Source organism: Cyrtonyx montezumae, unplaced genomic scaffold, assembly GCF_038088225.1.
Source record: "Cyrtonyx montezumae isolate F1298 unplaced genomic scaffold, pur_monq_1.0 scaffold_18, whole genome shotgun sequence".
Classification (NCBI taxonomy): domain Eukaryota; kingdom Metazoa; phylum Chordata; class Aves; order Galliformes; family Odontophoridae; genus Cyrtonyx; species Cyrtonyx montezumae.
Genome location: NW_027071914.1, coordinates 7590376 through 7662464, shown reverse-complemented (window position 1 = coordinate 7662464; position 72089 = coordinate 7590376). Strand labels below are relative to the sequence as shown.

The following is a 72089-nucleotide window of genomic DNA, read 5'->3' as shown; positions in this document are numbered from 1 at the left end:
TTCTCATACAGGGAATCACAGAGTCACAGAATGACCTGGATTGGTACAGACCTTCAGCATCATACAGTTCCAACCTCCCTGCCATAGGCAGGGTTGCCAGCCACTAGGATAAGGTTGCACAGGGCCCCATCCAGTCTGGCCTTGAATGCCTCCAGGGATGGGACATCCTCAACTTCTCTGGGAACAATGTGCATCACCACCCTCTGAGTAAAGAATTTCCACCTAATATCTAACATAAATCTCCCCTCTTTTAATTTAAAAACTAAAAAAAGAAGAGCAGGGAATTCAGGGAAGACCAAGAAGGGGGTGTCCAGTGAATATGGAGCATTAAAGAAGGTCCAAAATAAAGAAAACTTAATTGCATTTATGTGATTTTAAGTACAATATAGTAAAAGTATAAACTATAAGTAAATTGAGTTTAGCATATAGCCTAGTTGTACAGCAGGGTGTGTACAAATAGCTCAGTACCCTGGTGGGAAACTGCCTGAAGAGACTGGAGCAAAGGCAGTGCTGTGGTTCCCACTGAATGGCTCAGTGAAAATTGTGCTCTCCCATCCTGTCTTCGCCTTTTGCCCTCTACAATCCTGTGGATACAGTTCCCTAATTTAAAAGGATATTTAATTATAGCTGCATATCTTAAGTTCGGGAGAGATGAAGGAGAGGAGAAGAAAACAGTTTTAAAGCTAAAACAATGCCTTTTTTTTTTTTTAATATATATGAGAACTGCACTGCTTTGCTCTTATTTACTCTTACTCTAATTTAAAGTGACATCAGTTTCTGAAACAGCAAGCAAAAAAGAATCTGCATGTATTACCAAACAATGAGAAAACAGATGAGATGTTCACTAATAAGACCTTTTTACAGTGCTGTGACAGGTACAGTAGCTACCTGGGACTCAAGAGCCGCTGTTTTGTTTGCATCTTCGCGTACCAATATTTTGCCAGTGGAAGATGTAGAGATATCTGTCACTAGAATTGCCATTAACAGCAAATGTTGGTGGCACTGTATGGTTAACAAGTGAAAATTACCCAGAAAAGTTCACCACCTTTTTCTTTTCTAGTGAAATCACTGTGAGCATTTGGCTGTATAAAACCTTTCTTGATCATTTCAATAGCACCCCACAAAAGACATACTGTTTTGAAATCTGCAGTACTGTTTGTAGGTTTGGATACTGGTTAATGAGTAACATGACCTGACCTCAATTTCTTAACTTTCAAAGTGGCGAAAATGTTTTTCTTGGGCAGAAACCTCATTTCTTCAACAAATCTGGACATCAGATTTTTCTAGTAAACTTAAAATAAAAATATATAAGCCTCAAGTTAAAGAATAATAGAAATAGTGCTGAAGCCCAAAGATATGTCATTAATGGGTGATATTTGTGGAGTGCTGCAGCAGGTAAGATGGCAAAGACTTAAGATCTCAGGATTTAAACCTGCATTTTATCCAGAATTAATTTCTTTTAATCACATTCTCAGCAACTGCATGGCTATTTCTGTACAGCTGACAGGCCTTGTTAGCCAATCTACAGAATGTTTCTTGTACTGAAAGAGTGAAAGTAGGCAGCTCTACTTACTAATAACGCAGTATAAAACTGGAAAAAAAAAAAAGCCTTGTAGATCAGGTATTATTTTGTCAGGAGAGTTATGGGGTTAACATCAAAAGTTGGACTGAATAAAAATTCTAATTAAAATAATACAATAAAGAAAATGCAGTGTCATTCTACTAAAAAGTACCTGCACAAATACAGCTTTCAAAGATATTCACCAAATTGTATGTTGACAGCTTTAGATATAGTATTAAATAGAAGCATTAACGGAAGAGCTGCTTTTCTGAAAATGGAGAAAATACTGTCAGGGCATTCAGGGAAAAAGTCCTATAGGGCTGACTTCCAAACTTAAAGTGGTTGAATTCTTAGGTGTCTTATTCCACCCGTAACAGCTGGTATATGTCTGCAGTGAAAGCCCCTTCATCTGATCTGTACTTGAAGCTTACAAATGTCAACATCTGGGCTAGCTGTCTCAAATGCTCTCAGTAACAGCAGGAAGAAACTGGCATTCCTAAAGGGCAATTCATCCAATATTTTAGACTTCTAATTTAGGAGGAGAGGAATCATCCCATAAATTTGCCTCCTTCGTAGAAAGGATAACCTGGACAAGGAGCTCAGAGCTAAGGTATATCCAGTTACAGGAGGTGACTTCTACCATAAATATCTGCTTCCAACATTCTCCTAGTACATAAGTTAATGATGAATTCTTAAAGAGAGCATTTGCAGCAGGCATGGAGTCTAACATACAGTGTTATATCAGTGTGATATCAGAGTACTGATATTATTCTCCCAGAGATAGAAAATCACACAGGCCAAAGATCAGCTGTGTTCATTAACTTTTCTGTACTGTCCTATTCCTAACAAACATCTCACAAAACTTCCCTGGTCTTCCGGGACTACAGACTTCATCGTGGGCTGAAATAGCTGTCAAAGAAAGATAGGAGGCAACTGCAATTCTAAGTAAATATATGTTTTGGCTCAGACACACCGGACAAAGTTCTGGGATGTTGAAAAGCAGCACGTCATTGCCTTCTGAATCTGGCAGGTGTCACTCTTGGAGGAGACTACAAGAAAAACTGAGAGCCTACTGCCTCTGACAGGCAGAAGTTCAAAGGTGCAGCAGAGTTGCCTCTTGGGTTCAGCTCACATGAGGTGATAGACAGCAAAGTGCAGCCTGGAGATGAGAAAGGCCTCCCTTGGGAAAAGCCTTCTGAGAGAGCCTTATCATCCCAAAGCATGGCTCTCCTCTATCCTATCTGCCCACAGTCGACATTTCTGTCCCACTGCTTATTATTCTACAGAACTTTCTTGCCAAAAATAACCATGAAAGGGTCAGAAGCTAAGCCAAAGGTCAATCTATGCATGGATAATATTTACTTGTTCACAAAGTTTTCAGAAACACACACATTACCAGCAGAGCTCTGAAAGCACTTCAGCATATGGAAAATAAAATTCACTTTTTCAAACCAAAAATAATCACGAGATGTTCCATTGCTTAATTTAACTAACCACCATTTCTGATTCTTCCCTTCACATTTCATAAACTTGTAGGTTACATTTAGAATGAGGGTGACAGACAAACTAGGCTGGAGAGAAGGGAGGTACTGCAGCTCAGCCTCAACTTTGCCTCACATAGCTTCAGCCAGCAGGCATCAGCCAGTGCTTTCACCATCAGCAACTATGGCATGGAGGCAGGCAGCACTGAACTTTGTATCCCTGCAGTTCTTTTTACAGTGATGAGGGAGCTTGAGCTGCTCTAGGCTGAAGCGCTCATAGAGGGAAGGGTGTTTCCTTACTTTGTCCCCATTAAAGCCCTGCCTGTGAACACAGCTGAAGACCCTGGATCTTCATAAAACTCATCTGAAGTACACGAGATGAGTATAAGTCCTCCGTTATAGCTTTTGTTACTGCAACACTGTTCCAGCAGTACAAAAGCAACAGAAGAAGGCAGTAAAGAAATGCTAAAGCTTCTGATTTTCAAACAATCTGTGTGGAAAAGAACGTTTGTTTTCAAGCACCGCAGTTTGTTTCTACCAGAATGGTTATTTTACAGATGGATGCACTTATTGAATTGGACCACCCAGGAACTTGTGATAGATGGCAGAGGAAAAGCCAAAAGCCATGGCTGTAATTTCTCTGTGCTGAGCATAGATCTCCTGAAAGAAGAGGTAGCACATTTCTGAGGAGCAGAGATTCCCTCAGTGGGCTGCAGAGTTCCCTCTGGATGCTGCACTGGTCGCACTCCAAGGGACAGTGCAAATGGAGAGAGAAACAACAAAGACCAAGAAGATGGGATTTTCTACACTGTTGTCCAACAACAAGCCTACTCCATAGAGTATTATACATTTTATTCCATCTCGCTGATTGGAAGATGAAATTAATTTCTGATAACACTCTTGTGAGTGGCGACATTTTTTACCCAATAGAGTCTATGTCACTGTCCATCACAGAATTACAGAATAGAAAAGTTTGTGAACTTCAGTTCAGAATATTACTTTCATTTCAGCAGGAAAAAAAAAAGCAGAAAAAAATAGCAATACTTTTCAAAACATGGTATCTATTTATAATGTTCATCCTATTGTGGATGGGACTCTGGCCAAATCATTATTCATAGCAACTCTTGTTGCCTCAGAGACAGTAACATCAGCAAAGTACAGTGCCATACTGCAAATGACACTTGAGTTTTATGAGCTATGTCCCTGTTCATTTTTTAGTCCTTTAAAACAGTTTTTAACTACTTAACCAGCAAATGTCTCTGGAAATAGAAAGGAAATGTTTGCAGATTTAGACAATATTTTTGTCTATGTTTAAAAGTCATCATAAGCAATCAGAACTACTGTTAATTTTTAAGAATTACATTAAATGAAGAAGCTAAGTTATTGTAGAGCATTACAACTTTAACAATGTAGATTAAGAAAAAATGCAATCAATAAAATCACTTGTCAGAAGCAATGAAAGATAAAAACTTCCTTCCTTAATTGTCACATATTACCATAATCAACTTTAAAGTACTTCCATTTTAATATAATATTTTGAATTAAATGGACATGCACCAATGCACTCTACTAATTCCAACATAAAAATTACCCCTGATCTTTCTCTATATGCAAATGAATACATAATTTCTGCTGAAACGTTTGAAGCATCTGAAAGAATAGCAGGACATATTTTACTTTCATCCAAAATATTTTGTAACAGTCATATGCAAATGCTCAAAATCGCTGTGAGAGTGGGAGGGGGAAATCCTTCCAGTGACTGTATAGTGATGGATGAAAAACTTCTGTGCTAAAGGGAAAAGGAAATATTTCTAGTATGAACAAAGGCAGCTGAGGACAAGGGCAGGAGAGAGCAGTGGACTGTTTGTTGCTGCACATTTCCTAGAAGTCAGAATCTATAAACAAGTTATATCTACTAGTAAGTAATAAAATAAAAAGTGCAAAGTTGGAAAGAGTGGAAGAACTCTTCTGTGTTCAGATACTGATCAGAAACTCTTCATCTCATATTTGGTAAGTACCAGTAATTGTGAATCTTATGCCCAGAACAAATACAGGAGTGCCATCACTGGAGAATCACTGCTCTGTACATCTTTGATTAAACCTTACCAACCCCAACACCACCAGCTCACCCCAGCTCAAAGCAGGATAAGCCTCAACATTAATCTGACTTCAAGGCCAGAACACTTTCAGGGCCATGTCTGCACAAGGTGTAAATGTCTCCAAGGATGTAGATTCCCCTCTCTCACAAGGCAAACAGTTCTAATGTAAATGATAATTATCTGGAGTTGCATTTTTGGGCACAGCTCAGTAACAGAGAAAATACTGTGCTTCTGTAAGAGTGGAACAGTGTTGTAGTTGTAATTACACACAGGGAGAGGCTCTGGTGCTGGGACACCCTGGCAAGCTGCAGGAAGCGGAACTGAAAGCTTTGCCTTACTTACCGTGGCAATCAACGTCTCAAGCTTCATTCAGTCTTTCCAAACCATGCTGCATCTTCCAGATGTGCCTTGTGCTAGGAGACCTGGGGAAAGTAGATATCTATTAGATGACCCAAGCTAACACTTAATGGAAGGTTTAGAGGGCAATAATCATCTTTTAATTAATGTAATTCTGATATGCAAATTTGCAAACTACTTAACAGAATAAATTTAAATAAAGCTAATTCAGTTTGAGCATACAAATTACTTCATATTATACAGACTACTCAATCCTTGATTGCTGATGCTAAACAGAGGGATAGTTCTCTGCAGTACCTCTAAACTGGCAGGAGCTTCCAGCTCCTGGTACAGCACACTAGTTATTTTATGATCCCCTGAGCCAAAAACCAGCATGGCTAATCTGAAGAGCAAATGGGAAGATTTATGAAGAGAAGACAAATAAAAATCTTCCTTAGGAGAGTACGAAAAGAAATATTTACAACAAGGGGCAAGATTATTTCAACTCGTTATATTTTTTACTTTGTTAGACAACAGGGATGTGGAGTAAATGATAAATAAATTAAGTGCATTTATTTCAGAAAATTATCTAGAATATTGCTTTCAAATGGGACTACAAATAAAGGGAAGGCTAATCTGATTGAGACAAAAGCACTAGGATCATTCATGAGTACCACTACCTATAATTAAATTAAGACTGTGAATAAACATGCCAGGAAGAATGGAAAGATTCTGGCTTCTGTCCCAGTTATTTTCTTAGGGGCTTTCCCCTAAGGCAGTATTTGTGCATCTCTTCCATTGGTTGGACTTCTTCAAAGCGAAGATTTTGGATGACTCTGTGTCTTAATCTTTGCTATAGGAGAAATAATAATCTCAAATGCAACCAATAAAAGGGACAAAGCAGCAACATTTATTTTTGTGCTTGATTTTAGAGGGGTACAGAAACTATGTAACCTTGAGAGAGAAGGTGGGAGGATGAGATTTTTCTGCTTTAGAATGAAACAATTTACAGTTCCTCCGTTCCATTGCCTATCACCTTTAATTCCTCTGTTTAAGTGTTACATGTCACTAGCTGACAAACATCTCCAGTATGATTTTGTTAATATGTAAACCTCCTATTGCAGCAACACATTGCTTCAGAAACGTTAAAAATAGGAAAGACTGTTCAGATCATACACTCAAATGCCAGCCTAGCCAAGGCCGTTACAATTTACCCAGCAACCTCTGGACCGAGCTGAACAGAACTGGTGCTGCATTTAAGGCTAAGACTGTACTATAGGCAGACATCACTGTGTAATTAACAGCCTTTTGAGATGAAGAAAGAAACAGATCTCTCAGAAGCTGTTTCAGGCCCTCATTACTCCCGCCAATAACATTATTTGCATTTCTTCACTTCTTGATCTCTTACTTATTATGCAACTGAGGAGTGGGAAGAAGCGTTTTATTTGAGCCAGCAGTTACACAAGTCATTCTGAAATCACTGGCAAAGTTCTATCTAAATTTTCTGCCACGCTGTAAAGTGTGAATCATGAGCTATCAGCCTCCTGTCAGCTTTTACTTTTAAGACAGCACTATCCATCAGAGTGATCCCATAAGCAGTGAGGAAGAATGCTTGGTTTTAAAAATATTTTTTAATAATATGTGAGCAGATAAAATTCTTGTGTTATTACAGAGTAAGGTACAAGAAATCTTAAAAAAACTGTGTTCTTCCCAAGGCACAATTTATACAGTGAAGCATGAGGATTAGTTGCTTTCTCAAACTTGTATTAATTTGTTTTTAGTATGATGCTATCATTATTCATATCAACTTTATTAATAAGTCAAAACTTTGGGTGTAGTGTCTGATAGCACTAAAGTTCTGAGGCAGCTGTATGGGCTGTGGGGAATAAAACAACCCATCAACTCCAAACTTTTTCCATTAGATAACCAGAACAGTATGTGCACAATATGTTTTCTTTGTCAAAATCCATGACACAACAATCTTGTTTTCAATTCAGTGCCGATCCAGATGGAAGAACATAGTAAAGGATGATACAGAAAACTCCTTATGTTTCCTTTTATTTAACTGAATGGCGAAATCCCAGGAGTAATGATACAAACATCATTGGATATCCCGAAATTCCTAGCATGCAGTTGTTTATTCAATAGTAGCTTATTTTACTTTATTATCTCATAGATATAACAGTACCCCTCCACACGCTCTCCTAAATCATATGCAGTGAACTTCTGTTTAAATTAAGAAGAGTTCATATTTCCTGATTTTCAGGTTTATCTTGGATATAACTTTTGAATGAGCAACCTATGAAGCTACCTAGGTAAATCATGCTGGAAAGATGCTTGGAATCTATACCTTTCAGCAATCACACACCTATTTCTCTGACCACATGCCTGACAGTGCATTCTGTGTGACACCTCCCAGAAAAACAAAGCCAGTCAGTGACACAACAAAAGATCTCTTCCATCCTGGGGGAGTGGAGGAGGTAGATGAGGTAGAGCTTCTCTCTGAAATATGTTATTACAAATGGCCATAATGAGTTAACAGGTTTCTTTGGGATGTGTGCAAATTGATAAGGCCCGCAATAAATATTTCATAATGTTTAATTTACAAGGCATTTTCATGGAAAGTGGTCATAGTTGAGCACTTTCCCCTGCAATTTCGTCAACAGTTCAAGGTACAACCAGACTAAGTTGATATATAATTCAGCCCATGCTCACACAGCAACTTTTTGCCTTCATAATGTGCTCTCTCTCTCTCATTGATTGTTTTAGGGCAGTACTCTGGAACGTTCTCATTGTTATTCTTTGCCAGGAAGCACAGGCTTTAGTTAAAGTTGATTTATTCTTCTACCTTTGCTCTGCTTCTGTAGATCATTTTCCCATGTTCTGTGTTCCTGATAGGAAAATTGCTTGTTTGTATTGAAGGCACAGGGAGCTAACAAAGCTAGGCCAGCAGTGGCAATCATGCAAAGCCAGTCAGCACATTTAAAGACAGTGCTTGGTCAATATTACTGAATATGGGTTAGGAAATCAAAGAAGTGAAAATGTGTAGAATTAGACAAGGATTTGATTTGTGCCAGCATCTAATATTGAAATACAGATTATTTCTTTGACATTCATCACCTGAGTTCAGGAGAGCTAATGTTTCACAAACTTACTCTTAGTTCAGTGCATCACACATCCCATTCAAAGTCATGGAACCTTCTATACTTCAGCTGAAATTGCACTGAAAAATGGCCTAGAAGTTTGGTACAAGATATGCTGGAAGTTACCACTTAGATGATGTGGGAAAGTTCACTGGTGGTGCTTTGCACATGTAATTGGGAATACTTCATTTATTTCAGTGTTTGTAATACAGCCAATAAATATCAGGTGATGGACCATATTTCTGACTTCTTGTAAAATTTACAGTGAAAACTGAAGCATAAACACTGTCAGTCTTCACAATACCAGTTTTCTGTTCTTTTTTTTTTTTTTTAATTAAAGTTCTTAAATACTGTTTAGCTTGTCATAAATCCAATAAAAATTGCTAGTTCTGGTTTTCCTTAGAAAACATACTGTAACTGCAATTTGCAGTTTGTATGTATTTCCATGACTACAGCAGAAGACATGTTCAGCAAAGCAATGCTAGGGCTCCATACAGATCAAGTTGACTTTGACAGCAGAAAATCCCTCCACTGCCACCAAGGGGGGACTGAGCTCCAAACATTCAGAAAGTTCTTCAGAAGAAAGAAAAATGCTGGATGCTTTATCGAGAGCAGCACTTGAGTATTTACTGCTCATGACACTAGATATTTATGATTTTTGAAAGATATTGTGGAAAATACTACTTTCTAACTGGAGCGATTTTCCATGTCAACTGCGGTGCTTCCTGTTCTATATTTTGGTCACTTACTCAACTTTAAATAGAGAATGGTTTCATAAATCACTGATTTAGGCTTGAAACACGGTGGTAAAGCATTGAGAAACATGACATGCCAGTCAGACTATGTTTTCTAGAGATACAAACTGATGGAAGAAGTGCTGAAAGAGACTGATTAATGAACTGAAAGGAGCATTTGGTACTGCATGTTCACAAGTTGTCAATGGGCTGCTGGATCAGCAAAGAAAGGCTTACCCAAGGCACAGGGCAGCATATGGCCCCAGCTGTTCTACAGCACACAGCCCAGCAAGTTCCTGGCCTTACAGCTCCAGCACTGACTTGTCTGAAAACAGTGACTAAAAAAAAGACAAACCCATATGATACCAAAACATTTAACTCTTCTTTGTGTTAGCTGTTTGACTTATTTTAATTGCAAATGACCTCATTTTAGGAGCAAAGAACTCACATCAGTAAGTGTTCTAGCACTGGATAAGGAGTTGGGATTTTGCCATTGCAGAATGAAAGCAAAGCAAAGGAAAAACTATTAAAAAATAGTTTATGTACACTAAAAATGTAAGTAATCAGTGCACTAGACTCAGATGGAAAAAGCACTTGATATTAATTAAAAAAATAGGAATTAGAAGAGCTATTAGTTTGCTGTGAAATCAATAAATGTAATGCTTCTTAACAGTGGTGATATTTCATTTATCTGGTTTTCTTTTGCATCTTCATTAATACAATTTATTTATATCAGTGCAGGTAGTTTCAAGGCTGTAAACATTTTTCAGCCAAATATTATTAATAATTTATTATTGGAAAAAGGTATCTGAAATTTCCAAAGCCACTCCTATAGTGAAATGACTACTGGCAATAAATATAATGAGAAAAATTTTTCTAGCCTTACAAAATGCAGCTTTACTTTGCAAATCTGGATATATTTTTAAATTATGTTCAAGTTTCATTGGACAATTAATAAGTTGCAGTGGCATTTTCTCCTCAATAATGTTTGTTAACAGCACCAGAGCATAGCACAGCTAAGGCTCAGTTGGCACTCACATATGAAGTCCTCAAATCCTCAGGGTGTTTAATTGTATGAAATCATTACATTAGGATTGATTTTTTTTCTTCAAATATTCCACCAAAATTGATTTTTAAACCATTTTGAGGACTGCACATTTTAGCAGACTTTTTTTTCTGTTAGTTTCTGTCACTTTTCACCAGTTGTTTCTCAGCAAGGAAAACAAAGTAAGAACAATGACCCTGAGCTAGTGCAGCTTTAAAGTGAAGTTTTTGTGAGTATATATTGAAGGAACAAGCATAAAGATTTTTTCACAGAAACTAAAAACTATTTCCTTGGCCAGGATTTTGTTATGGACTAAATCTTCTTATGCAATCCCCCTCCTGCCCCTTTGGCAAAACAGCTGATGATGAAAGTTATGCATCTGCTTCTGCAGAAAGAACACTTACAAAGACTAGGAGCCATTAGTCTGGAAAAGCTCAAGGACTGTGCTACAACGAGTTGGTCACCATGAATGGCATGGAGGGAGCAAAACAGGAATGATCACATACTGATCTTCCAAAACAGGAATGGGGAAGTGTAAACAACCACTTGTGCAGCGAACAAGTGCAAAACAACTGTACTTCGATGTGAGCTGGAATTCCTTATCATTGGATACTGCAGATGTTAGAAGTTTGCATGAGTTCAGATACACTGAAAATCTCCTGGGAGAAAATCAATTCAGACAGCATAAATTGTAAATGTAATATATTTTATTCTTCTCATTTCTTTCCCCCAGGAATGATCCTTCAGAAAAAATTAGGTATCAATTTTACTTTCTTTTCTTTACCTTAGCTGTGTATATTCAGCTTTCACATCACTTTACAGGAGTGCTCTTTCTGTGCCTTTCCAAAGAAAGGGCCTGAAGGTAAGCACGTGAGGGCTGCCACAGAACTGCATGGGGAATTGGATCTTCCTTCTCTCTTCAGAAAACTTAACATTAAGGAAAACATGTTTGCTCCAGGAATCCAAACAAAACCTCCTTTGGACAGAATCCCACCCTGCATTTGCTCAGCATCAGGCAGGGCATAAAGGATTGCCACAGGAACCGATGAGATGATGAGCTGCTGCAGAGAACTGGCTTTGAACCACTAAGATGCTCCCCAGGAGAAATGGACGGATTTGGCAGGCAGAGGAGATGTATTTAAACAAGTTAAAAATAAGGAAGAGTAAGTGATGATAGAAACAAAACCTACTGGGCAGCAAAGCAGAACTTGTATGTTATTAAGAACTTGAATTTCACTTGCATTGTAGGAACCATATACAGGAAATGACAGTTACGGGTTTACTTGACAGCCGTTGTAAGCCTATGAAAGTGTCATTCATTACCAGACGAATATATATATTTTGAAGATGAACTGCCTGAATAGTTCATGGGTGTTTTCCAGTATCCTCCTATCCATACTCCCACCCTGCCTGGCACACCCCGGCACCCCACAGCCCAACACAGACAATGAATGCTGGGCAGTCCCCCAGCTCAGCAGCATGCTCTTCTTAGAAAGCTGGCTTCACAGCTGTCTTGTCTCCTTATCCCACCTCCTTTCTGCTCTGCCCCATGACGTTTAAAAGCCAACTAAAAATAATATAGCTGGGTTTTGGATGTTATTGACACAAGCAGTTCTCTGCTCCCTTGGAATACTGACGTATGTGTCTGCCTTGACTACAGTGCCAAATCTGGTTATTTTCTTGCAAGTTGCATAGTACATCCTTAAGGCCCCTGTTGTGTAATAATGTGTTGAAAATAAAGTTTGTAGGCTACGTGTTTGTGATGAAAAGTTTGAAAATACAAGCAGCCTTTACAACCTAAGACTCCAAAAAAGGCAAGGAAAAATCCAAGCAAACAAACAAAGCCAGCCCACACAGTGTTCTTTTCTCCTCTGCTTTTAAATTCATTACATGATTTTTTTAGACTTTGAACTCACTGTTGTAGTGCACGAGTTGGCACTGCTAATGTAATACTCAGTAATAAGCAGAAGTTTCCCTCTATCTTGGGATCCACGTAGTCACACAGCTACAGGAAGTATTTCCAGTGTGAAAAGAACTTTCACGTATTATGGCACTGGATATTCTAGCAGTACTGTAGGCTTTCAGATAACAAGATCAATCTTTGCATATTTTTAGTTTGAGCCACTGTATTGTAATAACAAACACAAGTTGGAAAAAGCCTAAAGATCCAGTGTGGCTGTTTTTTTCTGATTCCTTTAGCCTGAAGTACTGATGTGTTGTTGCCTGTTTCATATTTTGCTTGTTATATTGCACTAAAAAGGAGAGAAACTGCAACTCACGTTACCATCTCTCTGGTTTGTAAACACTGCACAGACTGCACAGAGTCTAGCAGTTTCCAAAACTGAATCTGTTCTGTTGCATTTGATCAGATCGGTTCCCTGGCACATGACCACCATTCCTGGATCACTGAACGTAGCCAGAGATGGAAGTACATCAAGCAGTCAGTACACTGAGCCCTTCCAATCCGGGACGCTGAACCATACACCCTAATGGCAACTGAGAAGCTATTAGGATGCATCTGAATGACATGAAAAATTACTGCTCTGGCCTGCTTCAGTGCTAATTATATGCTTCTGATATCACAGAATTCCAAGGAGGCCAACCACAGCGTTCCAGTTACCACATCCAAGCAGCCTAATGTGACACGTAGGAGCACACTTGAAGACACAGGTTAAATGCATTTGATCCTAGCAATTTCCATACAGCATCTAAGACTTATATCATGTTGCTATGCATCCTGGACATGTGCAGGTCTTGTCCATGATTTTGCACATTACAATAACAGATTTTTTTATCTACTGCTTTAATTAGACTGTCTTTACTAATTACTGAGTTCTTTATTATTCCTCTGTAATATATAAATAAGTATGGCTGTAGTACTAAAAGATCAGTTATGGTTTAGAAATCTGAGGGTGGCTCCTGAAACATGACTGACTGACAACAGAAAATAAGCATGGTTCAAAATCAGCATACAGCTTTATTTTTTGAAAGTCAGATTGCTTCTATTAATTTAAACAATTAGTGGGCACTCTCCACAATAAATGACGGGACACACCATAAAGGAATCTCAACTCCTGCAGGTCTGGAGAGGGTGACTCTTACCCCAGCGCCTCATCAACGTGTGTGACTGCAAGGGATGCAAGCCAAAGTCCATGGATTGCATGTGAGTGATGCCAGTCACACGGAGAAGTTGCTAACTTCAGATTGACTCTTTGCTTATCACTTCAAAAGAAAATATTATTTTTTATAGCAATGTTTATTTCTTATACACACACACACACACACACAAAAAAAGCTTTTTTAAATATTAGAAGTACAAATCCTATCCATTGCATCTGAAATGGCAGTACTTCATAATGCAATTGAAGTCACTGCACTTCCACAAATATTGAGTTGAATTATGGGATGCAACTGAAAATTGCTAAAACGGTTCCTTTGCATTTACAGGAGCAATAAAGCTCAATCCATTTATATCCTACTACATATTCACTAGATACTCCCCTTCCTCAAGTGTCTTTCACAAAGGTTCCAGACAGAAAAGTCCCAGTAGAGGTCTTGGCAAGAAGATAACAAAGCAGGACAAGCTGTATCAGATCTAGGCACTAATATCTCTTCTTGGACATTTCAACATGCTCATATAGATGCACTTATAACAACAGAGGTAAGATTTAGAATCACTTCAGATAGAGAATTAAGTTTACATTTGTATACTGAAGTGAAATGTGAGTAGTCAGCTTGTCAAGAGGAAGATGCTTTATTTTATTATTCCAAGGTACTAACGTATTATCATAATACATTATATAATATACTGTTATATTATGCTATTATAGTATACTATACTATACTATACTATACTATTACATTATTATTTATACTATGTATACATGAACAGTAGGGCTTCAGCTCTTGACCTTCATTGTCAGCAATTTATTCCCTGGCTCCCTGAATTTATAAAAAGCAAAACGTGCACACATCTAAATGTTAAAAAAGCACGCCATTATCTGTCCTCTGGTTCTTAATGAAATTGTAACACTGGTACTCAACCAAAAGCAAAATGTGACCTTTTCTATATTAATTCTATTTACAAGGCACTAGGTAATTCCAAGACAAGATACGTTTACTGAAATTTAAAATGATAAGCTGTCAGGAAGGGCTGGTGAAGGTCTTTGGCACAGTCTGACATCACAGCACTCAGCAGTTTCAAAGTAATTGACTTTAAGAAGTCAATTTATGTTGTTGTTAAATAGCTTTTTCCTGCATTCCAGGAGCTGGGACATACAAATAGACATACTCAAGACAGGTTCTTGAATTCTTTTTTCATTTGCAGTATGTTGACCCTCTGCTGCATGTTAGTGCCAGTAAAACATTCCACTCACTTCTAAGAGCCCTCTACTCTACTGCTCCCTCCCATCTTCCCTATGTCCAGCTGTCACTCAGTTTGAATGACAGTGTTATTATTGTAGTTGTCAAGGTTTTAGAAGGGCAATACCAAAAAAGGCCTTACGATTGGAAAATATGTTATGTGTTCTTGGAACTGCCTATAACTGGTGACTTCATAACTTTAAATATAAACACTGAAACTTAAGAATTTTTCTGAAGGAATAGTAAGATTTCATGCACATTTTGTTAATCATGCTCATTTACAGTAACTAGAGAAGACTGCTAATTTAGTTTCTTTTTTTTTCTTGGAATTTGCTCCTCAGCAGCCAACAGTGCTGGACAGTGCTGAAGGGAGTGGGTGAGTACTGCAGCTGCTCTGCCCTGGCCCCTCATGCTGCCCAGCCCTATCTCAGGGCAGCTTGGACAGCATTCTGCAGCTTTCACATGCAGTTCCTACCTCCATCTTTCCCCCCCAGACCTTTTTAGGTCTTCTCACTCACTCTGTGCCTGGATGCTGTCCAGGCCTACAGAAGAGGCCTGCACCACAGACACAGCTGATTTTTGCAGAATGAATGCCACGGTGGGTGCACTTGGCATCTCAGCAATGGATGCTAAAGAAAGGACTGTGAGCATCAAGATAGGCATGTGGAGACTCTTCCCAGTCACAGGAGCAATACTGCATGTCTCACAAATATTATGTTCCCTCAAAAAAAAAAAAAAAAAAAAATTAAAAAAGGCTACTTACAGACAATACATACACAGACAAGATGAACTTTTAAAATTGCTTTCTCTCTTTAATTCCTTGTCTGTGGTCTTACATTTTTGAAGTTGTAATTTCATTTACCATTCCTTATTTATACTGTTCAGTCCCTAAACTATGCTTTTCCTTAGATTAAAATTACCTCTGGTAAAAACATCAGTACAACAGGCCAAGCAGCCACTATCCACTGCTCTGATTCCTGCAGTTGGAAGCAGAGTTGCTCTTATTAGTGCAATTAACTTCAGTAGCTTAAAAGAATATGCACCCTTGCAGATCTACAGTATGCAGCTGGTGATTAAATTCCAGAAAATTCATTTCACTAAGACATTTTGTTCTACTCCAGTTCTTCTGGGATGATGACGTGGTCATTCAAAAATTGTTTATATGCACTATTTTGTCATTAAAAGGACCTGAGAAAGCTTCTAACGCAGATACATGAATTATGTCTTTTAATCAGACTACAACAGACATTCCAAAAATAGCTGAGGAAAAACAACAGCGTCTTAAAAGCCAAAAAAGTAAAGCAAACAATAGATAAAACAAGATGAAAAGCAGGAGCAACACACACCAAAATAAAACAACAAATAAGCTTCCTAAACAAACAAAAAATACACACAAAGAAAAAAGAGTTGAAAAGTGTGACTGGAGTCAGTTACAAGGGCAAGTGAAGTAAGAAGAAGAGATGTTCATGGATAGTCATAAAACAAAATATCTTCATCCCAAACTGTCTATTCTTTGTGAAAAATGTGATTTTTATTGTCATTTAAAATATTGCTCTAAGTGCGGAATTTTCTGATAGAAATGAATTTTACTAGAAAAAAAAAAGAAAAAAAAAGTCTGATTTTCAATCAGATTCATAACCAGCATTACAATGAAGCTTAAGCTGTATAATACTCCCTCCTCCTTCACACTGACCCAGGCTTCCCACCCAGATGTCCCAGAGCAGCCATCCCTCTGCCCGCTGCACCCCTTGCTGCAGGATCCCACTGGCAGCACACTCCATGGGGAAGGGCTGAAATTTCAGCTGCCCAATAAAATTGGGGAACTTCCAGTTTCCACCCTGCCAGCTGCCAGCAGGCTCAATACATGCAAAGACTTCCATAATGCCAATGACTCAAAGACTGTTATCTACCTTTTGCACCATATGTAAGCACCATATTTGTGAGATCTTAAGGTCCTTCTAGTCTATTTTTAGTTGCCACATAATCATCCCATCCTTTCTACTCTTTCCATTTGCCTACTTTTTAAAATATAAAGCCTCTGAGATTGTAAACACTTCAGAGCAGGGACTTACTTTCTTGCTGAAGAAGTTTCTTTTTCTGCTTCACGCAGTTTAGATTTTAATTTATCTATTATATAGAGATTTATGGCACAAAAATACTGAACAACTATAAATTATAATTATAACTTAGGGTATATTTTCTGATTTATAATCACATTACACTATCGATGAAATTACATATATTTAGCTGAAACTTGATAATGTATTCTAGCCAAGCATCAGTCATTGTGGTATGCCTGTTTGGAAAGAAGGAAGAGCAAAGTAACACTTCTGCCCATAGGCAAGAGGTAAAATAAAAGATAATGTTGCCTCAAAACCAAAACAAGCAAAAAAATTCCTTTCTGCCCCAAGTTGTGCCTAAACCTCAAAACATACTAGCATCATACACATGTCAAGAGGGTTATTTATGAAACTATTTGCTCGTTAGTCACTGCAGTACATTCCGTCCCTTTGCTAAGATACTGTAAATTCATGAATAATGAGTAAAGTCTTACTTTGGAAGAAATAGTTATATTTATCAGAAAAAGAAAATTATCAGCTTCCTCCAAGGCAGAGATAGTCTTTCAGTGACTAGCAGCATGCATTTATGTGATGCACTCTCTCCTTGTGCTAGAGACAAGACAGTGTTTATTAGTGCAGTAAAAGATTTCAGTTTGGCTGAAGCAGATTTTCATCCATAGCAGTCTCACACTTTTCTTCTAGAGTCAAATCTACAGCCTTTGTGCACATACTTTCTGTTGTGTCGACTTGTGAACAACTAACATCCTCCTGCAGTGAAAGCTGGGTGCTAATAGCATGGGCTTTGCCAGCCTGCCTCTGGCTTCTGAGCATTTGTGCCTGAGCAGGGGAAAGCAGAGCTCTGCTTGTACAGCTGGCCTGGTAGCTCACTTCTCTGCTGTCACAGTTGATGGACCAAAGCTGAAACATCTTACAGACAGTTTTTTCATGTAACAGCCACACTTCCAGAACCAGAGAAAAAATAAAGCTTCATGCTCAAATGGGTGGATTTTCAGTGGTCCAGGATGATTTATGCCAGATGTATGCCTCTCTCTAGCAGTATGAGCTGTATGTGAGAGGTTGTGTGTAGGAGATGATGGTAAACATGAATAGCTCCATAAACTGCTCACATAAATAAACCAATCACGCAGATGCTTTCTCTAAAGCACAATATGGTTTGTGGTTGTTTAGGACTGATGATGTGAAACCGGATGAATTTCCACAGCCAACATGAGGCTAAACTCAATGATTCAATTGTCCACCTGCTCACTAGATGTTTTTCAAAGGAAGAGAACAGGCTGCTGTTTGAGAGTGGCTGTAAGAACTCTCCTCTGAAAAGGTCCAACAAACAAGGGGCAAGTGACCACCTTTTATGCTACATATCAAATATCTCCCTAAGTGAAGAAAAATCTTGACGTGATCTTCGAAGACAATCTCCTTCTCATTTCAGAGACCAGGACTGGATCCTGGTTTTCCTATTTTTGTTTTAAATGCTTACCAGTAATAAAAAACAAATTACAAGAAGGTTCAGCAATTCATTTCAGTAAGCCAGTCTCTTAGGTTAGCATGGACCCAGAAACACTACAAAATCACTACAAAATCCCATGTTACTCAGCCTTTCCTCATACAGGTGATGCTACAAGCCCTTAATCATTGTTCTGTCCTTCCACTGGACTCCTTCTAGGAGATGACCACCCTCTGTGCTTTGCCAATCATCTAGTTCTCAATCCACCTCACTGTCCACTCATCAATCTCACATTTTCTAAGTTTCATAACAAGGATGTTGGGGGAGATGGTGTCAAATGCCTTTCTGAAGTCAAGGTACACAACATCCACTGTTCTCCCCCCATCTACTCAGCCAATGATGACATCATAGAAGTCTATCAGGTTGGTCAAGCATGATTTCCTCTTGGTGAATCCATATTGGCTATTCCTGGTACCCTTCTTCTCTTCCAATTGCTTGGAGATGGCATCCAGAACAAGCTGTTCCATCACCTTTCCAGGGAGGTCTGACTGGTCTGTCATTTCCAGGATCCTCCATCTTGCCCTTTTTGAAGACTGGAATCACACTGGCTATTCTCCAGTCTTTAGGCACCTCTCCCATCTGCCAGGACCTTTCAAAGAGGATAGAGAATGGTTCAGCTATCACCTCTGACAGTTCTCTCAGCACATGTGGGTGCATCCCACTGGGGCCCATGGATCTCTGTGTGCCAATACTGGCTACATGTTACCTGACCAGATCCACCTCAATCAATGGAAAGTCTTCCTCTACCCAGGCTCTCTCTCTTACCTCCAGGGTCTAGAGACTTCTGAGGGCTAGTCTTAACCCTAAAGACTGAAGCAAAGAAGGCCTTCAGAATCTCTTCCTTCTTAGTGTCCCCTGTTACCAGGGGAGAGCATTCCTCACAACATAACCTCTCCTCCAGAAAGGAGAGTCCAGCCAGGGATGGGGTGTCCTCCCTGAAAGTTCTTCTGGGTGAACTGGTATACACTTGAGACCGGAACAGGAAAAGCTGATTTAATTGAGTTTCCATTAATAGAACGTTAACCTCTTTGCTCATCAGAAAGAATGTGGATCATGACTTTTTGAATGCATGTCTGTAATTATAATCATAATGTTCATAAAGAAGAACAGCCATTCTGGCTGGAAATCAGCTGTAAATTTCCATGCAAACCTGAAATCTACATTAAGTGAAGGAGATCATTTGATGTAATAAATATAAATTTGATAAATGTTCTCAAGCTGATATAAATTTGAGTAACACTCTCAAGTAGTCACAACCAATAAATAGCAAAAAAAAAAAGAAAGAAAGAAAGAAATTAAAAAAAAATGCTTTCCTTGGAACTGAGCACAATTCCAGCTCATTAAATTCTCATTTTTAATGCAATGTTTGTTCTCATTATTTATCTTTATTTCATAACAGAACACTTGTTCTCATGAAAACACAACTTCGTTCTCACACCCTTTCACAGTGCATGCCAAACTTTGCTTCTGACATATATCTTTTTGTTGGTATTCCACTACAACTTGGAAAAAGTAGTAAATGAATGACATGTGGGAGCTATAAACTTCATCATAAGATGATCATAATGCCAACAAGTTATCTGTACAATCTGTTACAAAGTTAGCTGAGCTTCTGACCAATTGAAAAACAACCACTGATGAAATTCTAACACAAACACAACACATATTTACTGTTATCTGAAAATCTTCAATAATTTTGACAGGAAAATAACCTCAGATTTATAAACATTTTCCTGCAGTGCAGACATTTAATCTTATGAAATGCATTAACCATGTAAAGACATGTTTGTAGCTTTGAAGAGATGTATTTGTACCCACAACTGAGGGAAATTTTTAAAACAGTTGTTCTTTCATGGAACCACCAATTATAAGAGGATGTTCTTTAGGAGAATAGGGGATGAAGAAGGGTTTCCAAAATGAAAACTTCATCTCTGTATAAAACCCTGCATTCTTTAAGTACGTAGAGCACTATTTTCAACCCAAAGTCTGAGAAGGAATCTCTGAGAACCTCACAGTTTTTACTATTTTTTCCCAGCATTGTAGATTCTTCTTTTTCCAGTTTGACAATGAATTTAGATTCATTTTGCTTATTTATTGATTCAAAACAAACAAAACTTCACCCACACAATATGGAATACCCATGAGATATAACTGAGGGCAGTGATTTACATAAGCAAATCTAAACAATATATCATTCTTGACTCCTCATGCATTTAACAAAAAGCAAACCCCCAGAAACTTCCACAGAAATTAATGAAGGCATATTTGCCGTTTCAAAGTTCTTTCTTAATGTAGTTTTAGATCACTTCTTATCACCAAAAGGGAAAGCAGCAGTTGAGGTGCCTTGAAGAATTATCTTGACTGCACATCTAAGTATGTATGCTTGTGTTATGCTATGCTGATTTGCACAGCATAGTGCTGCAGAAGTCATGCAACTGGAGAAAGATGAATTATTATTTCCATTCAGAAAAAAAGGAGGGCTGACCCAAGCTCCCATCTCCAACTACCACTTCCATACTCAAACTTGAATCCACTTCCTCTTTTATCCTCCCCCTCTTCATTTAAATCTGGGTGAATATTAATTTTCCTTTAATTTGATATGTATAAATTCAAGTATCATTCTTGTGCCTCAGCCCATTCCTAATTAATATCTGTTTTACTATTTTTATTACTATTTTCATGTTTTCCATTTCACTGAGCAAAACAGAATGCTGATCTGTCCATCTTCAGAGACAGATATGAAGATAAAAAACAATATGATCATCTCATTTATTCTATCATCTACAAAATGATGGTCTTGGACTCCGTTTTTAAACTGTCTTTGAATTTCATTCTGGTTGGAACATTTTAATAATAGAAGATATTGAGATCCCTATAATCAGTGAATTGTCATTAATGCAAAATCACATAGCAATTCCTTATAATTATGTGGAGCGTCCAAAGCATTGACCATTGAAGGAAATTATAATTAAGGTTATTAAATTGTATTAGAGAAGAAGATAGTAATTAGATCACAGTTGCTGGAATATAAAAGTGCTATGAAATTGAACGATACATATAATTCCTCCAGAAACAAGAATGTTGGCAACTTTTCTTACTTATAATCATTCAAAAGCTAAGGTAGATTTTAGGGTAAGACTTTCTTTTCAATCACAATATTTGAATAAAATTCTGTATTCAACAAAATGTTTCTAAGATATTTATCCTGCTGGTTTTAGTCTGTGAAACACAGAATGGAATAGTTCATTTGGAAGGAGCCTACAAAGGTCATGAAGTCCAACTGTCTGACCACTTCAGGACAAAAATTAAAGTACAATATTGATGGCATTGTACAAAAATCTCCTGAACATGGACAGGCATGTGACATCAATCACCTCTCTGGGAAACCTGCTAAAGTGTTTGAACACCCAACCTAAATTTTTTCTCTTACTGCACAAATGTCACTAACTCCTTGGCTTTAACATTGGCTGCAGAATTAGCGTCCCATTGGTAGAATTAATACTTAAAGGAAAGCAATTCCACAGTGAACTACTCTGTTTTCAAATGTGGTTGGTAATGACTAATATTCTTTCTTATCTTCAATTTGTCAGATTTGCTGGAGCAAAGATCTGGTTTTATTCCCCCAGTAAACACTAACAGCAATAGGCTATCTTTGCCAATCTCCTTCTGGTTCAGTATATTAATTGTCCTGTAACACATACCAGCCCAAGCTGCAGCAGTGGGTTGAGAGCCTTTCTGCACTAACATGAGGGCAGGGCAGGCAATTCTTCTGTGAGGAAATCCAGCAACAGCTCCCAGCTATGGAAATGTCTACAGAACAGGTTTATCTATTCTGTACTCATATTATTCTCTGTTCCTTATTTTCAACTTATCACCTCACTTGAGCTTTAGTTTTTTTCACTCAGATCTTCCTATTAGCCTCTCACAGAAGCATATGTGCAGGTCCTTCCTCACAAATAAAGCAGTACTGTCCTGTGCTACAGCACCCCTTCACCTGCAGCAAGGTGGAAGCAAAGGAGAGCTCCAGTGCCTTGAAGGAATCATCACAACCAATTTGTGCATGAGAGTGCTCACAAGGAATAGTTCAACTCATTCTGTAACATTATCATGTAGATGTACAGGGAATGATTTTGTGACACACATCCATTATTCCTGCTGTTATACTTAACCAGTAGATTAAAGGATACTGAAAGACTGGGAAAAAAAAGTGCTTATGCTGTGTTCACAATTAACTTGCTTAATCAAGTTTATGGCCTCTGAAAAGAGGCTTAGTGCTTTTTGTTGGGATTTCTTCAATAGATCTATCTGTCTTCTAAGCTTTCTTACTTCTCCTGGGTTAGAAGGTATTCCCCAAACTGTTTCTTCCTTCCTAGCAATGTTTTAATATTAGAAAGAATATGAGGAAGGAAAGGCTGCCATTATGCCGGATAGATTACACATTACATTTTATGTAGAAGAAGGCAGAAAGGAATTGCTTCTCTTGAAACCAGAAATCACTACCAGTTATCCAGGAAAGACCTCTGTACCTACATACTTGATATGCCTATGTTTATAGTCCTTCACCAGAAAATGAGCCTGTCATAAGCTTGAAATGATGTCTGAAAGTATGTCCCCTCTTCAGTTATTGGTAATACCTTTTAATCAACAAATAGGGATTCAAACTCTTTAAGGAGCTATTTGTCACCTTTCTGTGGAATATCAACTGAAGGAACAAAACATGGTGAGGTTTCTCAGTTTCCGGGTGCTAACCCAACTCCTTTGGAAGCTGTCATTATTTTAGAAGAAAAACAGATTACTTTCATACTGCTTTATTGTGCACTCTGCTAAATGTGGGGTTGTGATTTTCATCACAGCACAGTTCAGAAGATCTTCTACTGTGAATAGCATATGCTGCTTCTCCACTGTTTTGCCTTGAAGTCAGCAAAGCTTGTCTTTCAGTGGTAGATGACATTGCCATTTCATCATTGTTTAAGATGGGTTTCCTATAGTCTGATACTGAGAACAGTTCAGCTACAGCAGTCAAATTATTTCAAGCACTATTACAAACATTTAATTAGCAACCCATCCTTCCTGGGAGAAGAAAGAATACATTAGCTATGCTATTGATTATCTTCATTTCTCCTTTTCAAAAACTGATGTGTAACTCTATTAGATTACGGAAATGATCTTCAGTGAAACTCAGTGGTTTCTACATTTGTAGAAGTATACCTGCTTTTACCAAGACTCATCTGAATGGTGCTACTTTAAAGTTGATGTAAAAATGGTGTATTGTGAGCCTGTTAACCTGTACTGTTCTGGTTGGCTTAAATGGCCTCATTCTTTGGTGAAGAAAGACAAATTAGTCTCTACAAAGAAGATAAAAGCAAGTACATGATCACGTGGTACGTTGCCAATAAATCTTCTCTGTTCGATGATGTTTTTCTGTAAATAGCTTATTTTGAAAATCTAGCACAGTCATTATATAGCTGACTCAGAATACCAAATAATATATCTTGATAAGTTTGAAAAGCAAACTAATTGTGTCTTGTTTTCCCCCATCCAGACCCATGACCTCATACTGATATTAAAAAAATATATTTTTCCCCACAGGTCATGGGATACAAAAATAAATACATTTCTACAAACACAAGTTGAAACCATTCAATGACTACATCTCATTTTAGAGACATGTTCCAATAGAAGTTTGCACTGATCATTAGAACAAAGTAAAGATACTCCAGCTATTTTCAGCTGCTGGAAGAACAAATGCAAACGTCTATATTAAGTAAGTCTACTGCTGCAGAATATATACTGATAGGGAAATACCTAATGATAGGGTAGGTTAAAGAAAACAACTTGATACTTCAGGTGACTTCCTGAATTGCTTCTGGCATCTAACCCTCTGATATCTTATTTAGGTTTGGGTAGAGAAAAAACTAAGACTTGCTATTTCTTTGCAATTAAATGATATTCCTACTCAGCTCTGCCAGCAGACAGTGATGAGAAAAATAACACGATGTGACCTGTCACAAGCAGTGAGCCCTCCCTCTGTCACGAAGTGATGGTTTGGAGGCAGCAATCAGCAAAAACACAAAATCAGCAAATCTTCTGTAGGTCCCTTGATGCCACTGGGTCCAAGAAATAGCATTTAGGAATGAACTTTCACAAAGGTCATGAGATATCTGTGGGTTTACAGGCCAAAGCCAACTTCTCTTCCTATTCAACAAAGGTCGAGCAGATCCCAAAGGAGATGACTGACATGTGTTGCCTGGAGCTACTTACTTGTCCTATTAATTCATCCCTGGTTGCATCCTTTCTCCCACATAGCCTCCCAATTTTATAGTGCATTTTAATAGTATTTTAATCTCTAAGGATTTCATTCATTCAAATAAAGTCACCCTAAAGGGAGACAGCTCTGCTGGATAAAGAAGAAATACTCAGTAATGCTTAGCTACAAGCAAGAACAGAATTAAGAAATATACTTCCACTCAGATTCTTCTTAAAACCTTGGCACTCCTACAACTTCAAAGACATGCTTACTGTTCTAGGCATAACTTTTGAGATTCATGGCAAACACAAAGGAGACAACCAGATGTTAAATATAAGGTTCTAGCAGAGTAACGATGAATTAGTCAGATGGATGACTAGTTGGATTTACTGATAGGTAATCTCTGCAAACTAGCAAACTTTCAGCAGCTAGCCTGGCCTCCTCACATAAGAGGGCTCATGGAAGCTCACAGATCTCTCTCCTGCGAGCAGTCAGTATTACATTAGCATTAACGACCATCTCCATCACCTGTTATCCCAAGGAACAGTCATGAGCTAAAAACTCATAGGATACCAAAGCATTTCCGTGGATTACTCCCCTGAACAGGCTTCCCACTGTGCATAATCTTGAGTGCCCAAGGCAAAGGGCAGCCAGCAGCACAGCTATTGCTTGGGTGATAGAATACCCTGGCTCAGACACTGGACAGAGTCTGAATATACTTTGGGCACCTCTGGGTAGAGAAAGAGAAAAATATACACTCTCTCTCAGACTGCAGTCCTGCATCACAAATACCCCATCAGCCAGTAATACTGACACTTGTGTCATTTTCTAAGAGTCCCAAAATCTTGGAGCCTTCTTCATTTTTCCCACTTACTATCTTGGCATCAACCAAGGACTTCAGTGCACTGAAATTTCATTTATCATTCTTAACTGATGAACAGTGGACACCAAATGTTATTCCTCACAATCATTTAAAATTCTGCACTGTATTGTTAGCTGTAAAACAATCTCTAACTGCATTTCTGTCCTTCTGGCCTAATGTCACAGTGCTGAGAAAGAAGATCCTATTCCGGGGAGAGGAAATTTGCAATGAACTGTAAGCTATTCTGACCACAGATCTGGAGACAGTTACTGCTCCGTGCAACCACAAAACATTAACTGTGATTATTTTAGTAAAATGTTCATTAAATTCCCATTAGATATGAAGCAGTACATTGGTACCTCTGTCAAAATATCTACCCTAAGTCTGGTGAAAAGTCAGCTAGGTATCATCACATCATATTCATTATTCTGAATAAGGAGTGGAGGAGAAATATGAATCAGAAACAAAGGTCTGTAGAAATAGCAGTACTCAAGCTGTGAGTTGCACCAGCCATCTCCTCATCCAATGTAAATCACTACTGAGTTAAACCAGCTTGGTGTAGCCATGATTTGACTGAAATAATAGGAAAGAAAACAGTAGTCATTACAGCACAGAATGGGTAAAACACACGAATGAAATAATGTCTGGAAATGCTCAACCTCAGGGGGGTTATAAACTTGAATTAATTCCATTTAAAAGAGCTTGAAGTTTTAGGAAAGGAAGCAAGAGACAGTTTATAAGTTACAAGAACAGAGTGTTGAAATGACATAGTCATTTTTTTCTGGCACCGCTTCTTAAATAAGCTCCGTTTCTGCCAGCTCTTCCATGTGAACTCAGAAAGCTGTCATTGCCTCACAGCCCCATGCTTCTCTCATAGCAGCATTTCTACTTCTCCTAGTTCTACATGCTGAGCCTCTCTGATTTCATTCACAGCTCACTGATTTTGCTGCCTGCCCCAATGTCAGTTTCCCAGGACTCAGATTTTTTCTCAGCTGCAGTGTCACACACCCTGATCTGGCCTAGACATACACAAGCAGGTCATAGGAATAGTGGCTACTCCAGATAAGAAAGAAGTGAGAGGCACTTTCAGAAGATCCCGTCCTTCAGGGCACTGACAGCAGATGGCAAGCCCTTCTCTGCCTAGATGTTCTGTACCAGAAGTGCTACATTGATATAATACCATGCTGTGTACCAGAAAACCAAATGCCTTTGCAGGACACCTCTCCCAGCAGCACTGGCAAAGATCTTGCAAATTTTTCTCTTTTTTGGCTGGCCTTTCTCAGCAGCACCATGGGTCAATCAGGTGAAATGCTCGACTAGGTTGAAGTATCATGCTTAGCAAAACCTTCTGAAATGTGGGAAGGCTCATAAACTGTTAAAGCAAAAAGCATTCTGCATTGTATCCTTTGGATGAACGCAAATGAAACAGATCATTTTGAGATATCCAGTCTAGTATAAATTATGTTTCTGTCAAATCTACTTGGTTGACAGCATGCCTACAGATGACACAGCAAGTTATCCTTGCTAAAACCTCTATAAAACATGGGACAGCTGGCATAATGCTCAGTAAAAATAAATATTATGACACAAAATGCTAACGTTGCTCCTTATCTAAGAACATTTATAGTGCTTTGCACATATTCATCCAAGTCTAGGGAGTCAGGAAATATATATGCATGGCTCTTAGAGGATGAAAGGATAAATCAAGTAAAAAATTTAGCAAGGAAGATGGAATAGAGTGACAGGACAGGGAGTGAACTTTCAATATTCATTAAATGCTACACTGTAAACTTTAACTGACTTTTGGAAAGTACTCTGGGATATAGGTATCATATACATGGTATAATGTTAACGTTACCCTGGAAGGTTACTAGCAATTCTATACCACTATTAGCAGATCTATTTTCACATAGTGTAATGCCATTTCCTTGACATCTATAAAAGCAGGAGCACTGAGGAGCAATGATATTTTATCCATACATATTCTCTTTATCTTGTATTTCATCTATACAGCACTTAGAAGCCATATTGAAATTATAATATATATAAATGACACACTGCATCTACTTTCAGATTGGCACAGAGGGATTAACAACTCAGCAAACAAAGCCTTCCTCTGATTAAAGATGTTTCCCATTCATGAAGCTGTAGAAAAGGTGACCAGTCAGAATGCAAGATTTGCATTTAACAGTTTATGTCACTGTGTTCTTTCATTTTCTAAAATATTTTTAAGGCTTTTCTTGGTAAGATGTGCACCTGCTATATTTAACACTCATCCAGCAAGCCAACAGCACTCCCATAGGTGGCAACCAAGAAAGAAGAAAAGAAGCAGACTTTGGTATGACATAAGCAAGAGTCCTAAGTAAATAGTGTTGTTATTTACTACCTGCTGATAAAAGACCATGCCATTTAGGATTATTAATTTTGTGAGGCTAACACTCATTCTACTATATAAACTTGTTTTATTCTGCATAACACAATAAGAAAAGCAGCTAACGATAACTACACTTTTCTCAAAAAGTACATTTTGCATGTAACAGTAATAGTAATGTATTTTCAGTGTGTTGAAATTGAACATTTAGAAGTATAGAACAGTAACAAAAACAGGCCTATTTTTGATCTGAAGGTAATGTGTCTGACTTCATATGCACAGGAGTGAAAACATTATCCTCAATACACAGGCAAAACATATTTATTGTAGAAACTTATTTTCTTTTTAAGAGAGACACGTATACTAGCAAGATCCATTTCTCCTATGAAAGCCCTCTCAGCTATCACACAAAAAAATCAAAGATGCTTTGCATCTTCAGAAATGAAGGTTGATTGATTTGTGGAAGATGGGGGAACATATCAAAAGAGAAAAAACACTCAGATGATTGTAATGACAGCTCAACAGCAAAGCTGAAATAGCTGGTAAAAAAAAAAAAAAAAGTTCTGCCATAAAACATTTTATTTCTGACCCCATTCATTATTTTTTGTTCAGTAACTTCAACCACTGGTTCCATTGAATTTCCTTTACCTACAGAACAAACACACTATCTGGAAAATAAAAATTAGATTACGCTGTTAGAAAAGTCCTAAAACAAAGAATGTGTTTTCTGGTGAGACTCTATAACCCCAGGATTAAGGAATAGGGCATCTCTGGCATAAATTACTATAAATACAGCTCTACATCTCAAAGCAAAATTGGCATCATGGAATTGTACTGCTGTCTGTTGGAATGCCAGGAACTGAACCCACATCTTGTCATTTACAGAAGATGAGGCCGGATTGCTGTAAATCACCACTGCCACAGCTGCAGATCTGCATATCCACATGGACAGCAGCGAAGCAAACAGCTGCAGCCTTTCAGCTGAACTTTCACTCACTTAGCAAGCAGGGAAGAGCAGCAACTTGTTACTAGACTGACAACTCCAGCACTCAGCAGTTTAACCAGTTCAATTATTATAAATGCCAACAAGGAGAATTTTGCTGTAGTATTGTTATTTTCTTAGTGTAAGCTCAGACATGGACCAGCAAATTATACAGTGTTTCTGCTGTTTGCCTCTCATTTATAACAAGGAATATTTTAGACAAACAGTATATAAGAACCTGGAGTTTCCTCCACCTGCCCCAGGGAGGGAAGAGCACTTTAGTGCAAGGGATTTCTTACACTGCTCACTGGTTACGCCTGGTGGAAGCAGCATGACCAAGAAATGACAAGTATCATGGCACAGGGCAGAGAGTTTTGTGCCAGATGGAAGGGAAGAGCCTTCCCCAGCAGTGGGGGGAACCAGTGAAGCACTTTGCTGCCTCTGCTCAGCACCACTGCCTTATAATTCTGCACTGAGAAAGCAGTTTGCACCCCTCCCTTGTTCAGAAACATCTCAGCAGCCTGCCCTGCTCATTGACTTTGCTGCTTTTCCTTGGTTGCCTTATCTGCAAATCAAGGAGAGAAAGGAAAAAAAGACAAAAACAAAAACAAACAGCACAGCATAAGCTCAGTTCAGATAAACTCTGTCAAACTTTGGCTACAGCCTACTCCCTCGCAGCTGGGAAGGAGAGCCATGCTGAAGGCAGGCAGGGACTCCTCAGAAGGCGACAGGCATGTCAGAACAGAGCTGGGAACATAAAGGCAAGCCTATCTGAGCACTACCAGTGACCCTTGCCATGATCACTGCTCAGCAGCATCCACCAGATCCCTTCTAGTACAGTCCACTACATATCCCTGGCATACACAACTATAGACCAAACTCCGTGGTTCCTTCAGTATAAAAGGGGAAAAAAACGCCCTAGTTTTACGTGCATCTAGATGAATTTCAGTTGCTTAGCCACCCCTTATTAAGTTTCCTCTCCAGCACTTAGCCACTGCATCTGTAAGCATGCTGGCATGTGCATCTCCTAGCCATGCACAACTGCCCAACAGATAGCATGCAAATAATGGTGTCAGCCAGGAACAGATAAAAAGGACAGAACTGGTAGAAAAATCTTCAATCTCTTGACAAGCATGGGAAAAAAGTGAAATATGAGAGCCATATGGGTGAGCTGCTGGATGTCCCTCCTGAGATAAGTAGGAGATAAATCTGAATGCTGGCTTACCCATAGTTCAGATGAATGACTTTGTCACAGAGATATTTCATGGTGGACCTTTATTATTCTGATACTGATCGGAACTTCCACTCTGCCACTTAACAGTAAGTAAAAGTTTAGGAGAATCTGCACATTCCCATAGGAAGTGTGGATTACAAAGAATTGAAGGGAATTTGGAAAGATTTCAAAGAATTTCAGGTGGAAATCTCATTCACTGAAAAATTCTGATGAGCATCTCTGCAAAATGTTAGCTCACCAGGGACGATCTAAGTTTTAGATATATGGAAACCTGTTATGTCACAGCCCAGTAACAAACAGAGAAAAAAATAGCTATTATCTCCTTCTTGTGAATTACCTTCACTTCTTTTAGTAGCAGTTTGCATTCATCATGCAGCTGCTGTGAGCAAGATTTGCAGTTGGAGACACATCATATATTCAGCAGCACTGAGATCACAGTGACGTGCAAAGCGAGGCAAGAGAATCACCCCTTCATCCATTCCAAAAATACTCCTGTTACAGCCAGCAAGAGCACACGCAGCACCCGATGCATCCACCACCTAACAGACCCAGTGCATCTCCAACTGCTCCATTTTTCCAAGACTGAAGGACGTCACAGAGACAGGTACATCACGAAAGTTCTCGGTTGCTCATTTATTTTTAAGTATTGATGTTATTTCTCTCTGTAACAGCCTCAGAGTCACACAACAGACGAACAGGCACTCACCCTGTTAGTATGCGTAAAAGGCTGCACAGGCTCTGTGAAAGATTCACTCTAGCAGAAGCAAAGGCATAGGAATCATGATTGTAAGTATAAATAGAAGAAAATCACACTTGTACTACAGCGGGTCTGAGTATATGTAAGCGTATGTGGGAAGGGGGGAAAGCCTGGTTGTTCACAGAATTATATTTCACCCCTAGCAAGTAATATTATCTAGGTGTTTATTAATTTTCAGCCCAATATCTGAAGGCATTTTACTTAAATAGAATGTTCCATCATTTCCATGGGAAATGTTGAGAAACTGAGGCACTGGAAGAGAGCATGACTTGTCTAAATTTCCACAGCAATCCATTAGAAGAGCACAGAACACAATTACCACCTCCTCACACTCCAGCCAATGTCTTACCTAGCAGCAAGGCTGCTTCTGAGCACCAGAGTGGGGTGTTGTATAGTGTTGGTGTGGTCAGAGGAGGCCACTGCCCAGAGGAACTGTGTTATAAAATTTATTACGTTCTTCAAGTATGTTAGACTTCTGTTAACATCATAGTGCTTTGTTGATGCATATACACACGGGCAAATCATTCACATATAAATAGGCAAATCTTTTCTTCCATTAAATAACACACTTAACAGAAACATTTTTCTTCTGTGTTCGCTCTGGAAAAGCCCAGGATCTACACTCTCACTGCAGTTGCTTAATGATTACAGTCAAGATGAGAGTGATAGGAATGTTACATTGAGGCAGCCTGATTTTGCCCTTGTAAAGGCTCTTTGTCCCTGAATATATCTCAATACATTTATGGTAATATCACATTCTGAGGTGATAGAACTGGAAAAAAGACAGGCAAAAGGATGAAATGCAGACTGCAGTATTATTCTGAGTATTCTCTGGATTCATCGCTGTTTCTATTCTAGATGTCTGCTGCAGTGTTTCAATGGAGGAAAAATCAACAAGTGAAATTCATCATTCTATCCAATGTATATTCTAAAAACTCTTACAGGGCCCCACAGAATTAAGATTGTATTAGCTCTTTTGTAGTTTCACTGCCATAACGTACTCATTTAATTTGTAATGGAAATAGAATATTGAGTTATCATTATTCATTACTTTAGACTCTCCTAGTGTTTCATTTGTCCCCCTGAAACTCTCTATTGAGTTTGGCCAGGCTATAAATAAAGATCTCCAGGGATTCTGGATCTTGCTTTCTGAACAAAAATTTCAGTGACTCATTCTGAAACATATTTTCTTCCATTATCTTCATCATGGGCAAACGCTCATGCTCATTCCAAAAGGTCGGAAGAGAAGAAGCTGTGACAAGCTTCCTGTCAGAAGTAGGTCAGAATGCTCTTTCCTTAGATGTCCTTAAACAAAGGTGAGTTATATTTTAACCAGAGTCTGCTGGAGTAGTTTCTTGTTACAACTAAGTCTCCTTAAGCCACAGAGTTGTAGGATGATTCCTGTCCAAAAAAGGAGAGTTGCTAATCAGAAGACTGGTGCCGTTCTGACTGACAAGTCTAATGACTTCATTTGGCATCTCCAACTTGCAAGCTAGTTGACGCCTTACTGAATTGTTTTTTCTAACGGACATGTTTGTTTCTGGCGTCAAGAACTGTCACTCTTAATTACTACAAATATTAATCTGAGTAATAGACTTGGAAAAGGACAAAGTCTACAGCAGCAGTGCCTGGTGGAGACACAAATTATCCAACGCACAGCCTGCATAAGAGTTCATCAACAGATTATTTCTGAAGGATAATTTTCTATTTATTTGAAATTGATTTTGTATAAATAAACAACTCTGGGGCCAGACATCACTGGCATTATCCCAAAGCATTAATTTCTGAAGATGCTATTATATGCCTAGTCTTTTTTCATACATTTCAACATACAGAAGCCACTGGTACATTCAGCCTTTCCAAAAAACTCCTATTATGTCTCCCTCCACATAATTCTGGTACATCTGACATATTCATGCAGACAGTTTAACTCTTAAATATTTCTCTGCTCTTTACTTCCTTCATACCAAACGCTGGCAGTATCAAGAGGTGTTCTTCAGGACAAGTAGTTATGAATGGCTGTATATCATGCATTGTCCACTGCCAGGAGAGAACAACTTGTAGGATGTCCTAGTGCAAACTTTGAAAGTGAAACTGTTCCTGATCAGTCAAAACTGTTGCCCTCAGTTGACTTTTCTTTCTGACTCACAGTGGTTTCTGATGTCTTCAGGAATATCACTTGCAACGAGGGTGTAAAAAATTTGAACAACAAAATCCAGATTATTATCTCATTTGAACAATAGCTTGAAGCAGCTGCATTGTGCACCATCATGTTGCTTTGCTTTTGGAGAATGAATCCAAGAGGAGATATTCATGTGGTTATACTCTTTTTCTGGAAAAGAGCCTTATGTTATATGCCTGGTGTTACAGCTCTTACTGTTTGTGCAAGAAAATGACAAATCATTATACTTAATAATTTAATAAATTTTATATTTTAATTTTTTTAATTTAATAAATTATTGATAGCTCTGTGAGGAATCTAAGGTAGAGCACTACTGAACTATACAATCTCTTCTCCATGCTAAGATCTACTCTGCCAGGAAACTTCAGGTTACACTCAAAGTACAAGTTACATATTTAAAGCTCTTAATGGCTTGAATTCCATCATCTTTCCTTCTCTGTCCTGCTCTACCATTAGCATTTAGCACTGCAGTAATTCAGCCAGCTATTCCAGTGGTGAGAGTCTGGCACACAGGGTCAGGCTTCCCCCGGGAGCCAGCCCTGGTGGCGACAGCTGGAGTTGGCCATTGGAGGACTGTTCATGCTTCTCGGTAATGATCAGATTTTTTTATCCTATTGTTTTTCTCCTATTGGAGATATTTTTTATTCCTGACAGTTTCTGTTTGTTCTCACTGTCCTACTATGGTCAACCATGAGACAAAAATCATTATGGTTTACTAATGCAGACTTAATAGGTCCTGCATATTGGCTTTAATGGTAAATGTAATCACTTAAGTCTTGACAGGAGAAAGAGAAGAGAAAAATGTTTCCTTTCACCTAATAGTTCTCTGAAGAAATAAAGAATCATTGAAGATTTTTATGGCCTCTCACAAGAACAAAATGTAGGAAATGTAGCAGATCCACAGAGATTTAACAAATTCAAAGAACTCATTGTTTATTTTAATGAAAAATACTAGCTAAATTCTATCTAATTCTTAACTTCGAAGTTCTCACAGTCCCATATATAAGTATGTGCTCTAGCTCTTGAATACTCTTTTGTTGCTGATGCACTGGCTAATATTGAAAAACTAATTGATAACTACTCTTCCAGTCATTTCCAAAAGAGGCGTAGCGTGCACTTCTTTTATCTACTCTGAGTAGTATGAAACCACCACTGCCTATTTATAAGAATCACAAGATGTTTATACGCATTCAAAATAATATTGTAAAGCAGGAGAATATGTAATACTTGAATACTTGGCTACCATGCTGTGATTTAAAAAGTACTATGGAGGAAGGAATATCTTGATTCACTCATTATATAGGATTGTCCTTGTAAGAAAAGAGACAAAAGAGACTAAGGTTTTTCCTAGTAAGTTCCAGATTTTACACTAGAGTTCTTGCTTAGACTATCAGACAACTAGGAACAGCGTATTTGCAGGTCTGATAGAAGTCATTGTCCTATACAACAAAGAGATCTTCTTTATTATGGTTATGTTTTCAATACTGGACCAAAGAAGCCTCGTATCTGTCAGGAATCCTTATCTAAACAATTCTGCCATTTCTTAGTATCGTTTCCTCAGTAATGAGTTCAGCAAAGGAAAGCCTTGGTAACTGTTATGGAGAAACACAAGTTCCTAGACTCGCTAAGATTTTTAGCTGGAGCAGGAAACGAATAACCCAGCCAACCTAGAACTGCTGTTTGTTTGTTTTTTCTCAGATATATCCATATTTTAGCAGAACTAGATGGAAAAAAAGCTTCCACAAGAATAAATATATATGTATTGATTTCAAAAAAGTATATCTAAGTATATCTAAGTACGCATATATGAAGAACAAAAATTAGATAATAAATTCTCATCAAGTTATTTGATTGAAGTTCTAGAGTCTGTATATTAAGACCTGTATCACTGCACAGATAAAACTCATCCACTGCCCTCCCCAGGCATTTTTATCGTGGAAAAAACATCAGAGTGAGTTGGCATATCACCACAGCAAGATGCATTTCAGAGTTTAACAGCAGTGAGTCCCCATCCACTTACCAGCAGTAAGATATTTATGCTGCAATTGCAAACTCTGAATGCAATAAAGATCTTGTGAAGTACCACTGTGTGCACACCATGATCAGAACTTAATGAAATGGAGAGAGATGAGAAATAAGCTTATGGGTTTGTTTCTGTTTGTTTGTTTGTTTGTTTTTGTTAAAGGAAATACAGACCTTCCATAAAAATATCCCAAGCTGACATTCAAGTTTAGATTTCAAATGCAGCAGTACTTTGGGACCCAAATCACTATGACCTGCTAGAGGCAGAATAAACCATGTGAATATTTAAAGACAAAGAAATAGCTATTAGCAGGCTCAGTAGTTCTGGCTCTGCTGTATAGTTCCAAGAGGAGCTTTTCAGAAGCACTGAAGGGCCAATAAGGCATTTTAGTGCTAAACGGTGAAGGTCAAACCTCAGAGGTGAAGTCTGCACAAATTCCCACTCAGTGCAACTGCAGTGTTAAAGCAGCTAAATATCTTTGAAAAATCTCTTCCCATTCATATTTCTGTTCTGCTGCAGATGTTACTTTACACTCATCAGCTCATTTTTAGAATTAATAAATGTTTCTGAGGGTGTCTCAGAAACGAGACTAATTACTTATGACATAATCTGCCAGCGTGAGATGGTTCTACCCAGTCTGAATTTACCTTCAAGATTATTTCCCAAGGCATGGAGATTTATAACTCAGCTGTCATCCCAGCTAGTTTATCAGTGATTGTCTCATTAGCCACATGAATGTCTAATCTGCTTCTAATCTTGCACAGCTCTTGGCACAATGTTAGTTGATGATAGTGAGTAACATGAATTATGTGTTGTGTTAAAAACATTTTCCTTCTTTCAGCATTTAATTTGTCCGTTTAATGTCACATTAAATATTTTAGATGTAGACTGGTTTATTTATTGAAAATGAATATATTTGGCAACGTGCTTTTTAATTAAAAAAAAAAGATTATGCAGTTTTTATTAATTTTAATTTTTATGTTATAGAACAGACTATAATAAGGTGTTTGAACCCCAAATTTTTCCACTGTAAATCTACTTTAAAAGATTCAAGTTATGAGGTAGATGGATAGGAAAGGATTCTTTCAGGAGAACTTGTCATTTCCCTTCTCATGGAGGTCAGGGTTCAGGCTAAAAAGCCTTTCTGGGAGAAACAGTGACCTTGTGCAGCTACCAGGGCTGCACCACTGCTGGGCTCAACAGACTAGCAGCCCATGCAAAACAGGAAAACTCATCTGGTTCCCATAAGCATCCTCTAATTGGATTAAAATTCTAAAAGATTGACATGTTAGATTTCACAAAGGCTTAGGACTCATCTCTAGTTCTAGAGTCAGGAAGAAATCCTCTTTCCTCATACACTTTCAGCACAACATTTTAAGGGATTTCCATTTTGTTTTGTGTGGTTTCTGTGCAGGTTATCATTCTGTAGAGATGCAAAAGCCAGCCATGCCCAATCAGCACACTTTTGCTACTGGTCTATTTTCTAACACCCACCAAAGACAGAATCATTCATTTTGTACTAGCTGTCATGTTTCATTTCAAGTGTGAGTCCCTCAGATGGCCCAGGCTGTCTGGTCACCTGCGTGCCATGGGATGTCTGTCATGAGCTGGCATTGACTTATCATCTGGGCATCCTCTAGACACCTGAGCCAAAGCAAACTGTGGTATGTAATTTTTAGACTGCTGGAGCTTAGATCAATTCTTTCTTAACAAGACAATAGGTTTATAGAAGTATCTAAACATAGTTTTAAAGGTCATAGCCAGAACTGAGGGAAAATGTGACCGTTAAGGAAGAATAAAAGATGAGAAAGAAAAGAAACAGGATTTCTGATGAGTGAAAGCATCAAACATTAGTAGAAATTCATTACAGGGAGCACTTGGCAATTAACCAGGATTCTCCATGAACAAGTCCATGGCCTTAAACAGTGCTGTTCACTTTATGTAAAGTTTGATTCCTGTGAAAATGGCTTCTGACAGTGAAGCCACTCACCACTGACAGCTGAATATTCTTAGATTGTATCAGATAGGGGAATAAGCTTCTAAATAATAGTCTCATGGAATTAGAGATGGATTTCCAAGCCTAACACACATTTTCCTTCTAATTTCAAGGTGTAGTTAACAACTGCTATCATCTATACATGTAACTGAAGAAAATCCATTGCAAAGTTTCTGTTTCTCTTTCTACATTTATGGCTTCAATTCATGTTGTTCTGGTTAGACGTGCTGCAGTGTAACAGTGCAATTTCTAGATAAGAGAAGAACAGAAGAATCCAATTAAGACTACACACTGTACAAGTACAGTAGCAAAGCATATGGTGCAGGGCTGTTCCATCACATCAGCTCACTGAGCACAGGATATTTTTGCAACCACCTCTACATTAATAATCTATGACAGTTTCTCACTATTTTGCATAAAAAAAATGAGTATAATACTATAGTCCTGCATATCATCAAATACAGCAGTATGGCTTTTTCTTCTTTTAGAAAAGATATCTTATGTTTTATATGAGTAACTTAGTATGGTTTGTTTGGGTTTTTTTCTGTTTGGTTGGATCTTTTTACTGCATTGTGGTTTGTCAGAACAACTTGTCAGCTAATATTATCTGCAATCTCCCCATAGTTTATGGGATCACAGCCACCATACAAAAGGTCAAAGGAGGCTCCATAAAATGAAATTTTCTTTCTCCACAAGAATTTCTTCTGATGCTCTCAGAAATGTGCTATTCTTCAATGCCAATGGCTGAAAATGCTTAATAAAAGACCAGCAATTTATAGAAAAACCATGAGTGGTTGTTCCTATATAAACTTGTTTTGTTGTTTTTTACAATAGAAGATGTTACAGGACAGAACCCTGTTTTGTTCCACTGTTCATCTCATTGTAACAAAAAGCAAGAAAGAAGTTGTCATTGTGATATGATAAGAGATAAGATTTGATAAATAACAAGGAAATTTTATTCCTTATGCCAGCTTCCCAGCAGATCATAAAGAAAAGTCCAGACTTCACAAGTTCTCACTTTTTCCTCTTATGCTGGTGATATTTGTCTCTAGTTACTTCTGCAGCTGTTTTAGTTCTTTCCTGGGAAGACACACATATTACCATGGAGCAGGGAGAAGCAGTGAGGAATTTTTGAAGGTCAGCAACCCAATGACCTAGTTCAAGCAGTCAGAAGGAGCCTTTTTGTAGCTGCTCAGTGGAGCTATTGGATGCGTGGTGTTCATTTTTGTAGCTGGAAAGTGTACAGGGCAGAGCTGCAGGAAAGTGACAGATGTCATCTTCTGAGTACAAGTGCTCTGTCCCCTTCTTTCTTCCCAGCTCCAGGGAGCAGAAGGCAGGTGTTAAAAGAGAGTAAGTAGTGATGGACCAGATGATCAAATCATGAGGGTAGAGAGGCTGAATGAGGGTATAGTACAGATAAATCACAAAAGGAGAGGCAAAAGAGTCTCAGCTGTAGCACTTCATTACAACTGTTTCCTCTTGTTTGGGGCAAGATGGAAAAGCTTGCAGTCATCTGTGCTGACTGGATGCTACAGTGATACTATGTTGGAACACAGAGAAACAAAACGGAATCCTGGTGTTTGGCTGTAACCACGTAGCCTTTACCCTCTGCCTACAAAGGTTCAACTGACATCACCCTCATCAAGTCTTTTCTGAGATGGGGCTATATCAGTTATCAGTAATTTTGGTGGACTTCAGAATCGCTCCATCAGAAATGGAGACCATCAGAAATAACTTTTTAAGTATCATTACAGGACAACTGGAAAGTTAGCACTTTAAATGCACTTTTTACACTCCTTGTCACAGAAATGTATCCTTTCCTGAGGTCTGAGGTCTGTATGCACTCACTGAAATGAAACTTGCTTCTGTTAACTATGAAATGCAATGAACTATGACCTTGCACATTTTCTATGTCAAAGGGAATTTTGCACTCCTCTGGCTAAGCTGAAAAGTTTATAAAGGACAAAGATTTGCTAATCAACTGTATTAGAAATCAAAGAAATAAATACTGTGGATCCCAGGGAGAATTTTAAGTATACTCCAGGGATAGTGACAGGAAAAAGAATAAAAGAGAAAAAAAAAAAAAAAAAGACTTCAGAAGGAGTTTTTGTGCAGAAAGACTGGAAGCTCACTGACAACTAATAAAGCAAGTAATCAAACAAGTGTATCTATCTGACTAACACTGAGATTTCTAGTGAAAACAGCCGAGATGTTCATCTTTTTTATTAAAAGATTTTTAATGACTGACATCATCTACAAAGAAAATATATCATGCAGCAAGTAATCTAGGGCCAAACAGTCAGAAAAGATACATCTAATGCGTTACACAAGCCTACGTATACACATAAAACGAAAAATAAATAAATAAATAAATAAATAAATGAAATGACCTTTCCTCACTTCCTCACTCCACTTTTCAGGAAAGGTTTATTATCAGAGACAGTGGCAAAGAAGCATATTGCTTCAGCAGCTGCATGCACCGCTCTCCTCATTGCTTCTTGTTTTCATACCTCTTTCATGGGGGGAAGGTTTTCTGGTTTGCACTGACACAGCAAGACCATTTACATCAAATGATAGCATATTCACAACACTACTCAATCCAGCATGAATTTCTGGCACTATATAGCCTTATTTTTCTTCAGTCGCAGGTTTCCAACTGAATCAAAGAATTAAGATAAATTATATGAAACTCTTTGTAGGTATACTCAATTAAATTCTCTGTTGGCCCATATGGTTCCTTGTGCCCAATTAGGAGCAAGTTGTATTGTTATTCACTGCTGTTGCAAAAGTGCTCTGGAAATGCTTTTGCTGCGTTTCCAAACTCAGATCAAAATGCCTTTTAACATCCTTTTAACATCAATTCATAAAAGAATAAAATGAATGCAGCTCATCACAAAACTGAGCTATGACAACAGCATCATTTGACTGATACAATAGAATATATTTTTGAAGCATATTTCAAATTTAAGACTACTGCGAGAATATATGAAGCTGTTCTCCATGTTTCCTCAAACATACGTACTGTATCCAGTCCTTAGGTGCTTCAGCAGCCTTCCAGAAGAACAATGAACAGCCAAAGGGCATCTTGTCTTGCTGTGCATTATTGAAATAATACTGAGTAAGACCTCCAGGTTATTAAATGTACTCCTTCACTGAAAATTATAAATAATCTGAATGAAAACAGTTCTGCAATGAATATGATCTACTATTTTCTTATCATATGTCTGGATACGCACTATCTTGAAGTGCTACAATGACCTCAGCAGAAAAAGTTTATCCCACACAGTACCTGTTCTGTTATTTATCTACAGGCAGGCAAATAGTTAACACTCATTTCTGGCTTTTGATACACTGTATTGTATTATAGCACCTGCCACTGAAGATCTCAAAGCAATTTGCAAACATTAATCAACTGAGCCTCATGACTATTCAGCCAGTATGTTATTACACAGATTGGTAAACAGAGATGCAAAAAACCATCAAATTTCTCAATAGGGTCATAAGAGAGGTGCAATAGCTTTATCTTCCACTTTTTTTTTCTTTTTTTTTTTCCCTAGAAAAGGACTTTCCTGTGTGTTGTTTCACCTTTAGAGGAAAGAAAAGCAGCATGAGTAAGACTGACCCCAGTACTCCTGCCAGCAAATACTGAGCCAAGAAATGTGTTTTAGTCCAAGCATTACCAGTTAGAATCCCTAACCCCTTTCCTTCTGCCCTTTCCTGACACTGCTGTTGGCATGGTGCTCTGGTCCATGCCAGCAAGTTGGAACCGACTGTTGAAAGACTATGGAAGGATCTGGTTCCTCAGGACTACAAAATCCTAATGTAGTGCAGCCAAAGCCCAAGAGAAGTTACAGGCCCCTCCATTGTGTCGTTTAGGCTGGGCATGTCTCATGTTGCCAGCTTAAAAACTGCACCAATCCAGTTTACACCCACACTGATCTTTTCTTCTCCAACTTCTACCCATTTTGCAGTGGTGGTACCTTCTTACATGACAAAAGACAAAACGTTGAGCTTGGAGAAATGAAGATTCCTTCTTATTGCTTATACACTTGGCCTGTGTCTAACCCCTAAGTAGGATTATCACCTGCGTAGTCCTAATCAGCTCTAATCAAGTTCACTCGAGTACCAAGAACAGGAATATGACTGCAGGTTGTATGATCCCACTGGGACACTGTTACTCAATCAGCTGCTCCTGCAGCCCTCTGTACTACTATGTCTGCGCTGAGAGCAGTACTCAGCCAGCTGTGATTACACCTTCACAATGGGAGCAAGCCCCTCAGCTCGAGGAATTTACAGTTTAAACAAACAAGGCAGAGAAACGAAATCAGAAATCACAAATGAAACAGAGAGGTCAGGTGGAGTCCAGAGAGAATGGATAAGTGCAAATGATGCATGTCTAAAATCAAGGCTGCTAACTGCTTTCATTAGCAATGAAAACTCTGTCTCGCAGAGACAGAAAAGCTGAGGTTAGCTCATAAGCTGCGTGTTTGTTCCTCTTCTCTTCAGTGACTCCCTGGCATGTTATCATGTCATTCTTGTAAATATTTCAAAGAAAAGTTTCCAAGTGATAGTGCTTTGCTATAGTCACTGCTGTTGAAAATGGTTATGCAAACATCTGCCATATATTCCTCAAATAAAATCCAGCCAGAGTTTTTGTTTACATGATTTGTCCTTTAAAACCAGCACTCAGCTGCAACTTTCAGCCATAGCTGCCTTATTAAGAATTAACCTTTCATTTTAAACACAGTACATTTTGTAACAGGAAAATCAATATACAGTAACCCAGAGCACTTCAGACAACAGCTGTAAAATATAATCTGATGGCAGAAAGCTAAGAACAGCATTTTGGCAGTTAAATGTTCAACTAATCTTTTACTTCTTGTTGTTAACAGTACCAGGCTATAAAGATCTATATTTCTCCCCATTTAGTGACCAAAAAGCTACATATGTTTTCCAGTATTATAATGCTATTAGCAGTGGCAAAATATAAATCACTTGGTTTTTTTCTTATAGGTTACTACAGGTATTCCCAGGGCTGTCATGACTGAACAACAGGCCCTGCCTCAGTGATCTCACAGTCCTTGCAAAGAAGACACTTTAGCATTAAGAATATGTTGAAAAATGACTAAATACTTCACTTTGGCTGTGGTTAAGGATGTTGAGATCTGTTCAAGGCTGGGATTCACATTATATTTGTTTTTACTGAAGTTATCTAGTCAGAAAACAGATGAAGCCACAGCTGTGTCTGGTGTTCAGGAATACAGAATAAACACAAATATCTTACTAGAGTTTTGATATTCTGCTACTTTGTCTATTTTAGTGAGAAGCGTACCATTTGAAACAAACTATGCCATGTACATGTCTATGTCATCATTAAATATTGAATTTAGGAATAGAATAGAGATTTTTGGAACATATCTATTTCTCATTACAAAGTGGGAAATTATTCTCTAAAATATTATGTGATTCACTTTGATTACAAAATAAACTCAAAGACCTTCGTTTGGTGGGTGGAAGGCAAAAGGTGCTACACCATTTTGCACCAAAATTGCCTTTTTCATCCCATCCCCCAGACTGTATTTTCCTCAGATAATGAAACCGTGGTTGTTTTTTTAATTATTTTTTTTTTATGTTTTTAAGGTTTTCAATCCAAATTTCTATATTGCAAATGCTTTAATTAAGACTGCTACGTTCCATTTGCTCAGCGTTCAGGCGCTGATGGGGAAGCTTTAACCTGAACCGCATTGCCCTCTAGCGCTGCGCCGGGGCCGCCCCGTGATGTCAGCGGCACAGTGAGCGCAGGCAGCCGGCTCCCGCAGAGCTCCTAAATGCTGACAAACCCCTCTCGGAGACGCATGTCACAGCAGCTAGACAGGGGCATCCTTCCAGCAGAACCGCAAATGCACAAGGGAAAACAGTAAACCTGTCTTTTATTTCAGAGACGTCACGATCAAAACAGCTACTTTCGAGATCCAGCCAAGACTTCCGCCTGCTAATTTGGGTTTAAACGAGTTGATGTGAGAAATTAAGCGAGTTTGAACAGGCTATTATTTCTGACAGGCTTCAGAGGACTTCACGCTGTGCAAGTTTTACGTGCTGAAAGCTAACAGCTTGCTGGAGAGATGAGTTCTCAGTCCCAAACTGGCCGGGGCTTTGCAGCAACTTCTTGGGTAGAGAAACTTCCAACTGAACTCAACCATCTGCATGTTGCACACAGGATCCAATCATAACCTGCTATGGATAATTATTTTTAAGATGACTACCAACCTTGGTGAGAACTCCAATTCATCAATACTTGGATATTTGAAAGTGTCTGCATTAAATAGTGGCAATCTTTCTGCAAACAACTCCAATGAGACAACGAGCCACCTGGATTCACCTACCTTGGATATCAGTAGGGCGATAACTGTGGGGCTTATCCTAGGTGCCTTTATACTCTTTGCTATTATAGGTAATATTTTGGTAATTCTCTCTGTTGCTTGCAATAGACATTTAAGAATCCCTACAAACTATTTCATAATTAACCTTGCAATTGCAGATTTGTTGCTGAGTTTTACTGTCCTTCCGTTCTCTGCTACGCTGGAAATTCTTGGCTACTGGGTTCTGGGGAGGATATTTTGTGATATCTGGGCAGCAGTTGATGTGCTCTGCTGTACAGCTTCTATTTTAAGTCTATGTGCAATCTCCATAGATAGATATATAGGAGTACGTTATTCTCTCCAGTATCCAACTTTGGTAACAAGAAGAAGAGCAATTCTAGCTCTGCTAGGTGTCTGGATCCTTTCCATGGTAATTTCTATTGGGCCTCTTTTGGGCTGGAAAGAACCAGCACCCAAGGATGATAAAGAGTGCCGTATCACTGAAGAACCATTCTATGCTCTGTTTTCTTCCTTGGGGTCATTTTACATTCCTTTAATCGTCATCCTAGTGATGTACTGTCGGGTCTACATAGTGGCCAAAAGGACTACTAAAAGTTTGGAAGCTGGGGTTGTGAAAGAGATGTCCAACTCCAAGGAGCTGACGTTACGGATCCATTACAGGAACATTCATGAGGACACGTTAAACAGCAACAAATCCAAGGGTCACAATTCCAGGAACTCCTTAGCTCTGAAACTTTTAAAATTCTCTAGAGAAAAGAAGGCAGCCAAGACACTGGGAATTGTGGTTGGCATGTTTATCTTGTGCTGGCTACCTTTCTTCATTGTTCTGCCACTAGGTAAGTGGGTAACCAAGGGATTGTGGGGAGGGAGAGGAAGAAACAGTTGTTTACTACAAAAATCCCACCGAAAACAATCAGATGAATGATAAGTACATACCATTTTGAGAACTGCAGTGAACAGATGAAAGGGTGGGAAGTGAAAGTAATTTACTTCTGATGTTGGCTTTTTTCAAAGGCTCATGCTGCAGCTTTGCAAAGTGTGCAGGCTGCATTAAGTCTGCTCATCTGAGCTCTCCTCAGTGATGTCACATAAAGGGATAATGCTGTCAGAGTTTATATAGAAAATCTCTCTTGTGGGTTTTGTTTAGACTGAATGAACTTGTATAGGAAGCTGTAACAAAACACTGGACAGAAAAGAAAAAATAATAATTCATTTCAGCCTTGAAACTTTCTTGTTTCAGTTACTGTTAGAGTTCAGACCGTAAAATAGAAAGTCTTCAGATATTACAAAGTTCTTAAGTGAAAATGGGCCCAACCAAAAGATGAGGTGCAAAACTCTTCTGAGCTTTAGGAAGCAGAAAGAGTTCTAGTCCTCAGTTCAGATTTCACTGATCAAATCCCAAAAATATATTCTTGAAACCCACTGAACTCTGCAGAAATGTTCCCTTTGGTCTCAATAGGTCTTAGTTCAGGCATTCCAGTAGATTGTCATGTGCATTTGTGACAGCAAATTAAAACTTCAAAATATTATTAAAGCATTCAGTTCAGCCTTAACAGTGCACTGCATTTAAATCCTTATGAAATCTGCTTGCACTGTCTTCAATTCTAGCACCAGAGGGACATTTCAAGACCGTTAATATTGAATTACTATGATTTCGAAAGTACCTGTTCAAAATTCACTCCTCTGAGACACAGACAAACTGTCAGACTACATATAGAAAGAGATGGAATAAAAAAGGGAGAAGAAGCCCTTATTAACATTCTGTATTCATGTTTACTTACTTACCCTACCAAAACATTCCTGATTATGTGGCAAGTGAATACTTTCAGAGACTTGAAGCAAACTAAACCGAGTTCAAGAGTATGGTCCTGATGATTTGTTTTAAAATTATAATATCAGTGGAGATGTAATATCATTTAGATAAAAATCCCTACTGCAAGACATATGCTGAAGCTGTTGAAGTGTAACCTTGTTGCCTCTAGCTTAGTGTATCTAAAGCTGAAAAGTCTTCATGATGTACGTAAAGCTAAGGCTGAGCATGTCACATTTCCAAAGAGAAAAAAATTGTGAACAAAGTTCTCCATGGCTTCTAAAGTTTAAGTCCTGTGCTGTCTCTTAAAGAAAGTTTACAACATAGAACAAGTTTTTCAACTATTGCAGAAATACATTCCTAAGTGGATAGAAATTTTTTACCATTTGTTACCAGAAGCAGCTCTGGATATGTAGTAGGTCTTGATCTCCTTATAAAGTAGGTTAGCATTTTCTCTTTGATTCTGAACTATTGAAGGAACTTTGGGAATAAAAAGCAAGCATGAGCACATCATTAGCTAGCCGAAGCCAGCACTAGTACTGCTACTGGTGTTATTCAGCAAACACAGATGTAAACTAGTCCATTAAAACCATTTTGGTCATAGGGTACAATCAAGTATGACAAACAATTAAGTTTCCTGGAAGGGTAGTCAGTTTTCCCTTTGAGAGGTTATTGTAAAAGTCCTGGTCTTTACTAGGAGGTTTGAGTGACTGCTTATGACACATGAGTGGAGAATTTATAGCTTGTCACACTATGATTTTACCTCTTATTTATCTCTCATCTCACTTGTGTCCAAGCCATCAGTGAGGAAGAGAGCCACCCCAGCAAGATGCATGTTGGCAGCAGTGCCTGGCAGGCTGAAGGGTGACCTGCTGCTGTCGGCTCTGACCCAGCACAGCTTGGGTGCCACTGACTCCCAACATGCTCACTTCAGAACTGTGAGCTCCTGGTGCCTCACAGAGCTGTGGGTCAGGCAGAGTTGCTGTTGTTACAGTTAATACTAGAACAGTGAAAAAATAATTAGCATCTTAGCACTGCTGGCGCAGTCGGAAAAAAAAAACACTGCTACTGCAGGAAGGGAAAAAAAAAGGTACGCATAGTATCCAACAAAATATCCAAATATATTTAAACAGGTGGTACTTTTCGTGTTGCTGATGAGGAATACTGCAGTTTTCAGTCCTTGTCCCTGACTTTTCGTTTATTTATTTTTTTATTTATGTATTTACTTAGGACACTGCAGAGTCTTGTACTTTTCATGTCTGTGTACTCGTGCATTAATGTACTTTTTGTGTCTGTTTATTCATGGTGTTAGGGATGACTAATCATTGTTCACAAAAGCTGGTGGAGAAAAGACTTTTTCCCAAAATGCATAATTCAGTCATTCCTAATTTGAGTACTGGGCAGAGCAATGGAGAGCTTCCTAAGGAGCTTGCTGTGTGCTGCACTTTTTATAACAGAAATCTTTTTTTTAATTATTATTGTTTTATTTTTTGGTCTTTAAGTTACGAACATAAAGGAAAAGTTATTAAGAATCCTTATGAAAAGCACACAGTGATATAGAATCCATTTCAGTGATAGGCAAATGTAGAATCCAAGCTGTAGCAATGATCTAAAATTCTCCACAGGTACCCTGGACTGCTCTAATCCCAATCTACTCCCCCATCAGTGCAAACAAACAATGTCCCTTCTGCTTCTGATTCCAGACTGAGCATTTACCTTCACTGTAGTGGAAGGCTTCTTCATCAGCCTGTATTCTTCGTGCCTTATGTTCACAAAATCAATCTAAATCATACATTCACATCTACATCTTTAACATTTGAGCCCTGTTTCACTGAGTAATACAGTGCCCGCACAATGGTGTTAGCAGAGTAGCTCTGAACTTCTGAGTGATTTAGCTGCAACATATCTGATAAGTCAGTAATCCTCACTTCTGCAAAACTCTAAAATTATGAGTTAGTAAATCTGTTTATATGTAGAGGAGCTTTCCTTGTATCAGAACCATCCCCAGATGTTCCTCTAGTTGCCCAGCCAAAATCGTAATTGTTTGGTCATGGCACATTAATATATACAGCTACTCATTTTGATATCCCAGACAAAGGATTATTGCATCAGATGGCAGATATATGCTGGGAACTGATGTGATGTTGAAAGCATGGATATTGCTTGAATAAACATTCCACAACAGAGGGTGATTTTCAAGCAAGAATCACAAGGCTTTGCAAAGAAAGCTCCCTGACAGAGTTCTGCATACAGCCACAGAGAGGAATCAGCACAGACACCATGAGATGTTGAGCACTGTGAAACTATCAGCATAAAGAAGCACTTGATGACGCAGCAAAACTTCTTATAATGTGAGAAAATTGTTTCTCATTCCAGATATTCCTTCCAGATAGAAACAGAGCTACAGAATAGCCCCATGGTGCTCATTTATAAATGCTTCATGGCTTTGTAAATTTTCACCTTGCCACCCAGAATTATTTCTGGTACTGCATAAAAAATAAACTGAACACATATCTGTCTCTGAGACATCTTTTTGTAGTATAAGTTCAGTGACTCAGCTGTGAAGAGTAAATATCTTGCATTTTTTTAAATAAATCTTTCTTTTCTTTGCCCTCATATAAATCCTTTCTTGGCCATCAGAGCTACACTAAAAATGCACTGCTAAAAATGTTAACTAAAATCAATGATTTTTATCTAAAGACCAGAGTCCTGCAGCTATATGCATTAAAGCTTCCTCCTTTAAACAAAGGAAGATCCAATTTTATTCCAATAACTTCATTTAGAAAATGTATCCAAAATGACAGAACACGTTTTCCCTTGGCTACCAGAAAAAACTTCAGTCTCCTCCTTATTAAATGAGGCATGAGACAGGGCTTGCCAGTCTTCTCCCAGCTGTACACCTCACATAACACACATATGCACACTACCCTACCATCTCCACTACCTTCACCAAAGCATATCAACTTCCCCAGCCTACTGCTTGAGTCCAGTAGAGATTGGCAGAGCACTATTCTCTTCCAAGTTCAGAGCCTAACTCCCCCCTGCTCCCACAAAGTCTGTTATATTACCCACTAAATTCAGAAGCAAACTTCTTGTAACTTAACTGCCTGTGGTATAAGATCCCAAGAGCCCCATAACAAAGGTACAACTATTTTGGCTACCCTTATATATTAAGTTTTTGAAACCTCTCTATAATAAAAAAGAACATAAAAATCTTCTGCATGCTAATTGGTCAGCCAATACAAAATGATTCTTAAAATAAAATGTTATTAAAGTACAGTATGTAGATTTATGTTACGTCAGGCCAACCTCTGCATCTCTGTACTAGAATACCAAATTAGGTTGCTAAGTTTCCCATGGGAAGCACTTCAAGCCATTAGGTCCCCCGCTGTTACTGCTACTGAGTTCTGCTTTCTGCCAGGCTTCAAGCCTGGTTTGTCTTCCATCTCATTTTGGTCTTGCCTCACCTTCCACTTTCTAAATAGCCTTACACTCTAGATGTTAGATAATAGTCATAAAGAACTGTGAGAAATTAATGGTACATATTGCAATCTGACCCTCTGTCCATATTGCAGCTCTAACTTTTGGAACAATGCTCAGTTATACTGATGACAGCAGGAAACTGCTCCTCCTACTTTTTAGCCAACTCTTCTAAGACTAAATAACATATGAGCATTTCTTGGCCTGTACAGGGTGTTTTGCCACACAAGGAGAACTAGTTTAGATACATTCTACTACACTAGAATAGCCTACCTTAAGTCCTGGTTTGACTCTTCTGTGCAAAAGTAAACTGTATCCAAAGGATCCCAATTAGCAGTTACTTAGAACCATAGAGTCATAGAATCCTTTAGGTCAGAAAAGACCTCCAAGATCATCAACCATTCAACCATTAACCTAGAACTGCCAAGTACTTACAGATCACTACTTTTTAGAAAAAAGTGTGTTTTATCAATGCAGCCAAAACTGCACAAATTCTGAAGGATTGGGCACTTCTTTTGCAACCTTTGATTTGCAGGTCAGAGGAATATAGAGAAATTTAGTCAGGAAAGTAAACGTGCAAAGCAAATGCAGAAAAACTCGAATACAAAGAAATCCACATGTGACTATTGAGCTTCAGGGACGGCAGCATCCTTCTGTCTCAAGTGTGAAAGGTTCCTCAAGTACAAGGTTGCAATCACCCATAATATAGGAGCACAGACAGCAAGCATCCTGATACTGTTCCCATAAAACCATATCTGCCCCTTGGAAAGAAAAAATAAATGCTGTGGTTACACACCAGTGACCTTTAATGGAAATAGCAGAAAAAGATACTCTGGTTTCCAGGCACACAAACCACACCCAAATAATGTCCTTTACTGAATCAGAATGTTCCAAGGGAAAAAAAGAAGCATCAGGACTGAGTCAGTAGGCAGCAACAGGAAATCTCCGAATTATTGAAACCAAAGACAGAAGAGAATTGATCATTCCAGAGGGGACATAGCTTTCAGTATCCAGCAAAGCAGGAGACACAAGGGCCTCATGCCTTAGGAATCTGCAAACACGTGCCATTGTTCAGGTTGGTAGTCATTAAGAAAGCACTGAATAAAGTTATACTTCTGCATGCAGTTCTAAGGACATCAGCTGTATGTTCTTTAGTGCACTGATCTGTGAAATAAAGTCAGGAACAAAAAATCATGTTTCTTTTGTTATCTTCACTAAAGTTCTGCTCTATAGCCCATTGCAAGACCTAGAACTATTTTCATGGGCTTTCAAGTGATATCTATAAAACTGAAAGCAGTAAGGATCAGTCACTAAATAACAAAGGAGAAAATCTAATGGAAGTATCTTTATAGATGTGTTATTCAAATCCCTGCTAGAATCCTGATGTTGGTGATGTCCAAGACAGATTGCCTCAGTTATAATTCAAAAGTGAGAAGGGGAGAAAAAGTCTCTACAGTATGCCTAGTAATTGAACATATTTACATATAACATATGAAATGTCAGCAGACATGGGTTGTCTTTTCTAGACATCTCTAATCAGCTAAATCATTGCAAAATGTTATTTCTAGTTAGCAGCTACAAAAGTCTGTATCTCTTTTGGACAAATTACTAATAACAAGAATATACTATCTCTGTCCTTACTGTCAATTTTAGAGTACTGAGTGAGTTTCTTCCTAAACTAGGTCTTGAATTTAGTTTTTATGCATGGGGAACACATTTTGTAACAAAGTTAATTCTCTCTGCAGTGTAAGCCATCACAAGTACTCTGAACTGAGAAGGGATAGACCAATATACAAGGACATAGAGAATTTCTGTCAAAAATTCAAGTGTGTGCTTGATGTTTTTTTTCAAATCATGTATATTTTCCAAGTATCATATCTCTATATTTTGTTATTTAAGACATACTCAGAATTTTTGCTAACAGGACAGCTATAGATAAGGCACGAGCTAGCTTTGCTCTATTGGTTTTATTTGATTCTCTTTTGTTTTTTAAACTACAGATTTCCTTTTTCTTTTTGGGCTGGGAAAAGTAAGCTCCTTTTTAACTTTTTTATACCTTTAACAAATACCAACTTGCAAATAGTCTGTTGCACCCTATGTTATTAAAAACAGCTTTCAGCTCTCTATGATTTAAGCAACAGCAGCATCTTCTGTATGAGGCTGCAGAAAGGGCACTTGTGGACTTCCGACCAGAGCAGGATCTCTGGACATGATCTTAGAAAAACTGCAAACCTCAGAGAATCCTGCATTGCCAGCAGTGCCAACATTAGTAGCTGTGTGGTTAAATACATAAGCACTGTCTTCTAAAAATGCAAATACAGTTACACCCCATTGCAGTTGCTTGTAAAATGAGAAGGTGCAACAACCCTAGGTATTAGTAAAAAGATCTGATTCTTACCTGTACTACAATTCCCATCAACAAAGCTTTAAGGGAAGGAAAGATCTGGTTTTGATCACTCTAGATAAAACTCTATTTTTTGGAGCCTACAAAGAGTATCTCAGATTTGAGCCATTGTGAATGCAAGTCTTGTGGGAATGGTTTGTTCACCTGAAATATGAGACATCCTTTATCAGAGATGGATGGTGAGAAATTGTGGATTTTAATTAGTGTAAGAAAACAGAAACTATCCTTTCCCAATCTATAGGACACAAAGGAAAATGTTTTCCTGAGGTTTTTCTCTTGTTCATTAACATTTCATAAATTTTTTTTTATTATTACATTTGGCAGTCATGTATGACTGCTACTTTAATTTACCTGCTTAAGAACTTGTTTGTTTAGGATCAGGACTTAGATGGGCAAGAATTAAGGAATTTCGTTAATACACATCCTGAAGCAACCCAAAGAGACACCAGTGTGCACAAAAGACACACAAATTCTTACTGTCATTACTGGCTTGTGGTAGTTATAATTTAACTCTCTTTCATTTTCTTTAGTAAATTTTATTCTGTTGTTTTTGGATGCTATTCCTATTCCTCAAGTTCTTTTTTTTTTTTTTTTTCACTGTTATCCTAACCCTTTCCCCCAGAAAGCTGCGGGCTCTCCCAGCTTGATCAGCTCTTAATTTTATAGCCAGTCTCTGTTTTGTCCTCTGCTGTTTGTAAACAGGGGTTCTTTTTTCTATATTAAATAAGTCCTAGGGAATGTAAACAGACACTGAATGCTGGAAGGAAAGAAATCAGGAGCTTGAGAAACCCAATTAGCTTTAAAACCTTGGCATGCTGACTTGGCTCTGCAAGTGGTAAAAAAGACCACAAGAAGCTTAAACACAAGAATAAAATCCTTCCGACATTCCGTAAACTCATAACAACTGAGGTCAAACACAGCTTATTGTTTTTATGGGGAGAATGTTACCAGCTATCCACACGTAGCACTGGAGCTTCCCCTGTTCATTAAGAAGTGGTGGTAATTCAGCCACTAACAGCCACCAGCAGGAGCCACGGCAGGAACTGCAGCGGAGCAGTGGTGGTTCCCAGCCAGGCCATCTGCAGCCATCGACTGCATCAGGGAAAGGCATTTTTCAAAGGAAGGCAGATTTTCATCATAAAACAAATTTATTGTTAAATGATAATCACTTTTGCAGAAGTTATCTTCTTGAGAACAGACAGGGATTGATATTCACGATGATTCCTGTCCCTCAAGTTTCAGATTTCACACCCTATCATTTGTATTTTGCAGTTTTACACATGACACAATTTTTAAAATACTGGCATTTTCTACCTTCTGGAGAACATGGAAAAAGTCAGATTTAACTCCAGCCATATGGCTCCATGCTGTAGCAAAATGGAATAATTCTCTCCTCTGAATAAGGAAGGATGTGTTTGTCTTCCAAGGTTACCTCAGCCAATTTGATAACAAAAATTCCAAAGTTTCAAATGTTATGGCTTTTCTTTAAGATTAAAATAACAATAAAAACCTGTGCAGTGATGCTTTCTTTCTGCTGCATTGCTGTTCCACAACATATTTTATTGTAGCTCATCTGCTCTTACAGAATATCAATAGACACACAGCATAGCACTTAACTACAGACCATTCAGTTTCAATAAAAACAAATGCAGTATTTATTCCAGTAAACAAGAACATGCACTTACCCCAGGTTGGCCCTCACCCTAAGTGGAACCAGATTTAGAATTTTTGAAATATGAGTTTTCATTAACTGATAGAAAGCACAGCACCTGATAACCCAAAACGTACCCAGAGAGACTTCCTTTCCTTAACTCTAAAAACTTCACAGTACTCTTCCTCAAATGTCCAACCATTATCTAATCTAAGTATCAAATATCTTCTTCTGAACACAACTGATAATTCTGAGTAATTGAAAGACTTAATTTATATCAAAGATAACTTAATAACAATAAGTGCTTAATTAATAGAATGTCAATTACCGCAACAAAAAGCAATTACAAAAGAGAGTAGCTGCTGGAGTTTAAAACTAAATGAGACATGAGAGGAAAATTAAGTATTTAGAAATGAAGAAAGGAAATAACTGAGAAGTGAACATGTCACCATGGAAAAAGAAAAACCTGAGAGGCATTAAAGAGAAGGCGGATAGCTTAGGAGAATGTGGTTAATTTTGGATTAATATAAATAATTAAACATTTTGCTCCCTGTAGGTGCAAATAATAAATGAATGACATGCTTGAATACAGAATATTCTCTCCCATGAAGATTACTCACACAAACGTTAACGCAGGATGTAAAAATACTCAGACAGCTGTATCTAAGGTGGCAGCATTTTGGGTCGTACCACAGGAACAGAGTCAGTATGTAGTTGGAGGGAAGCAAGTATGTCCTTTTATTAAACACTCATTAGACAACGTCTGGAATAGCGCAGCCATGTGGGAAGCTGTCTTACAGGGAAGGCAATGATAAACTGAAGTTCAGTGGAGGTAACCAAGGATATCACAGGGTTGAGTACACTGTGTGAGGAGAGGCTGAAGGAATGCAGCTTCTTCAGCCTGGAGAAGGGAAGGCTTCAGGACAGCTAACGTAGCGTTGATCCTCCCTTGAGCTCAAAGGCTGCACACAAGACGCCATTAAATTCTTCCCCAGTGCAATAATTCTGTAATTCTAACAACTTGGCTTTTGTTCCCAAGTATAAATATATTAATATATATTCTTTGCATGAGGGATGAATAGAGGAAATATAATTGCACCCAGGGATACATCACAAATGACTGTCTGCTGTCACAAACAACTGTTGGTCACTATCCACAGTTGTTTACTTCCTCTGTGTGGCTGGAAGTAGCACACAGGGTGCAATGGCACAGAGATCAAAGGCAAAAGTTTTTCTTTAGTTCATCAACATTATTTTAAAACTTAAACTCCAGATAATTACTACAGTACTTGATCACCTGACACAACTGGAGTAGCGGGTTTTCTCCCTTCTCCTGCAAGTAGTTTGAGGGGATGAATGGTTGGTTGGTTACATTGGCTGGTCTAATTTTTCTTCCATAACATGGAAGTGGAAACTGAAACATGTCCTGTGTACTACACGTTCAACATAACCTTGCCAAATATTACATTAAGGATCCTTAAATAGAAGGTCTTAACTTTCCCACACTCCTTTCTGTACCCATGTAGAGACCAGTGAGAGAGGTAGCAACAGAGCAGATATTTAGATGGAAGAAAAATAACAGAGCAGGAAAGAATATGAAAGAGCAGTATGTATGTGTATTTCCATATGTGTGTATGTGTGTTTCACCTCTGTAGAGGGCTACATCAAAACTTGCTTAAGTGAAGAGTGTTCCTTTATTAAGGCTATTGTGAATAAACCAGTCCAGAAGATTTTCCTGCTGCTCAACTTGTTAATTTAGAGACTGTTCCAAGCTACACTAAACCCCTTATGAGTCCTTACAAAGACTTTCAGGTACTCCCACTGACTCCAGTGGGCTCTGAATTTTAAAAGCACAGTGATGTTCTGGCCAGTTATTCTGCAGAATGTGTGAAGACAACTAATACACCAAATTGTTTCCCATGATGTTCCCTAACGTCATTGAGGGTGCTTTACTTACTTCCTGTATAATAAAGCATTCATTATGAAGAAACAGTCAGACCCTAAACAAAATTAGGTTTTATTAAATAAAATGCTTTTTAATTTCTTTCCATGATATTTGCTTTTGCTCAGTATATTTCCAAACAGAATAGTTCTGTCAAGCCCGCTGAGCAAAGCTGGTTAAGTTAATGGTCAAAATACAATAAAACCTGGTCAAATTGATTGAGTTTCTGAAATATTTTCTGTTCTGTCCTTCTGCTGCGCACAGGCTTTGCAAAAACTTCATTGAGGTAAAAGGCACAATCAGAGGTAAGATTGTGGTGCTGTGTTTAATAAATCACAGTGTGTAGCACAGCAAAATAAGAGGATAGAAACTTACATTCCCTTTGAGAGAAGCTGTTAAACATGAAACATCAGGAGGGAGACAATTTAGAGAAGAAGAGTCACTCTGACTACTCCCATCACAAATAAATCACTGAGGAGATAATCATACGCAATATTTTCCAACCATTTTGAAAAGCAATCTAAATCAGTACAGGGAAATATTTAATCTGTTTATCAGACTGTGATGGGAAAATAGTTGGAGATTAGAGAAGGAAATATTAATTTAATGTTTAGAGAATGTGTCTAGTAGGCTTAACTTTCCCATTTTATCAAGATACCAAAATAGCCCACTGTTGTTTGCTTCTGGCAGGTTAATTTCAAGGTAAAAACATATGTGCAGTTAAATAAAAGATATTGTTGTTAATTCCAAGAATCTTGTAGGAAAAAGAGTAATCTTAAAAATATACAAATTAATCAAATATTTTTCATACCTTTATACTGTGAAAGGCAGTGGAGCTTTGTATAGCAGTAACCAAATTAAAATTTATTTACAAGTACATGGCACATATAGCTACTTTCAACTAAATCAGCTTCTGAATGATTTAGTGCATCCTTTCTCTCTCTGTAGAAAACTCAGTCTGGGATTTCATCCATTGAGAAGGAACTGAACACAAAATCTCAGAAACTTTCTAAAACCCTGAAGAGAATAAATGCCCAAAGAAGTATCAGTCGGACATTCCATTTTTCTGACAGTTAATCCTCAACCTAAATAGTGGATATATTTACTGAGAGTATCTAAGATTACAGTGTCAGTGAGATTCCAGCGCTGCAAATGCAAAACTCTGCTGGCTTGCCAAAATTTAAGCCATAAAGTTTTCCTGATGAGCAAAGTTATAGCCTGCAGAATCAATCAGAGTAAGTAGGACTAGAAAGGATCTGAAGAGGTCACACAGGGCATCCCTGAATCCAAAGGCTGGATCAGCTGTACACAGATCAGTAGATGTATGTCTACTCTGTTTTTAAGAGCCTTCAGGGTTGAAATTTTATACCTTTCTTAGGTGGTATGTTCCAGAATCTTCCTGTGTTGAATTTATACAATACAATAGTTTGAATGTACTTCCCAATTTATCTTGCTGCAATTGAAATATCTGAGCTTCCTATACTAGCCACAGTGGACACGGGAAACTTCCAATTTCATTTACTTCCTCTTTGCAGAGTATTTTTATATTGAAGCCTAACTGTTCAGTTTTCTCTTGGCTCTTCTTATTCTCTATGATGTATTACAATCCTACTGTCTTTCAATGAATCTACAAGCTTCACTAGTGGTCCTATTCATTAGCCATGGATCCCTTCATAGGTGGGGTTTTGCAGAGTTCATGTAGCCATTGCATTTAGCTTCCACAGTGTCAGCAAAGCATTTTATCATATGGATCAATTAGATTCTGTTAATCTCAGGAAATATTCTTGCATTCTGCTTTTGCTTTTGGAAGTAGAAAGGCAGTAGAACCATCAAAAACACTTTTTGAATCGAGTGTACCACCCACTGTGTGTTCTAGTGGTTAAGAGTCGTGCCAGATCTCATGGTGTCACTTCTGGCAGAACAAAGACTTTTTTTTCCTGGTGAAAACTACTTAGCCCATGCCCTTCAGCTGATTGCTTTTACTTTCCTCCAGCTGAGACTGCCCACTGGCAAAATCAAGAGCATGTTATAGTCAGGATGACTGACAGATGAGATGTGCTATCTGACAGCAAGTAAAGCATGCTCACACCTAAGAATTTACTCTCACTTGGATTGCAGTAACCTCTCTTATTGCTGGGGACTTCTTGAAATCACCTACCACCTGAGTTTTGGGAGAAAAAGCCCTACCAAAAACTAGGATGTAACAGCACATTATGTCACAGACAAAATTCATAGTGGAAGTTCATCTGCCTTCAGAGCAGTGCATATACCTATATATATGTATTCGTACACATACACATATATGAGAAAGTGTAGAAGAGTTAAGAATTCCATCCAGCTTTAATACACCAGATTGAAGAGAAATTAACAAAACAGTCTATAAGTAAATGGCTTTTTTTATATCAAACTAACATCCCTTGTTCAGAAGAGCATATTTCTTCCTCACCTTGTCAAAACTTAATTTAATAGTTTCTTTATAATTTAAATGAGCAGATTTCCATTGTGCTGTTTTCAGAGCTAGGAAAAAGAAGAGAATGAAGTAGTGTCTCATGATTGTTAACTTCTCCAAATTTATTCCCAAATTTCTTAACTTCAGAATTTTCCTCCCATTGTAACCTAATACTGATCCTTATTCTTAAATTACACCACCACACAGCTTTCCAAACTGATGCATTCCCAAATTTTATCTGCTAATGACTCAGCTTTGGTCACGATCACCTCTAAAAGATCAATCAGAGCTCAGCAATTTTTCTAGAATCAGGACTGAAAACAAGATGCCTCTGTCAGTCTGGGTTATTGTGGAGAAATTCTCTACTCTTTTGTGTTGCTGCCCTTTAACATAAAAGACCTTTGAAAATGCTTGCTGCAGCTGCTGAAAATAATCTGCTGCCATTTTTTTCGAATGACATTTGAAAAACAGATTACTGTAAAATAGATGTAAGCTCCTTACCTTTTTTTTTCTTAAGGAACAAATATTCCTTTCAGCAGCTTACAAAGATAAGCCATTTTCCAGTACTCCATTTATTACTTTTTTCCCCTATCTGGTCTCTTTGTTTTTACAGAATATGGTTGCATTTGGTTAATGTGTAAGATTAAACAATCACCTTCTTATCTGCACTGGTTAACAGTTTTCATCTCTATGGCTTAGCTTATTTTAATTGTCCCTAGGGAATTTCACAAAATTTGTCAGCAAACTTTCTTAATAATATTTTGTATTTTTGAAAGCTATTATTCTGAATTCATAGGATCTCTCCTGGTTTCTGTTACCCAAGTGAGGGGTACCTGATTTTATCTTCAGAGCCAGATCACATATCAATGGACACACTGATGGAGGAGGTCAGTGGCCACCTGATAAACAATGTACTTAACTCCTTCTGGCTTCCTTGTGAGCTGAAGAGACCCAAATCCCTGTAGTGAGCACCAGGCCAGAATTGTCTTTGACATAATCAGCAGTATCTGCTCTGACACATAAGAGCTATTTAACCAAGTCACTGAGAAATGCTTTTGCATAGTTTAGAGGCCCAACCCATGGCCTCTACAGTGCGATGAGATAGGAAACATGCTGAGAAACACACTCCTCTCCACTAAAACAGTCACAGCTGACTTAGCTGCTTTCACAGCGCAGGGAATCTGAAATCCAGTGTAAAAGGTTGCTCTTCTCAGAGATGTGACATTCTTGTTTGAGCATCATCTTCCACATGAAACAACTCTAAAAATCTAACTGTAGTTCTTGAAAGGAGGATGCTCTATGAACCACTGCTCTTCAATTACTTTAGTCAGACAGAAAGGTGTTTTCCCAGCTGGACAACTGTTGAATGCCTGTTCTGCTTAAAACAAAACCCAACAAACAAACCAACATTCTTTTATAGAGATCCATTTACTAAATTTTGTTGCTCGGTTCCATCTTTTTAATGCTACAAGTACATGAAGTTTATTTCCCATTATAATTTTTTCATTTGGGCATCCTCTGTATTGATGCTATTTAGTTGTGAACAAAATAGAAAGTATTCATAAAATAATCTTTCTTTGATGAACACTGTTTTTATGATTGCCTGGGATATGTCACCTACCAAAATTTACTTCTGGTTTCAATAGGTTTGTAGCCTACTAATAATCTAGCTAAATTGGGTAATGTTTATGAGCTGCAAAAGAATGTATTATAAGTGATAAATTATGTCTGAGCACGCTCCTTCTGAAAAGCCTGGAAACATTTAGATCTTTTTCTTCAGAAGGTGACATTTAATAGCTCTTTGAAGAAGGCATGACCTTATTCCATGTGTGCACTGTGCAGTAGTTTTGATCATGGGTGTTTGATCTTTCACTGGTATACAATAAGTTAGTGCAACAGACATACATATAGCAACAAAGACTCCTCTTTGTTTTAATTCTACATTAAATATGTGCTTCTTTGGCTTTTGGATGGGGGATATTAGCTTTAAAAATAACATTAATAACACCTTATTATCAAAAGACCAAAACTGAAAGCAGCACATATTAAGGACTTTTAGCAGATTCTAACATTGACCTGACAGGACGTTTACCTTTCTTAGACAGGTAAATCAGTTATCTCAGATAATGTCTCTGCTTGTTTCTTCTGGACAGGATCTCTGTTTTCAGCTCTGAAGCCCCCTGAAATAATCTTCAAGGTGATTTTTTGGCTTGGCTACTTTAACAGCTGCTTGAATCCAATCATCTACCCTTGCTCAAGCAAAGAGTTCAAGAGAGCTTTCATACAGATTCTAAAATGTCAATGCCACCGTCGAAAGCAGTTGGGGTGGTGGGCCTACAGCTACAGGAACTGGAATCGGGGCTCCTTTGAACACCCTCGGAAGGACTCCCTGGAAGACAGCGGGAGTTTCCTAAGTGGCAGTCAGAGGACATTATCTTCAGCATCTCCCAGCCCTGGCTACTTGAGCAAAATCACTCACCCACATATGGAAATGTGTACATTCCAGGAATGGAAAAACCCCAGCTCTTTCCTGAGTCCCTTACAAGAAGGCAGCAGGCAAAAGGACCCATGCCAATTCTTTACCTTCAACCTCCTAACAGAGCGCAATGGACATATTGCTGCTAGCAGCCAAGCCTCCAGCAATGAGGACCACGAAGGCATCTGTGACACAATGAATGGTAAAACTGACTGTAGAGCAAACATCATGCTGGAATGAATGGATTCTAATGAGTCGGCACAGATGCTGTTCTCATCATACACTAACCTCTGATAGTTATCCTAGGTGAAGAAATGGACCAGTGCAGTTTCTTGGTATGGCACAAGTAGGAAGCCAATGAGGAACAGGCAGATCACAGTCACAAGAAGGGCAAAATCTAGAGGCTAACCATATTCCTAATAAATTGCCAAGGAGGCTACTGAAACAAATATGGAATGCAGAGAAGAGGCTGGATAAACCCAGGAAAGTGCACAGCCAATTATTCAGCTATTGTGGTAGTGCTGTAGAGCAGCCAAACACACATGTATATAGAAAGAATGTAAAAATATAGGGGTGGGCAAGGGAAATGTGTGCGAAAGTTTGTGTGTACATGTGTGCTAGCTGCATGTTTGGATGCCTGAGAGTGGAAGTGAGCAATGCAGTTGTACAGTGTTGTTTGTACCTCTGCAGGGCACTAGCTGCTGCTGATTTTGCCTGTAACATTCTGATTGTTGTTGTACTTCACTGTACATTAGCACTTTAAAAATGGAAAACAATGTCAAAAAATAAAGTAATTTCGCAACAATTTAAGTACTTGCACCTATTGCTGCAGAACTGGAATCCAGCCAGGTTTCCTCACCACAATGTCAATTTTAAAATAAAACACTCATGGCAGTTAAGTTTAATGTTGCAACTCCTAGGATGTTCTTGACTCTCTGCAGTTGCTTTCTTGCCATGATTCCCTTATTATCAACAGTTGTGAATTCCTCTACACTTCACCATGTTCTATTTTGAAAGTTTGAAAATACCAGCAATGATGAGAGCTCACAATCTACATTTCAGCACATTAGTAAATGTCCTGAAAAACATACAGGCTACCAGAAGATCTGATTTATAAAAGCAACACTCATAAATCCCTCCAAATCCCTCATAAACAGTGCCATGAACAGAGCACAAAAGAGCACTGACCGCTGGAGGACCAAAACCCAGCTTAAAGACAAATATGCTGAGCCCTTGCTTGTTTCAGCACACTTAGAAAATAGTATTGCCCTTACAGAGTTTCTTACTTTGCCCCTTAAGTAAAAAGAGAAAGTATTAAAACAATGCAGCAGAGTTAGAATTCCACTGTCATTAATAGTTTGAAGCTCAGTAACAAAGCACGCGACATAATTCTAGAGCATATCCTCAAGGACATGATTGGAAGTTTCATCTCTTGCAACAAAGGATGAATCATGAAACTAATGACTGATTTTTTTTTTTTACGTGAAGTGGTATAAAGTGTGAAAACTGGTATTTGCTCTTTCCTCCAGCTGCAACTTTTCTTCTTAAGAATTTTAGTGACATTTTTGTATAGCTTGAAGCAGAACAAACCATGAAGAGATGTACTAAAAACACTTAGGGACAATTTAACAATGTTAGGTCCCAAGGGAGAGCCATTTCCTTTTGTTTCCTTAAATGTGTATTCTCAGATTAAGGCAATAGTGATGGATGTGGCCTGTGGTTAGATGAAATACCTCCCCGTTCAGTGAGCAAAGATAGGAAGGTCGTGTTCCAGGACTCCATTTTGAGTCTTCTCTGGTCCCACTGTGGTTATGGCAAATCTCCTATTTAAATAGTTCCATTTTGATTGTGAGGAAGGCTGTAATTTTCTCTTAAGAGGAAAACACTTGCAAAATTTATAAGCATTATAAAACAGATACACTGATTCTTGTTGCTCATATAATGAGGTTGCCATAAATAATATTTCATCTACTTGTGATATACTAATATGAAATTATGGTCTTTGAGCCCACAAATGGCCGAGAACTGTATTTCTAAGCTTTTGCTCTAATTTTTTGGAGGGAATCTACAGAAATTTGTGAAACACTTTCGGATTTTGTAAAGCTTCTTAAAAAGTTACTGTTAATGCTAAATAAATTTGTTTAACCACCTGACAGCACAAGTCAGACAGATTTTGAGTCACATATGACTTGTACAGGGTAAAGTAAATTGAAGCAACTTTATCCACATTTTACAATTTTTTATGTGATATTGGTGGGTTTCATAAAAAAAAAAAAAAAACACTTCATTACTCTGAAGCTTTTAATTATGTACCTTGCAGAGACTAACAATTCTTTTTAATCAATTCTAATCCTAACAAGACTGTGAGATCTCTGATAAATATTTAAGTGCCTCAACAAAAAAATCTACAGTTAGCTGTGATATCAGGTAGGCTTTTACCCCATACTGGAGTGACCTACAAGTATTTATAATCTCTGTACACTTTTTATACATATGTTACAAAATCTACAAGGTAAATGCCCTTCTGCTTTTTAAAAATCTACTAAAAGAAAATCTCAGTAATTTTTGAACTGAAAAAACATCTTTCTCTGAACATTGTAACAGGTCAGGAAGAAAAGATCTGCAAAAACATCATGTTAGTCCACACTTTTTAGAATAGCCAGTGCCAAATCCTCACAGTGCCAGAAGTCCCAAGACAAGCATCCTACAAAGCCTTAAAGAGAGGAGGTGTGAAGGTGTTCCACAGGCAGACAGTAAAATTTTTCCCAAAAAAGATTTGGTCTGAGAAGACTACTAGGCCCTGCTGCTACAGCAATATGCATCCCTTCTAGAGCCACAGCACTGCTGATTTTCACATGCTAACATCTTTTCAGAATGAAATGCATGGAAAACACAAATGGCTGAAGAGCCACGTGTTCTCTACCCTGCACTGTTTCCCTTCCTAAGTCTGGCGAGTGTAAAGGGAAACAGTCTTCTTAGGATGTGACTGTTATGCTGCCTTGACAAGAAGACAGGAAACAAAAAGAAGCCCTACTTTGGGTATCTCTGATAAAAGGGAAAACGAGGGGGAAAAGGCTTATTCATGCTAAATCAATGTCAAAGTTGGAAAACAAGAAGTTGGAAATAACCAAGGTAATCAAAACAGGTATATTCTGTCATTTCTAAGACAGTCAGTTTCATCAGATCCATCTTTCTTAGCATATTCATTAGGTTACATCTTATGCAATCATCTGGTAACTCCCTAGCATCAGATAGAAGAGATGACAAACTGTAGGCTTTAGTACAGCAAACAGTGATAACAGAAAGAAGTGAGAATGAGTTCAGGCAGCACCTGGTATGCACTTCAGATATCATTTTAACAAATTATACCCCATTTTTCATAATTCCCCAATTAAAATTTAAGATTAGAGAGCCCACACTGCATGTAATAAATGCATGATGGATGAATTCCTCATGTCTCTTCAAAATATGCTTCTCTTATGGAATATTTTCTTTCTTCAAAAGAGTCATGCTCATTTACAGAGCTTAATTCATCTCTAGCCACAGCTTCAGTGAAGGTACAGATAACATCCACACTTACTGTTAAAACATAACAGAAAAAAATACATAGATCTGAAGGAAGGACCACAAGGATTACAGATGAGAAATTATGACATACCATCTTAAAATTTGAAATCTTTGCAAGGCCACCTGGCTTTTCAAGAATAAATCCACCCTGAATGTCTTTACTTTTGCTACAGGAATCCTCTATGACTGCCATGATAAATGAGACCATAGAAATAATATTCATCTATTTTTCAGTGTTTCACTTGTTGTAGTGTTTTCCTTCAAAGGAAAAACTATTTGGGTCAGCACATTGTCATCATACCCTGTGGGACAAGCCCATATTAGCCAAAGTTTTAGTACAGCTAAAATTCATTTGACAAGTAGAACATCCATAATTTAGTGAAATGGCAATTGGAACACTATGGCAATCTATCAGTTGAAACTATAGTTCATCATGCATATCTCTTTTCTGCCTAATTACCAACCCAGGTCATGAACCCATTTTGTGGGCAAATAGATTTGCCTCCAAAGAGGAATTGCAGCCATTTAGTGCTTTATGAACAACTTCTGTGCTGTGAATTTCTCCAGGTAAGCTACTGTGTGAGCTTAATCACTAACTAGAGGCTTATACAAGCCATCCAATTGAGAGGTGCAGCTGTAATGGCTCACAGAGTATTGTTACAGCCCAGCTGCACATAAATTAAACCCATTAGGCTTCAACACACTCAGCTATCATGAAAGTGCTTCTTATTTTTGAAAAGAGTTATGGTAAAATCAATCACACTGAATGAGACCGAAACTCTAGAGCATTTTACATTCCTTAGTCTTTGGAAATGCAGTTTTCTATTATCTTTCCAAATGCAACAGGAAGAGAAGAGGGGACATTAATATTATGAAGTGCAGCTCTACTCTGAAAATGTAAAAATAGCAACTTTATATTGAACAGATGTGCTCCCCACTCTCAGTCGTTGTGCTTGACTTTCACCTGATACAAATTAGCATAAAATTGCAGAACACAAGAGCTATAGTATGAAACTATTGGTACACTAACAACTGTTTATTCATATTAGTGACCACAAACTAGTCTGCTCATTCCCAAGAGATTCTCTGGATTCTCTTTCAATATACTCTACACTTAACTTTTTTTTGCTGAAACAAGTTTGCAATGTTACAGCTAACATATTTCATCAGGCACTGCGAGGATGATATGAAGAAACACCATTTTCATCCTGAAGTGCTGAAAAGGAAATAGCTCAGCTGCAGCTGAGGTGAAGACACATCATATTGGTTGTAGTAACTTCAGTGGAACCAAACAATGTTTCCATCCACTGAAACTGTTCAGGATCAGGAGGGAGTACTTGATACCTTACAAATGAAGCATGTTCTAGTGCAAAAGGTAAGTGATGATTCTCAAGATCAGGAAAAACATCTGAAGGAGTAACACAACAGTCAGGGCACTAACCTAGGAAAATTCCAACCTTAACAACTGCTTTGACGTTTCATCTCCTGGCTGTATAATATAATCTGCAGAGACACTGCTCAGAGCAAAGAACAGTACTCCTTCCTTTCAGATGTCTTTGCACAACATTATGACATTTAATTCCCTGGCACAATGTATCTTGAGGTCCCAGGCATATGTGCTATAGAAGCATGGCTTCTATAACATTTCCCACCACAACTATTTCTCTAGGATTCAATGCACTCTCCGAAGTGATGATAAAATGTAACCAAAGAGTCACTTACAGAGAACAACTGATAGTGCTTACCCTCAGCAGATATATCTAGACTGCAGATCCCACATGTTTGCAGACATCCTTCCTGAAGTATATGTTCAGCAAAGCCCTTGCACAAAGAAGACTTTCAGGATGCCCTGTGTCCTTTCATTGTGTCCCAGTATATGCCTGCAATCACCTTCCAGCTTAGCTTTACTCAGGTAGTTTGACACCACTGTCAAAAGCCTAACTCTTTCCATACATTGCATAGGATTCACAGGCAACAGTATTTTGTAGTCTTTCATCATTCTAGATAATCCTTACTTGGCTTATTTGTTTTTAACCAAATACCTTCTCCTTATACTTGTCCTGAAAGTTCTAGAAGATAGGCATAGCATTTGGCAAATATGTTAAGTATGAAGGGAAATCTCCACAGGACCCAGTGAAAAGGGGAGGAGATTTTTACATATTAGTGGCTCATCAGAGCCATCTGCTCAGCTAACATTACAGACAGAAATTATCGATCTTCTTAAGCTCTATCATTACTTAATATCTTATGTCTGTATACATCTATATGTAAACAACTCATTATTCTCTTGGGATGTGTAATTATTGGTTTGTCTATGAAATGGGAGAGAAATTTCTCTCTGAATGCATAGTAATCAAAGCATCATTATCTATACTTTCTGTGGTTAAAGTGTACAGAAATCTTTTACTCTGTTCTCCTTCGTTTGGAAATATTTGTGCCAGCCAGCTGAGAATTAGCAAAACACCCTAAAGACACCAAAGGCACCAACAGAGTTCATATATATTGGACAGTGTGCAACAATTTCTGGGAAACAGAGAATAAATTCTAGATACAAAAATGGATGTCATTTAGCCTGCCCATGCAAAATTCTGGATTCAGGAACAGTCCTTATTCCAATATGTTATGCAAAACTGTTTTCACCTTTGGTTATAGATAAAAGACATAGATATATATCTGAGTTTGTGAATAACATACAACTCATTAACTTGCATTAATCTTCACCATGGTATTTTAAAGAAGTGAGGCTTACATGTCTGTCCATGCGTCAGATTCCTTTTCCATTCTCTTCTTCTTAGTCTTTGATTCTCTTCACTGAATCCTTCAACACTGAAAAGAAGATAAATTAAAAAAGATTTTCAATTCTAAATTACGAGAATTGGTGTCCAATTAGAGGGAAGGGACCCATACTAGTGCTTCCACTTATGTTAAGATTTTTTGAAGTGTCCTTTGATTGTTTTCAAAGCCTGCTGGCTACTTAAGCTCGTACATGCTACCCAGTTAGTGAGCACACATAGTCCAGAAGCAGCCAAGCTACTTGTTCCCATTTGCCTGATAAAACATGGCAATGTGGAATACAGCATGCTGACAACATGGAAGACAAATGAGGCTGCTGAAAACACTAAGCAAAAGGGGAAAGTGTTAAGAGAGAAAAGTCACAAATCCCTAAGAGATTAGCTTTTACTTGTTCTAATGGCCACAACTTGCTATAACATGTTTATCTGAGTGGTTTATAACTAACATGAGCAAAGCCTTTCCATAGAGAAAGTAACACTACTATTATTACATTTGTGTCATTACAGTGTAAACTGATTCTCTTGTATTCCTCTGTTCTCTCATCCTGGTTGCAGAAGCATGAAGTTAGGTTCAATTTCTACTCAGTTACAACTTATGCAATGTATGGTTTGTTTGTTTTTTCCTCAAATATACATAATGTTAGGAATATCCCAATTTAAGCACACACTTCTAAGAAGATATTTATCAGAATTTTTTTTTCTACATTTTAATCACTCAGAATTAATGCTTATTGCTGATTTTAATAAACCACTGGCTTAACTTTAAAGTTGCATTGTTCACATATTGCTGTAACCAGTGAACTTCAAAGGGATCACAAAGTCTCAGTAATTTCACTTTTCAATAGCATCGTTGAAGATGTAAGTCTGAAGTCAATGAAAAAAGCAGTATGCCCCAAATGAAAGTCTTCTGCTAGATGAAGTTAATTTACCAGAAAACTATAAATCTTCCTGTAGCACGTTTTACCTGAGGCAAATATTTTACTACCATATTTTAATAATTAAAAATACAGATATATTTAAAACTGTAATAACCTTTGTAACAGGTAACCTAAAAATGTATCAGTCAAATTTCAAGTATCAGGATTAGCAGGTTATCTGCTGGGCTCTGCACAACTTTTCTTCCAGTGTAGAATACTGAAATTCAACCTAGGTTAGAAAGCACTAATCCAAATTTTCCATGTTGCTATACAAAGAGAGAATGCAGTGATGACCAAAGCTGTACACCATTCTGCCATCTTTTCTCCCAGTTACGTTACTTGACTTTTTGCAACTGCCTACATGGATAATCGACAGAAAAATGTGCTCCGCTGAATCTGTTCATAATGTATATTGTAAAACTTTGAGGTAGTTAATCACATAGAGTACTTTCGCTCTTTCTCACTTCCACTCACTTCTATCCTATTAGTAGCACTTGGCCAGCTAAATCTGCTGACCATCTGTGAGAGCCACAGGCTGCAGTTTGGGAATTCCCAAATTAAGTGTACTCTGGGGTTTGTTTATAGCCTGAACCACTCAATTTTTTACTGTCTATTATTGTTATTGTAGGACATGCAGTTCCACTAGGTGAATCAACGATGTCACTATGGCAAATCCCAGTTTAGATACGCTGAAAATGTGAACTGACATAGTTTTGAGCTCAAATGAGACAAATTCATTTACACTGTCTGAACACAGAGCATATCACATCTACAAAACATGCAAACATTGACAAAGATGAAGGATAATCTTAATGAACAGTCTGGCTTTTTATTTTTATGCCCTATGAACTTGAGCTAAATTGATCTAAATAATAGGTTTGACAAAGTACTGGCTTAGGTCTTTCAGATAACTGAAAGGTGACAGGAATAGGAAATCTGGTGTTGTTACTGGAAATTTCTTATGTCAAAATATATTAGCTTGATTAGTGAAGAACATAATCCCTACATACTAATTACAGAATTCCCATACTCCTTATAAGACTTCAGCAGAGATAAGGAATAAAAAACAGAACAGACAGTCAAAATGAATAAGAGTCCTTCAGAATTTCTTGAATAAGTCAAACTAAAAAGCAGATAAGTAGAACTTTAGGTTACAGTTGATTAAAAAAGACTTCAATTGCCCATTTCACACTTTTCTTTAAAACACTATTTAGGAAGCACAATAAGTTGATTCCACTGAGACCTGTGTGCAAATGTTTAATTCTAGCAGAGAACTCAAACTCTATATGACCTCTGGAAAATTGTAATTATTTTTTCTGTCTTGAATTTGTTAAGGTTTAGTTTCTGCAAAGATCAAAAGGCTGACCCCAAAAATAAATTCTGCATATGTTCTGGGGCCTGAGGTAATTATGGAACAGCTCATCCCTATTCTTTCAGTTAGCTTAATGCTCAGCCCTGCACTGCTTTGAGCGGGATCTTCAGCCTTGATTTCCATGAGAATTGCACCAGGTTTACAAAGGCAGGAACGGGGATCTGGACATTGGCAATCCAACATCGCCACCTGCTGGATTTCTATCCCAGTTGAGATTCAGAAATACAACAATCCAGTTGAGCAGTTTCCTGAATTTTTGGCATTAGAAATTCAGTGAATTTCAATCAGAAATTGAACAGTGAATGAGGAGTTAAGATTGGCAAGCTAAAAGATAAAGAAGTCAGCTAATTAAATTCTGCCAGTGCCTTTAAAAATCCCCTCCTTATAATTGATGTTGCTATTTGATTTCCATAGAAATTCAGGTCTTCAAGTTTTATTCCATGTGGTTTTTGCTTTGTTTTTTAAAACAGAAAATGCAGTACAGGCAACTCAGGACTAGAACCTATGAAAAAAACGAGCTACTTCTGGACATAATATGAATTATTTTAGTAGAAACTCTTTCATTCAGCCTTCATTTCCAAATAATTCCATTCCCATGCAAAACACACGAGTACTGTAATAATATTCAAAAGAGAAAGAAAAATTATTTTCCAAATGCTGAATTTCAGCAGCACGGTGCACACACATCCCAGCTGTGGGTGCAGCAGTTCCTCTGGTGCTGCACCAGCACTGCAGCCATGCGGTTTGAAATCCTTACAAATTCTTGCACACTTGTTCACTGACATTACTCTTGCCATAAGCACAAGTCTGACCTTTTTCTTAAGTAATGCATGCTTTTAGAATACACAATGAATTGTCACCAGCAGATATATTTCATAACGCTGGCTGTGTATTGGCTGTTTTCACCCACCAGCAGAAGTTCCTGCTTTCATGATTGAGACCAGACCAGGAACCCTACAGCAACACTTAACTGACAGGAGCTGCACTCAGATGGGCAGAGCAGTCCTGGAGCAGGTTGCAGAGGAAAGATCCTTTTAACAGGCAGAATTCCTAACCCCATTGCACTCTAGACCTGCAGTGCTCCTCCCGTAAAGCTTAGGCATACTGGTGCTCTGGACAGCCTGATGTGGTGTTGGATAACCAGCCCATGGCAGGGGGTGGAACTAGATGATCATTAACGACCCTTCAAACTCAAGCCATTCTATGACTGATGACATTTAAAGCATCCTGAAGGCTCTGAATTGAACTGTCTTAACACTTGTAAAATTATGTGAAGCCAAAAGTCTATATGAGATAAAACAATTCTAGGTTCATTTCCAACTTCAATGTGAAAAATAACATATTTCTAAACTACACATGACTTGTTCATCAGATATGGGAACTCAGAACTTGAACAAGTCACAGCTCATTGAAATACTTAGAAAAACAGTGCAATTTTCTGAAACAAAATATTAGACATTTCTTATCCACAAAGGGATAATAATACATAGGTATCAGAAGTTTGCAGGAGGGAGTGCAACATTTAACATACGAAAAGTTGCTTTTATTTATTACCAAAAGGATGATATTTTAAGGATGATTTTTCAAAATGCAGGAATGTTTATTTTTTATGGTCACATTTCCTGCTTTTTCATATAAATCAAACAAATGAAATTCAGTACTAAACCATCCCCCAGTGTATTCCTGAGATCACTGTAATTATGCACGCAGATTGGATGCCTAATTATATGCAGAGCTGTCCTGAAAATCTGCCCAAAAAGCTGGAGCTATGATCTCCCGGGGTGAGATTTAGTGCCAGGTATTGCTCTCAGGAGTTTGTTCAGCAGAAAATCAGCTGAGCTGTAGTATTTAAAAATATTTTATGTCTACTAGTAGATTTTCTGAATTTTACCCTTGAAAATTACAGAAATTCTCACTGTATTTGGTCTCATTAGAAGTTTGGATGAACTCAGTGATATTTGGCTACTAATTTACATAGATTTATTGAAAGAGCAGGGCTACCTTCCCAAACAGCAATTACACCTTGCTGCGAAACAGAGAGTAACTATTATGAACTTTAAAAACGTGGCTTTAACTATCTGAATAAAATGCTCTACACTTCCCAGTTGCCCTATTGACTTTGGTACTCACAGAACTGCATTCACTGCTGTAAAAGGTAGGCAAAATCCAAGATTCTCTTGAAAATAGTAAAAAAAAAAATGTACTAGATCCTACTACAATTTAGTAGAGAATTTCAATGTCTGAAACAAAAGAACTTGTATATTGGTCCTTCCAATTTTTCTTTCAGCACTACTGATAAAGTTAAGAGTCAACCTGCAGCTTTTCTTTTCACACACACCACTGTGCTTGAATCAGCTGATTGCAGCAGCTAACATCACCTTACTAGCCTGTGGGTTTGGGAAGAAACAGGGAAAAATTTGTCAAGGAGAAGGTGTTTTTGGTGGAGGAAAGTGTTGAGATGGAGAAAGTGTTTGTCTGACTTTACCTCTTCAATTTACATCTGGATCATGGAAAGCATTGTAGCATTAAAATGTTCCACTTGTGGTATGCAGTGACCTTGGATTTTGATGCATGCTTACCCTCAGGAGGTAAGCCCATTCAAAACAGTGAGTAAATCTCAGCACAAGCTAAAGCTGCCATAGCTGAACTCTTAACCAAACATATCTACTTATTTGGGATTATATGTTCTTGTTTTTTTAACAGGTGTTCACTTATACAAACATCACTGCTTTGATAAAATCCCCTAGCCCCAAGAAGATTAAATAAACGACAATAAGATTTCATTTTCTGTATATACATAAGCTTCAACTATTCATACACTTCTGCCTAAAGCAATGAATTAGAGATACTAAAAGGCTGATTAAAGTAGTAACACGTTCTGTGTTTGAACAAGAGAGATATAGTGATCAAAGCTGACAACTGCCCTATGATCTCCAGGGTGTTACATACTAAAACAAGTACATCTGAAGATACAGTAAGATAACTCATTTCTTCGTTTTCCAAACATAAAGCAAACTATGAACCCAATGGAAACAACACTTCTGTTAAGAAAGTTAAAGTGCATAGAAGACAGACAGTAAGGTTTTTAAGTGCTGACATAGGATAGAAGTTACACACATAGATTATGTTGGTATACCTAATAAGGAGTTAATCTCTGCTTCTTCATTTGCTGTCTGGAGGATTGGCAGCCCGATGGAAAGCAGAGGACCCCTTGGGTTCTTCTGGTGGGTTTATGTACTGAATATTAATAAGGTCTTCGGGCTTCTGTTTCTTAGTGGCATTCAGGGGCAGTTCCACACAAGGGATATTTGGAGACTTTCATGGAGTTGCAGCATGCTCAGGGCTAACTTCAGGGTGCACCAGCAATCGTAAACTGCAGTCCATTCTTTGTAGTCTCTGGAAAAGCTTGGCCTTCTTGCTAGATCTAGAGAAGATTCATGAGAGAATAATAATTGGGAACTGAGTTTCTAGAGAACTGTAGCTTTCCCCCACATTGTGTTTGGGAGAAACAAAATTGCTGGATAGTCTTCTATTACATCACTCTGGGAGCCCCCAAGCATCTTCAGATCAGATGAGATGCAGGCAGAAAATTAAAAAAAGAATCCTGTTTTAAAATGTAGCATTGAAGAAAAAGTGTCATGTGAGATCAGTAAACTCACGACACACATGCCAGAAGTGACAGACAGGCTTTGGATAGTGTGCAGCAGGGCTGGTCAAAGACTATAGCTCATGAAAAACAAGTGTTCCTAGCCTTAGCTGCCACAGTTCAGAGATGTGTGGGACCTTGAAACCCCTGCCCCGCATGGAAGCAAGGTAATATCTTGTCACTGATCAGTAACAGCTCAAAAACTC

At 38.1% G+C, this 72089-nt stretch overlaps 1 protein-coding gene across 2 annotated transcripts; it reads left to right on the top strand.

The window, feature by feature from the left end:
• Nucleotides 1–30590: 30590 nt before the first annotated feature.
• Nucleotides 30591–60399, top strand: ADRA1B (adrenoceptor alpha 1B). Of its 2 annotated transcripts, XM_065734526.1 has the most exons (3): nucleotides 30591–30643; nucleotides 42937–44213; nucleotides 59267–60399. In XM_065734526.1, the coding sequence occupies exons 2-3, from the start codon at nucleotides 43202–43204 to the stop codon at nucleotides 59827–59829; spliced, it is 1575 nt and encodes a 524-aa protein (XP_065590598.1). In that variant the 5' UTR covers nucleotides 30591–30643; nucleotides 42937–43201; the 3' UTR covers nucleotides 59830–60399. The 2 variants fall into 2 exon arrangements, with proteins under 2 accessions (XP_065590598.1, XP_065590597.1); XM_065734525.1 differs by lacking the exon at nucleotides 30591–30643 and having other exon boundaries at nucleotides 42839–44213.
• Nucleotides 60400–72089: the final 11690 nt, after the last annotated feature.

What these genes read in the sequence shown, in the direction of transcription:
- ADRA1B (XM_065734526.1), top strand. Translation starts at nt 43,202, where the DNA reads ATGTTGCACACAGGATCCAATCATAACCTGCTATGGATAATTATTTTT. An exon ending in CTTCATTGTTCTGCCACTAG is followed by an intron (nt 44,214 to 59,266) that starts GTAAGTGGGTAA and finishes TCTTCTGGACAG; the next exon opens with GATCTCTGTTTTCAGCTCTG.